The sequence below is a fragment of the Rhopalosiphum padi genome, chromosome 4 (genome assembly GCF_020882245.1).
Source record: "Rhopalosiphum padi isolate XX-2018 chromosome 4, ASM2088224v1, whole genome shotgun sequence".
Taxonomy (NCBI): domain Eukaryota; kingdom Metazoa; phylum Arthropoda; class Insecta; order Hemiptera; family Aphididae; genus Rhopalosiphum; species Rhopalosiphum padi.
Window position 1 is genome coordinate 32,229,849 of NC_083600.1, and position 54,364 is coordinate 32,284,212.

General features: G+C 26.4%; 5 protein-coding genes and 1 long non-coding RNA gene across 11 annotated transcripts; 1 reads left to right on the forward strand and 5 right to left on the reverse strand.

Annotated features, from left to right (window-relative positions):
- Window positions 1-1,321: 1,321 nt before the first annotated feature.
- LOC132928257 (protein wings apart-like) lies at window positions 1,322-8,384 on the reverse strand. 4 transcript variants are annotated; one of them, XM_060992800.1, is made up of 14 exons: window positions 8,007-8,384; window positions 7,721-7,876; window positions 6,766-6,991; window positions 5,434-6,686; window positions 4,774-4,901; window positions 4,589-4,709; window positions 4,057-4,521; window positions 3,759-3,981; window positions 3,543-3,655; window positions 3,343-3,442; window positions 3,093-3,275; window positions 2,186-2,274; window positions 2,027-2,128; window positions 1,322-1,933 (listed from the first exon to the last, which is right to left on the reverse strand). In XM_060992800.1, the coding sequence occupies exons 2-14, from the start codon at window positions 7,736-7,738 to the stop codon at window positions 1,829-1,831; spliced, it is 3,126 nt and encodes a 1,041-aa protein (XP_060848783.1). In that variant the 5' UTR covers window positions 7,739-7,876; window positions 8,007-8,384; the 3' UTR covers window positions 1,322-1,828. The 4 variants fall into 4 exon arrangements, with proteins under 4 accessions (XP_060848783.1, XP_060848786.1, XP_060848782.1 ...); XM_060992803.1 differs by having other exon boundaries at window positions 6,781-6,991; window positions 7,721-7,885; XM_060992799.1 differs by having other exon boundaries at window positions 7,721-7,885.
- A 3,371-nt stretch (window positions 8,385-11,755) lies between these two features.
- Window positions 11,756-14,179, reverse strand: LOC132928258 (SET domain-containing protein SmydA-8-like). The gene is made up of 7 exons (XM_060992804.1): window positions 13,869-14,179; window positions 13,384-13,811; window positions 13,048-13,302; window positions 12,824-12,977; window positions 12,545-12,697; window positions 12,317-12,485; window positions 11,756-12,248 (listed from the first exon to the last, which is right to left on the reverse strand). Exons 1-7 carry the CDS (start codon window positions 14,040-14,042, stop codon window positions 11,977-11,979), a joined length of 1,605 nt encoding a protein of 534 aa, XP_060848787.1. The 5' UTR covers window positions 14,043-14,179; the 3' UTR covers window positions 11,756-11,976.
- A 24-nt stretch (window positions 14,180-14,203) lies between these two features.
- On the reverse strand, window positions 14,204-17,607 carry LOC132928259 (thioredoxin domain-containing protein 15). 2 transcript variants are annotated; one of them, XM_060992806.1, is made up of 7 exons: window positions 17,180-17,607; window positions 16,781-16,883; window positions 16,575-16,720; window positions 16,248-16,508; window positions 15,713-15,915; window positions 15,482-15,612; window positions 14,204-14,575 (listed from the first exon to the last, which is right to left on the reverse strand). In XM_060992806.1, exons 2-7 carry the CDS (start codon window positions 16,830-16,832, stop codon window positions 14,352-14,354), a joined length of 1,017 nt encoding a protein of 338 aa, XP_060848789.1. In that variant the 5' UTR covers window positions 16,833-16,883; window positions 17,180-17,607; the 3' UTR covers window positions 14,204-14,351. The 2 variants fall into 2 exon arrangements, with proteins under 2 accessions (XP_060848789.1, XP_060848788.1); XM_060992805.1 differs by lacking the exon at window positions 17,180-17,607 and having other exon boundaries at window positions 16,781-17,135.
- Window positions 17,608-22,045: 4,438 nt separating this feature from the next.
- Window positions 22,046-48,468, forward strand: LOC132928369 (serine/threonine-protein kinase N). Of its 2 annotated transcripts, XM_060992981.1 has the most exons (19): window positions 22,046-22,591; window positions 28,820-29,246; window positions 32,417-32,529; window positions 32,604-32,799; window positions 34,289-34,443; window positions 39,261-39,520; window positions 39,581-39,726; window positions 39,791-39,878; window positions 40,135-40,300; window positions 41,885-42,107; window positions 42,166-42,428; window positions 42,517-42,687; window positions 45,033-45,233; window positions 45,321-45,500; window positions 45,569-45,720; window positions 45,786-46,005; window positions 46,085-46,192; window positions 46,263-46,403; window positions 46,468-48,468. In XM_060992981.1, exons 1-19 carry the CDS (start codon window positions 22,574-22,576, stop codon window positions 46,609-46,611), a joined length of 3,372 nt encoding a protein of 1,123 aa, XP_060848964.1. In that variant the 5' UTR covers window positions 22,046-22,573; the 3' UTR covers window positions 46,612-48,468. The 2 variants fall into 2 exon arrangements, with proteins under 2 accessions (XP_060848964.1, XP_060848965.1); XM_060992982.1 differs by lacking the exon at window positions 42,517-42,687.
- LOC132928370 (uncharacterized) lies at window positions 36,038-37,698 on the reverse strand. The gene is made up of 2 exons (XM_060992984.1): window positions 37,170-37,698; window positions 36,038-37,105 (listed from the first exon to the last, which is right to left on the reverse strand). Exons 1-2 carry the CDS (start codon window positions 37,563-37,565, stop codon window positions 36,284-36,286), a joined length of 1,218 nt encoding a protein of 405 aa, XP_060848967.1. The 5' UTR covers window positions 37,566-37,698; the 3' UTR covers window positions 36,038-36,283.
- A 2,026-nt stretch (window positions 48,469-50,494) lies between the features above and the next one.
- LOC132930726 (uncharacterized) lies at window positions 50,495-53,848 on the reverse strand. The gene is made up of 2 exons (XR_009662269.1): window positions 53,695-53,848; window positions 50,495-50,983 (listed from the first exon to the last, which is right to left on the reverse strand). It is a non-coding gene; the product is annotated as an uncharacterized LOC132930726 (long non-coding RNA).
- Window positions 53,849-54,364: the final 516 nt, after the last annotated feature.

Below are 54,364 nucleotides of genomic sequence, written 5' to 3' on the forward strand. Positions count from 1 at the left end.
TTAGCAACCATAGCCAAACAAACTTCCGGAATTACCATCTTCGTATAGGTCTTCCGCTTTTTTCCAAAATTTATGAGCCCATTTTTCTACCTATAATTAAATTTGATTTCTAAAAGACTATTCAACAGTTTGGAAAACTCATTGTGCAACCAAGTTCGGTTACAAAAGTATTTTTTCTCTTTTTAATCAAAACATGCAAATTTTTGTTCAATATCTAGGTATTAATATTTAATATTAAGGTAAATTGGTCTATTGTCTATAATCATATTTAAACTTATGAAAATTATTTGTATATGTACTTTAAATTTTATAATATTTACTCTAATATTAAAAATAACAACATACATTTGGTTTTACTGAATGAAAATTTCCTGTTTGAGAGTCAAGAGCTAAAACAAATACACAATACCATACACTGACATCCTCTTACCATAGTTACAAATATTTAAGCCACAAAAACAACAACTTTAACAATAAACCCCTAACAAAATATAATTTATATAGGTAGATATATTTATGGCACGGAGTAAACCAATGGTCAATGGATCTTTTCTTCATCACATGTTTTTTTAAATGTACCTACCTAATTATATTTAATATTATTTTATCACTTAATGCACAATGTAAATTTAAAGTTAAAATTAAGAAAATTTTTGAATTTTTTTTACATTAAGTATTATTGAAATGAAAGAGAAATTAACAGTTAATCAACTGTTTTTTTAAGAAAGTATTAAAATATATAAAAAATTAAACGGTACAACAATAATATGTTTATTTATTTATTTATTTTATCTTTTTTGGGAGACATTAAACTTGTCTACTTGAGTAACAATCATAAAATCAACATATAGATAAAATATATTTTTTCAATAATTTGTTTAAATAAAGTACACTACTATTATGGTAATTATCTTACAAAAAAATAATAATCTTAAGTGAATAATGTTTTTCATCCTAATTACACCAGTTAATTATTTAAAAAAAAACTTATTGTTAAGAAGGAATTTATTGAACCAATAATTCTTAAAATTATTTAATTTTAAGGCTTGTATATTTTAAGATCTAGAAAATTATTAAGATTTCAATTGTTCAATAGAATGATAAGCATAACTTGATGTATAGAAATAGTCACATTTTTAGTTTCTAAGCAGAGCTTACATAAAACATTTTCATTTTCATGTATCTTTTAATGAATATTTTCTAACTAATTTTGATGGTTCAAAATTTAAACACTTTGTTTATTTAACCAGTTACTGAACACAAAATGTTAAGAAACCCAGTTTTAAGACTATCAATGGGTTTAATATAATAATTAGTAACAAATTAGAAAAGGCTATTTATTTAGTAAATACCAACTTTTATAATATTAAACATAGAATTATTAAATAATAATTACAATAAAATAAACAATAGGATCATGAAAATACAATATGTATTGTTTTATATTATGAATTTAATAATAAGTTTAAAAAGGCATTATTACATCCTATGGTATTATAACACTAAACTCATGAACCGAACATAAAAATTAATTAAGAACACAACTTACAAAATGTACTTAGGTTTAACAGACGGATTAAATTTGTTTTCATTGAGACAATTTAAAATTAAAAAAAACATAAAAATGTCACGACATAAAAGAAGTCGTAAAGAATAGGAAAAGATTGTATTACTCCGTTATTGTTTAAACAAAGACATAATACTTTACAGTCAAATAAATTACAAAATCAATACATTTATATGCAAATAAAAGGATAAGTATCATAATTAAAAATATTAAAACATCAAATTATACTATTCTTGGTCCTATAGAACATAACCAACATGGTTATGCAGAAGTGCCAGGTAGACCAGAAGCTTCGGCTTGCAGTTTTTCACATTTTGTCAAATGTTTTATAATCATTTCAACAGATTTTATTCCTCTGGTACCAGGCTAAATTAAAATAACATAACAGATTAATAAACTGTATTGAATTTAAAGTATATTTAAATATGATTTTGGTATAAATTGTAGATTCAAACTTACAGCAGCAGTAAGTTTCATGAAATTTAAATATTTATCCAGGACTGCCAACATTGCCGTAAATCGACCATCTGGTAACTGCTTACCCACAAATTCTAGATATTCCTATAAATAAATTCACATGGTAAGTTTACTATAATACTTTTACGTTTAATTAATTACCTTGTCATCCATTGTAATATAACCAAGTAAAATTGCAATATATGATGCTATCATTGTATGTTGCATATTTTGACCCGCCTTTTCAACGACTATAAATTATAAAAAGTAATTTAAAAATTGTAATTCTCTATATCGTGAGATTGATTACCTACTTAACTATAGTTAGTTATAGTTGGTAATTTTAATAATCTAACCTAACAGAACCTTACAATACAAAAATATCAATGTATAAATTATTAGTTTCACTAGTACAAGTCACTCAATTTTAATGAGTATTATTGAACTTATGAGGTTTTAATAGATACTATGAACTTATAAAAATAAAATATAACATTTTATTATGTATGAATTAATTAAAATATAATAAATAACTCAATTTGTTATGAAACATAAATTATTCAATACATTAATCTAATAAATAAATCTAATAATCAATATTTAAACATAAATATCATTATTTCAAGCATATTTAAGGCACTAATATTTTGATTACATAAGTATACTTGAATACCCATTTAAGTGTTTAGGATACTTACATTGAAACTATACTAGAATCATTTGAAAAATACAAGGTTCATTTAGGTACGTATTAATTTATTTATTTATTATTTATTAATCAGCAATTTAAATAAAAACATTTTTTTCCTTTAATTTTATACCATTGCAAAGTATTTTTTTTTTAAATGTCTATTTTAACAATTTTTTATGAGTCGTTTTTTTTAATTTATTATTTATTCAAATATATATTTAATACATTATATTAATTAAAATTGGAAAACTTTTCAGAATATTCTTATACTTAATACTACATAAAAATCAAATTTCTGCCAAATAATTCATTAAATATAACTAATATAAGTTGTTTATTGCTCAAGTAATTCAGACAAATAGTTTATACTATACTTACGTAATGCAATTGTCTCTTCAATATATTGTGTATGTGCTTTTAATGGAGCGTCTTTAGCGGGTTTTTCTGTTTGTTTGTTCTCACCATCCAATATTTCATCAGTCTTTTTTTCCTCAGTCTTTGCCAATTCTTCTTGCTGGAAGAACATTTTTACTAATGCTTCGATTGCAAATGATTTCATAGCTATAAATACAATTTCAACATGTTAAAATATATTTTATAATATTTTGTTTTCAACAATTTAACATACAGTCATGATTAACATCACTAGTATCAGGAGCTTTAGCTTCTGCTATAAGTTTCCTATTTTCCATATTTATCTCAACTAGATTAATCAGCAATGTCAAGGTCTAGAGAAAAAAATCATATTAAATATTTTTAAGGATACATCACTACATAATTAATTAAATTACAATAGAATTATTATATTATACTATGTTTCATAATTACCAAAAACATTATATCAAACTTTTCATCATGAGGAACATACTCTGGAACTTTGAGAAAAATATGTAAAGTTGTATCAATAACTCCATCTTTTTGTCCAATTTTTGAGCCATGAGCTAATTAATAGTTTATATGATATTAATTTAATTAATAATATTACAACAATTTATTTGAAATTTACAAAAATGTAAATTTTAAGTTATTTGTATTAACACTTACTTATTTGATTAGAGTCGTGTGACAAATTTATAAGCACTTTTAAATTGGCTGTAAGACACTCTCTTAATACTGCACCTATTGAGTCTTTGTCATTTTCATCATAACTTGGATATAACGGTATCTCATAATCACACACTTTAAACATTCTAATTAATGTGTCAATCAAAATTCCATTTTCAAAATCTAATAAATACACATTATTTTCTTCATTTTGAATTGTTACCTAAAAAATGAAATACAATAGATAAAAACCAATTTATAGAATAAAACTTACAAATATAGTTAAATTATGTCTTACATTTTCAAGTATCCTCAAACAACGATCAACTTTTTTAATACGATCAATTAATGTTGGGGACCACACATTAGTCATTGAGTCAACATGATTACAACATTGTACAACTGTACGTACAATGTGATCGAGACCTCCAAGTTGTCGCATTTCTTCTTTAAACCATTCACCAGCTCGAGCACTAGTAAGACTTAACAGTGTCTCCATAGCCAACTGTCCTACAGTGATATTATCTGTGTTTAAATATTTAGCAGCTCCTTGAGATTTAATTTCTGAACATAACTGTATAACACGTTCACGTGTTTTTTGTAATTGATGATCAGTTAGACCACAATCATCAAGGGCTTGGTCATGACTTGTATCATTTTCCAATAAGTTTAACATAAGTTCAAGACAATCTCGGTCTAAATCCATATTCAAACGATCTTGACTTAGAACAAACATAACTGTAGCTGTACACATTCCTAAGCTCTAGAAAATTATAACACATAGTTACTTGAAACTATTAAACTAAATAAATAATATTAACTATAAATACTTGATCTTTGGTAGCATCTTGTAATGCACGAAATATTTTAGCAACTGTTCCATGTGCTTTAACATGCATTCTAAAAGCTGGAGTCATACATTTAGTGGCCAATGTTATTGCAGACAGACATCTAAAATTATAAATCAAATCATTAAATATAAACAATTAATAATTAATATTAAGTATTATTATACCTAGTTCCAACTGGGTTGTTCGGTTGTAAAGCATCTAAAATATACTCAACATCATCATTAAACTCTTGAAATTCTCCAGACTCTTGAATCTGATGAGCTTTTTTAACATTTCTCACCACAGTATAAAACTAGAAAAATATAATACTTTAATATAAATTTTTTTGGCAACTAAAATATTTTTCAAATAGCATAACATTTTAAATTAAATATCTCTTCAAAAATATTTTTAATGACTTCAATATATATTATAGTTAATTTACATAATTTGAAATCATTAAAAATTATACTTATCTAAGTTTTTACTTTTATTAACTATGACAGATATTTTAAATTTCACATAAATAATTCTGAGCCCTACTTATATTTAAATTTGAAGTGTGAATATAAGTTTTAAGTTATAACAAACAAACTACTCATTCAAAATTTAATTTTTATATATCGAAAAATACTTTGAAAAATATTATGCTTCTAAATATGAAATAAAAATGTATGTTGTTATATAAAAATGTAAAATAATTTATAAAAATACAATGAGCAATATTCAGATATAGCTTTATAATTACTTAAAATTATGTAAAAAAAAATATTTTCCATAATGTTAAAATGTTGAAATAATAAATGTGTTACATTAAAAATAGCATCATGCTTAATAAAACTTACTCCTTTTTCTTTCTTGTCACATTTAACACTTGTAACTGAATCGAAATCATCATCAAATACATCAGTTGATTTTGTAATTCTTAGTAAAGGTTTTTGTTCAAAACTATTACTAGGACTGGTATTTGGAATTGATTCTTCCTTTTTTTCTTCGTCAATTTTTTTTTCTTTATCAACCCATGAATGTTTATAAAGAAACATACCTTTCTTATTTCTTTCATTTCTAGATTTAAAAATACTTTTCTTTGCTGGTATAATTGCTTCTGGTGGATCTACTACCATTTTTTCAGTAATGTCATCGTCATCATTCTTGATTGGTTCAGTTTCTATAAAAACTCCTCGATGTTTTGAAGAAGGAATTTCTGATTGGACCTTAACATCTTCTTTTTTTTTCTCTATTTTTTTGTTAGGAGGTTCTTTATCAGGGTTGAAGTGTACTTCAAGCTGTTTTAGCAAATCATCAGTCGCATCGGGTTTCTCTTCTTCATTATCTACTGGAATATCCATTTTAGGACTAGATACAGAATCGTCACTGCCCTCTAATACAGCCAACAACTTATTGCGGTCATTTTCTAATTGTTCTATTTTAGATTTATCAAAATCCATATTAGTTGTTTCTTTCTCATTTATTTCATATTTCAATTCATCATCCTGCTGGTTAATGACAGTATGTTTAGATATATTAATTTTTAAAGTGGGAACTGTAAATTTAGCCCTATCTTGACGTCTTTTCTTAGGAATATCAATAATTGGAGGAGATTCTTCAGTTTCTGGCTCAGTATATGTAGTTTGCGGATTTCGCCTCCGAAGACTTCTAGTAGTTATGGTAGGAGTAATTTGGTCATTACTTTCTGGTACTTCAATTGCTTGTAAAGGTTTTTGAATAGAATTAGGCTCATTCACTAATTGTGACTTACCCTTAAATATTCGAAGAACGATAGGAGGTTTACTTGGATCTTTAGTGGGTGTTAATGATGTAAATGACAATTCTTTTGCTTCTGGAATTCGATCTTCTTTTTCAGGAGAAGATTCTGGGGTTTTCTGAATAACTGTTCTAGTTTTTTTGGTCACTTCTGATCCACCATATTTTCTGTCAGATCTATTAGAATCAGCATTGCGGCTTTTAAAAAACTTCTTAGGTCTTGCTGCATTCACAGTAGGTTCTGGTATAGCAATTTTGGGTGCAGGACTAGCTTCTTGATGTTGCCTTTTTTTTCCTACACTAAATCGAGATCCTGATGTTTCTTCAGTTTTTCCTAAAAATATAAATAATTATAATTTTATTTAAAATGCTTATTATTGTTATTTATAAGAATAATAAATGTATAGTATTACCTGTATTTGTATTACCTGTGACAAAATTAGTACTTCTAATTGAAGTAAAGGAAGTAACACCCCATTTGCCAACAGTACCTGAAGATTTGGCCGCCGTGGGCCTATTAGTGTTTTCACACAGTAACTTATCAAAATTTATGGCTGTTTGAACAACACTATTTGGATTATTGGAGTACTTTGCACGGCCATATGACTTCATGTAAGATCTAGGACCTTTGGTAGCACTCTAATACAAAAATTAATATTAAAACTAGGTATGATTAAAATTAAAAATATATCTATTTAGGTAAGTAAGTAATTTGTATAAATGATAAAGATAATATAAGATAATAGGAACATTAGGAAAAGATAAATATTTAACCTGATCTAACATTAAAAATGTTATACATGGATTTAATTTAAGACCAGAACTTACAGAAAACCTGGAATACATTTCAAACATGCATATTATTATGTATATTTTATATATATATAAATATATACATAGAAAATTAGTAAGATATGATGAAATTTTTTACGTATCAAATTTAATTGAAGACTGGAATACATAGTTACTAAGTAGTAAAATTATAAGCATAAATGTACTTAAAATAGATTAATCTTTAATTTAATCAAAATATAAATAACACATTAAGAAAACTTTATAATATTGTAATGTATTATTCTAATAAAAATTATATTCTGGTGTTAATATAGTATGAATCATCAGACTATTAAAATATAATTCCAATAAATATACAACATATTTAGTCACCAGGTCACTTAGATTAAAAATAGTATAAAAAGTAAACTTAATAATTAATAACTAAATACAAATACATTATAAACATATATACAAATATATATATATATAAATTATTGATATTTTTAAACTAGATATACTTTGTACATAAGTGCAATTTTTAAGTATAGATAATATACAATTCAAGCATTACATAAAAATATTGAAAAATACCGTTTCTATCGGTCCCATTGAGAAGATGTAAAATTGTTATGATAATTTTTGTAAAAACCCAATAGCACCCATCACTATAGATGACCGATTTCGATTAATTTTCAAATTAAATTTGTTTGATAATGAAAATGTTCTGGAACAGTACAAAACCAGGCACTTGACCGCCTGACAGTTAATATTTAAGGGACATACTTTAATAGAATTGATATATTATTGCAATTTATAGGTATTTAAGAAAATAGTTTATACATTATAATATTTAGTTATGCAATAATTATCATAATACCTGCATGTTAAGCGTCGTAGGCGTAATCAACTACTGGATGCATTTGACCAACTCCAACCGTTTTTTTTATTTCAACGCACGGGGACCAACAACAACATATCTGCAATGGGCATCAGTCGCATTTTACAGCGCTTGAAGAATTTCAGCCTAACAACGGAACTAGAAACTTAATTTTGAAACTTCAAAAAGATAAGTACACTACCGTATAGTGTGTAGGTATGGACTCAACGGAGTGGGTGATCTCGTATGCATTTAATAATAATAATAATAAAAAAAAATGTATATTGTAAACAAAACACACTCATACGCACATACACATTTACACACTAACGCACTCAAACAGATACATAAACGGCGAACAGGACACAGGCGATGGACGGTATGAAAATAAAAAAATTACAAAATACAACAAGGCGCACGCGCAATGGCTTAGAGTCGATAGTAGTATCGATTAATTTCATGTTCCATGGACCTATGCAATCTTTCCATGATTTTTTTTTAAAAACCGAATTTTAAAAAAAAATCTAGAGTTAGTACCTATTTTAACTTTTAAGTTCTTAAAAATCTAAAAGAAATAAGAATGATAATTTTGGATGATGGCTTAAACATATGATCAGTCGCGGCGTAGACTTTTTTTCTTATATAACGACTAGGTATCTTAAATAAGTACCCACCCACCAATTTTTTCTCACATTTTGAACGATTTCTCAATAATATTACGTAGGGACCGTAGGGTACCTTTTATCTACTTAGGTATAGGTATGTATATCGTTAGGTGTGACTATGGGAGTATAAATTATAAGCTAGTCTAGCGCCGTTTAGGACTTGGAGACTGGAGTCATTGGGATACCTATCTCCATTTTTGCATGATACAACCGCCTCATAAAATAGCTATTCGCGCCTCCACTACATATAACAATATAATATTTAAATAATAAACATTTAACCCACCAGCTACACCGAGTCGCCGACACAATCTCTACTGCTCTGGAAACAAAAAAATACTGCGCTGGAGTATTCTTGGACGTTGCCAAAGCTTTCGACACCGTCTGGCACGAGGGATTACTCTTCAAATTAAATACTTTATTTCCCGCCCCTTACTATCTCCTCTTAAAATCGTACTTGGACAACCGCACATTCAAGGTTCGCCACAACCTTCAACATTCAAAACAATTTCGCATTGCTGCTGGGGTCCCGCAAGGCAGTGACATTGCACCTTTTCTGTACATAATTTACACATCAGATCTACCCACCTCAGAAAAAACAACCATCGGAACTTATGCAGACGATACTGCGCTCTTATCTACGGCTGCTGATCATATCACTGCAAGCCTTCAACTACAATTACACATTGATACTCTTTCTCAATGGTTCACTAAATGGAAAATTAAAGTCAACGAATCGAAGTCTTCCTTCGTCACATTTGCTCTCAGGCCCCATAACTGCCCTCCTATATCAATGAATAACACCATCATTCCTCACTCAAATGAAGTGAAATACCTCGGCTTAATATTCGACAGACGTCTCACATGGTCTTCTCATCTAAAAGACAAACGTAAAAAGCTAAACTCAAGACTTCATCTGCTAAGGCCACTCCTACGCTCAAATCTAGCATTACCACTTAAACTCATACTATATAAAACTCTTCTGCAACCTCTGGGTGTATGGGGTAGTAATCTGGGGTTCTGCTAAACAATCTAATAAGAGAACTATCCAAGCCTTCCAGAATATCTGCTGTCGTATAATAACTGGAGCACCCTGGTATATCTCCAACAATGCAATTAACTCCGACCTAAGAATCTGCTCTGTTAACGAAACTGCTACCATATACTACAAACGCTTCCACGCAAAACTTCAATCCAACTCCAACCAGCTCATCAGGGACCTTGCTACACCAGCACTACCCGGAAATCCAACTAGACGACTCAAGCGGAACTGGTGCCGCGACTTAAAAATTTTATTAACCGTTTAAATTAAATGTTATTGTATAAATTGTAAATGTTATTGTATAAATTGTAAATGTTATTGTATAAATTGTAAATGTTATTGTATAAATTGTAAATGTTATTGTAAAGCCACTAGGTGTCCCTAATTAGGGATTTCCTACCATGTTATTATTAGTTCATAGTTTTTCTTTTTCTCACCATAATTATTACTTATTGTACACCCCTGTATAGATTGTAATATTCAAAATAAAGTCATTTTTAAAAAAAAAAAAAAAAAAAAAAAATAATAAACAGTGTCTACTGTCTACTAAAAATTGAATATGTTATAAAAATTCTGTATTTTGAACAAAGATATTTGATTGTTTGAGAACATTTAAATGGTTTTATTTTAAGAAGGAATGATATACCTATACTTCCTAGTAAAACATTTTGAAACTTAAAGTTGGTTCGGGCCGTTCAGAGTCTCAGAGGGTGTTGGAAAAAAAGAAAGCCGAAAAATATTTTACTAATTTAGTTAGAGGAATCAAAGGCTATTTATATTATTTTAAAAACTAAATGCTGATGAGGTGACATGATTTTGCTCCTTGAACTTTGAAGGACCATTATTATTTTGTGGTCGCATTGGAGGCGCAACGACTAATTACTAATTAAACTAGTTGCAAGGTAAGAAAGTTTACCGTAATATAGGCATCATGGTTCTATTGCTATGATTGAATAGTGTTGCTTTCTCCGCTGTGGCTACTTGAACTATGTAGGGTTACTGGCTTAGTGGCTTACTGTGGCAAAATGTTGAATGTCGATGTATTATCTATTATAGGTAGGTACTAGAGTTCAGAGCGTAAAAAGTTTTTATATTGGAGAGGAGGCATAATAAAGGCGATACCTTATAAAGCATAATATTATGGTAGATAGACAATACCTAATAAATTAATAATTGTTGTTTGGACTTTTCGTGATAAAAATAAGTTTTTGTGTGTAGTGTGTACCTTATTGTGTAAGAGTGATGTGTTTGTCCTTGTAAATATACATTCTAATAAAACTTTAATACTTTTAAATACAATAATATTTAAATCACTTTTTAGTTTTTAGACCATCACAGAAGTCCTTTACGGGGAAAACTTAATGTTGTTGTGATTTAAAGTTAAAGCTGAGAGTGTTTATGACGTTTATGTGGATAAATTATGTTGTTGAAGGAGAGGTTCAAGACCTGCATTTTTATGGAAAGTTAAATCAAATATAATTTAATTCATTTTATATCCATAAGATTTTCTATTATCAACCCCAAAAAGTGTGTTCATAATATTTATATATTTTAATAAATTCTAATAAAACTAGCAAGTGTTTAAACCTGTAGATACTGGATTTGATAATTATAACATGTGAGCTGTTAATTTAAGCTGAGAGCCTAAGAGGTTCTTGAGCTATTGATCGATTTTTTACTAATGTATATCATATACCAAATACTAACATTACCTAATTCACAAATCATAACAGTAAGACTATACAATTTAACCATATAATATCAAATTATTGTGTATTCATACTTATTAATTTCTCAAACATTGATAAAAGATAAAAAAGTTGTTCAAACATCTTCAGCCTTTTCATTAAAAATTCCTTAGCACACTTGACACCTCTATCACAAATTTATAACTATACTAAATGATTGGTACACATAATTTATTTAAAATGTGTATAATTTTTAGTTTGAAGATCAATTCAGTAGTTTAAAAACTATAATATTTAATATTATTTTTTATAATTATTAAATATCTAATTGCATAAATATTTAAACAAATACAATTACTACTGTTGAACTATTTTTTATTTTTTTGTTAGGTAGTCAACAAAATTGGTTAAAGATGTATTACAAAATCCATCTATAGATAATTATATATTTATATGTTATAACTAATGATACTCAACTACAATTATTAGTTGGCTCTTTTACTAGAATCTATCTATAGTTCCCTATAAATATAAGATGATTAATAATTATATAATTCATTTTGAATTTTATACTATCAAAAAGTAATGCTACTAGATTTGTAAGCTTGCAGTAACTTAAAACCTGGAGATCCTTCTGGTTCATTTTTAAGTATATCTAACGCTTTAGATAATAATACTTTAGCTTCATCACACATTCCTTTACTTTCAGCTTTATTTTCTGATATTCTTGCAGCTGATTCCAACAAGGCCAAATGAAGTTCATATAATATCACTGAAGTATAAATGTTCAATCTTGTATATAGTGGATCAATGATGTTTAGTACAAAAAACATATCTCTGCATAGTTCTACAAAATTATATTAATAACATTAATATTTTAAATGTTGAAATAATAATTTTTTTTAGTGTCATTACCAGTTTTTCTTTTCAATAAATCGTCAGTTAGCATTGAATGTTTGTAACCCATTGAATGACCATATAGCTGTATCAATGTATGTTTTACATTAAAACATAAATAGTGGTTTGAATGAACACGCATTTTCAATTTTGAAAGAGCATTTTCAAGAGAATTTATACTTGGATTCTAAAATAAATGAAAATATAATTTTTGTTCTTACCGACAATTAAATCAATATTATATACTTGAAGAGCTTTATCAACAATGTGATTTAACTCTATTAAGATTGCATCAATGTTATCTGATGAAACAGTTGTTGGACACCTATCACACTCCCATTTAGTGGAATCATCTAAAGGATCTATCGGAGTAAGATTTCCTTTACAAAAGTTTTTTACCTATAAAATATTCTAATGTATTAAACATTGTATTAACCCTTTAAAATAATATATGTTAACTATATATTGAAGTTTTATTTATTAAAACAAATTGAAAGTAAATGAGAGCTTAAACATAGAACTTACATTACATACAATAGTACTAAGATGAGTACCCAGTTCTGTGGGATCGGAACATCTTTTACATTTACATTTAAAATATTTTGTTGATAAAAGGTGAGCTCTTCTTTCTCGGGTTCCCCATAAAGCATTAGTGTACATAGTATTTATGTGTTCACCTCTATTATTGATTAATATTTATAAATATTTCACTATTTTAGTTATTTAAATTTAAATTTAAATGTTCTTACTTGACAATTTTACGAGCAGCATAAACATAAATACGTCCATATTTATCAAATGATATGCTAGTATTTGGTAAACAGTTGTGTTCTAGTTTGCTTACTGTAAGATATAAACCAGTTAACTCCAATCCAGCTACTTGAACATCTAAAGAATTTACATCTAAAATACCACATATCTTGTGTATAAGGTCTGATGAAGCTTCAAATTCTTCTCCACTCAAATAATTATTTCTCAAATAATTATACACTGAATTAATCTCCCTAAAATATTATTAATATTGATGTAATATGTTACTATAAAAATTATAATTTTTAAAATCTAGTAATTCCTACATTACTTACTCATAAATTTCTGATTCTGGGCCCCTATATTCCATATGACTTTTTAATTCCATTAAACGATTCCATTTGTTTTTATCCGTGAATTGCAATAATAGACATTTTAGAGGAGTTAAAGCATCATACATATAATCATTATTTTTGGCGATTCTCTCAGCCCCTTTCACTAATACTTTACATTCGTCTTCATGAATGTTAGGATTTATTGATGAGACACATCCTGTACCACAAATAGGCCACAAACACTTTTCACACAAAGATTCAACTGTAGAGTTTGATCTTTTCAAATTTTGTAAACATTTAATGCATATTGGTTCTGAAGTTGGAAATTTAGGACCTATAACTAATGGATCTTCTTGAATTATAATGTCGGATGGATTAATAGTACGTTTAGCAATCAGATGGCGACCTATTATAGAATCTATTTGTAACTAAAAAAATAAATAATAACTATATTTTGTATTTAAATTATAATGATATTTAATTACCTCATAAGATACACATTCATTTTTATGTTGTTGCCAATGAGCTTTTTGGTGTTTTTTTGAACAATACACAACCAATGTGCATGCTGCACATTTACTAATAGCACTAACACCACAAACTGCACAATGACTATTCATTTCTAAATTTTTAGAATTGATTTGATCACACTTCGCCATGTTTGATGGTAATACTTAATAGTTAATACTGTTTTATAAGAAATGTGTAACAAATATATCCCCTACCCGGCTTTATAGTACTATTATCTATTTTTGAAGACACTATAAATATCCTGATCAAATGGTTCCCAAACTAGATGAATAACACTTGAAAATAAAAATTGATATGATAAAAAGTACCATTTAATTTCTAATAACTTAAAATTATTTACATATATATTATCATTACTATGAACAATAAAAATAGCAAGAGAAATTAAAAAAAAAAAAATAAAACAATAACACTGTATAGAAAATATTTACATTAATTTAATCTGCATGTTCATGTTGTGCTTCAGCTTCACGCCATATATTCTTTATGTCTTCAACAAATTTTCTCCAAAATTGCATAGTCCTAACATAAACTAATATCCAGAATATAATTACAAACCATGCTAACCAAAGAGAATAATCATAATCACGGTTCCCAAATCCAGGAACAGGTTTTACAAAATCTGTCACAGAAATTTCCACCTTTTCATTTGGAGTGAGATCTATATAAAAAAAAAACAGTCAAAACATAGTTTAGAAAGATAAAAACATAGCTGTGTTTAATTAAAAGTTTAAAATAAAATAATTTTACCAGAAAAAAGATTTTTGAAATACAAGATAGATTATAATTTGACTTTTAAATTTTATACTTGTATTAATAAATAATAGAAACAATTTGCAATACTTAGTTAAATAAACAAATTAATACAATATTATAAGCCATTATCCCTAAATCCTAATGTTTATCAAACTAAGAAAATGTTTGCAGTACAATTTTGATTATATTTAATTCTTGATTAAAAAAACATGTCATGATTAAGTTTGATGTTAGAACATTATACAAACAGTAGGTACATAATTTACTGATGAATTTAAAAATTGATTTTTCTTACTTCATGATTATAATTTGATTACTGTCTTATCACATTTTCAAATTATTAAAGTCAATACTCTAACTCTTGATCTTAGTACTCAGGTTAGGTTCTTGTTATTTGTTACTTATTCAAACCAAATTTAAGGCTTTTGGTTTAAATAATAATGACAATTATTAAAGAATCATAGTAAAAATAGTTTATTAAAGCTATTGTATCCAGAAGCCCCCTATGTTATTTTAAGGTTCTAGAATCTAGACCAATAAGTGAATGATTAGTTCATATAAATAGTACATAACGTCATAACAATATCTAATCTTTTTTTTATATATGTATTAATTTTTAGCTCATTTTTTAAAATTATTTGCAAAATATATTTTAAAACCATTTATTCTATTTATTACAGCCTTTTTTCCTAATTATATTTATAGATATTAAACTTGTATCATACAATATACATTTTTATAAAACATTTTATTTATTATTATAATAAAAACTGAATATTTAATAATAATGAATAAAAATGTTTATGCATACCTGTATGTCTAATAACAAATTTAGTAAACTCATAAAGTGAATAATCTGAACCATTGTATTTGGCAATAGGTTTTCCATTATGAAATAGAACTAATGATGGCACTCCAGTTATACCATACATTGTATTGTATCTAAAATGAAAGAATAAAATGTGTAAAAATTGACATTTAAAATATTAATTTTAAATTTGATAAAAATATTAAATAACAGTATTTTTATTAAATTATATACCTTTGTTCAGATATAGCATTAAAAGCTACCATTTTAATTTGAGGAAATATTCTTGGAAGTACATTGAAGTGAGGTGCAGCTAAAGTGCTGAATTGACATGATCTAGCATAAAATAACACTAATGAACAAACGCCAGATTCACGACGATTAATTACTTCAGGATCAGATTTTAAGACATATCCAAGTCGTGATGAATTAACAACCTAGAAAAAGTAAATAATTTATTCTGCTATTTATAAATATATTAATGAATATTCAAAAAATTATTTTTCCACATTTCTTATATTTAAATGACTATTATTGAATTAGTAATTAAGTTTTAACTAAAGTATGTAAGTATTTGTTATATATATTTTATTAATGAGTATTTTTAGCTATAATTGGTATTTTTTTTCTAAGAATAATTATAAGTAGACAAATATTATAAATAAATACAATTTTGGCTACAGGCATTATAACAAAATACCTACCAACAATATTTTATAATATTTTTGTATATTTTAATAATTGAATAATTAAATTTACAAAATATTACCTCAACTGAAATTTCTGTTTGATTTAAAGGTACAAGTGTGGTACAATTTACAATCCTTGAATTATTAGCAGTTGTAACATTAGCTAATGGTTCATTAATGGATGGTTGACTGGTATTTGTATTGTCAGTAACAATTTCAGCATATATAACTGACGATAAAAATGTACTTAATTTGAATTCTTTTCCACCATTACTAGCAGTGCTTGTTGTTAAATATGCTTGCATAGTTGGCAAGTAATTATGTTCTTCTTCCATTTTTTTCTGAATAATTTATTTGTAAAATTAAATGATAGTTTTTATTCTATAACTTGAAAATAAAAATCTTACCTGAAAGCTCTTTATGGCATTACTTATAGTTAGGATATCAGTAAAATCAGTTACTTGCGGTACAGATGTAAAATTTTTTGGAGAATCTGGTTGTTCCAATGGTCCAAATTTACTATCGTCAATATGTACATTTTCTTCAAATTCAGCTATATTATTTTAAACATTTATTAAACATAAAACAATTACATCAAATAATTTTGGCTTACCTAATGCCAGTCCACAAAAGGTTAAAAATAACGAAATATATGGAAAGTACATCGTTTTATCCTTTTTATATGATTGACACACTCAATGAGGTATGAGCATGAACTAAAATAAATGTTGTTGAAACACTATTATTTATTTTTTTTGGAATTACATCAGTTGTCTAAAATAACTTATCATCAGCTTGAAAATTAAACAATTCAATTTTATACTTTAATTGTTTAATATAATATTATTTTAAAGAACATTATTATTTATTATACACTTCTCATTTTATTATAGACGTTTAGAATATAATAAAATATATAGATAATAAATGTATGAAATAAGTAATATTTATTATACAATATGAAACTACTGTGATTTACTGACTTATTCGGTTATTAATTAATAATTATTACTGGCATTGTTGTTTTCTGAATAGTCTATTTATCATTCTGCTCGATAAGTGATAAGCGTTTCTTTCATTGGAATTAAAAATACAATGTCTGTATCTTAGATCATATTATTAATTCTGTATAATTATTAATTAATACTTGTATAATATTTGTGATAAAAAAACTACAACTATTGATACTACACAAAACGTATAAACACTATAAACTGCCAGAGTATCAAACCAATTTAGTCTTTACAAATTTTTAGTTTTTTGATATCGATCAATATATTTTCAATGTATTAAACAATAAATTGAAAATGTATTTTATTAAAATATTATCTATGCAACAAGCCAACAAAGACGTAACGAAAATAATAAATTATATTATGACTGACTGAACCTAGTATGATCTATTGATCGTTGATCTAGGAATCTATTAATCATTAATCAAACTGATCTAAGGAGAAAGGACTGAACGGCGGACGCAAAGCAATTTTTCTCATAGATAGAGTTGTTTCGTATACTTTCATTGGTTAATACCACGTCACCACGATAAAAGATATACCAAAAATCGTGGTTAATAATTTCACTGACATTTTTTTAATAGGTATTACCTATTGATTAATTTTTTACAATTTATGCATGATTAAAATTGAACAAACAATAATATTACAAAACTAATATTTAATACTTTTTTGTAAATATGCATTGACCACTATATCTACCTATTTAATACTTACTTAACAATATTAAATTTTACTTATTTTATACGATTATAAGAAAAGACATATCTCCAAAACCGAGTTCATAGTATATGAACTTTGTACCTATCTACAGGTGCGGACTGGCTGGAAATGCTATAGCATCTCTTGCCCTAAAATATATTTGCCCCTAATATATCTTAATTACTCTACTTAAAATGCGAAAGTTACAATCCTCTAATAACGTTGTTGGTAGATGTAGATCCATTATTTATAAAATATTAATAACAATTATAAAGAATATATTTAAGTAGCCATTAAGGCAATTAGGCAATAGGTTAATCAATTTGAGCAGTATTTTTTATACATTACTTTATTAATTTATTATTTAAATAATGTAACATTGAGTTGTTTTTTTTGGAGAGGGGAGGGTGCAATAAATTTGCCTACATTTTTTTTGTTATTTGTCCTTTAAATTATATAGCATCCCGTGCCCTTTTTTACCAGTCCACGCCTGCCTATCTATTATTATTTCATGGCTGCAGAAATCTATTATTGACAAAATTCTAAAAATTCTAATTAAATACTAATGAGCAATTAACAATAAATAAAGTAACAACGGATTACTAAACATACAAAGATATTTATTATAAGTGTTTTATACATTATACCCACATAAAAAGGTTTTAAATAATTTTTTTAAAATAACTGTATCAAACACTTTTTTTTATAGACAATAATATATTTTATTATATAATTTAAAATTTTGGAAACTATATATAGTTATATTATTATTATTTTAATAATTGTAAAGACTTGAGATATCTCATCCTCTATCTCATCAGTCATCCTACCTCTATAATAGCGATAAAAAAGCATCCCCTATTCCCCTTTAACAAATTATTCATAAGGTACCTAGTAACTAGTAAGATACGTCAGAACGATCCAATTATAACCTAAAATTAGTCAATAAAATTTAGAATTTTGTTGAGATTAAATCTTGATTTTTATTTATTTATTTATTTTTATCAATTATTACTTTAATTTTATCTAATCTATTTAATAAAAATTATGGACTATCTAATATATGTGTAAAAATGATTGTATAATGTTTACTTTTTAGTATTAAGTACTCGCATTTAGTTATTTAAATAATTTGTTTAAAATAAGTTACGGCCAACAGGTAAATCATATCGTATTTATGTAAAATGATCTTTAATGAATATTAAAGCGCTTTTTATGATATAAATATTTTGTGTGGATGATTTCTATAGTTTTATTAAAACTAAAAGACAACCACTACTTAATTACAACTTTTTATCATGAGAAAAAATATTCTCTTTCAAAATGTTAAATTTGTATAAAACATTAATTATTTTTAAAAATGTAGTATTATTTGTGATTTAAATTTTTTATGAAATAAATTACAAATTTGAACAATTATTCAGGGTTAAAAGTGGGTTGAGTATGTTACACAACCACTGTTTATATACATTACATATACCTACTATAAATGCATTCGAATTCGAAATTATACATTAAATGATAAATGGGAGTATGGAACGCTTAAAACTATATAATATTATGGAGACATAATTAGTCCTCCCTAGGATTTTTTCCCACTTTATAAGCGCTGGGAGTAACTAGGAATTTTTAAGGGAGGTGCTTGTCAGTTTCGTATATCATTGTGCAGGGGAATTCCCCCAAATTGTTTTCTACGGTCATTGGTCTAAAAAATACGGTACCCCGGTAATATTTGGACACCCCTAAACACCAAACATGCCAATTGGTTGAGTAGATACCTATTATAATTGTCCACATATTTATAATATATTAATATGTAACCCTGCAACTATGGGGATTAAAATATAAGAACAATATTAATGATTTTTCTCAGATAAGTCTATATATAACTATAAAATGCTAATAATTTGTTTTAAATTATATGACATTATTTAGGATCAAAATAATAATTTAATCATTTGGTGGTTTAAAAATTGTTGTAAGATAATAATAATTAATAAGTACACATTACTAATCCGTGTTTAAATATAAGTGGCGTTTGATGCTTTCAGTTTTTGCATTATAAGTAGGGTGCGTAAGTGTAACTGTGTAAGTGAGGAACATGACCATCACACTGGATTGAAATTTACTAAAAGAAAAATAAATTATTTTAATAGAAAATACATAATATATTTAAATATATTTATCATAAAATATACTTATAGTAATATAAGTGATAGCGCTTCTTCACTTAGAAACATTTTTCGTGTACAATGATTTATTAATCAATTCAAATTTAATACATTTCGAAAAGATTGAGATTAAAAATCTTAAATGTTTATTAATATATTATTTAATACCAGTGGCTTTTTATATATTTTATACATATTACGTGCGAGTTCTGCTGCAATATATTAATTCAAATATAGATAATAATGTACTACAAAACTATACAAAAGATTAAAAGATACACTATATACCTATTATGTATTATATATAACTTCATAACAATAATTCCTAAACAACGAAGTTATATATACAAAATACTACTATAATTCTGCAACTTGTTACTTGACCCATTGTTAGGTAGATATAGTAGATACCTATAATAAGTTTCCTTGGTAGATTGTACTATTATGTAACTTAACAGGTGTTCGGTAGGTAGTTAATAGTATTTAATACACTGGTAGTACACTATATACTATAATACTTAATACATACCATATGCGGTAATACTGGTAATAGTAGTATACTAGTGTACAATTTAATAAGAATAATATAATATACCTATCTAATAGGAAAAGGATTTTTCATTTTTATAAATATATTAAAATAATATACTATATATATGTTAAAAATTTAAAATAATCCTTTTTTTCCCTTAGCTTAAATCACGTATAGGAAATAGTGGGTCCACACAGTAGCTAAACACAGAGTTAATAACATTTCTCTAATACTTCTCAGTTTTTAAGTTGGAAATAATGGGCATTAGTCATTTCCAAGAAAACTCGACAGTCAACATTATACTTAATAACCTGATTATTATAATCAGATCTAACTCAAATAATTCATAAAGCATAAATCAGTTTGACTCGCAAGGGAATCACCGCTCACTCATAATATAAGCGCACATGGCACATTCAGTCTTAAATTAGGAATTTAGGAAGTGCTAAAATGTTTTACCCTAAAGTGACTCCGTAGGTGGCTTTGCCCCCCACACCATAATACGTACCAGACATAAATAATTTTCATCCGGTAGGTCACATACTAAACGAATACCAAATTATTAAATAACTAATACAATTTCATTAAACTCATCTTTAATATAAACGCAAAATTACACTTTAAACAATATTTTTAGCTCAAATCCCTGTACGTACGCTATAAAATTTCACTGTATAAGATTAGGTCTTATGTAAAAAAAGGAACACTAAATTCTTATTAAAGAAGATGAACAAAAATCGAAACTGGCTTGTGATGAAATTAAGTATGATACTATACAGACTACACTCAGTTTAAAAAGTGGGAAATCTATAGGCACGAATCAACACCATTCGAGAGTTCCCTCAGATTTCCTTCATCAGAAAAAAGTAAAGCTCTGCATAGTCTAATTAAATTCTTCAATGATATCTAGAAACCCTCCTTCTCTATTTCAAGCAAACCGGGTTACCTTACCACTTACTCAAAAGATTAGTTTAAAAATGTACAATTTGATCAAGTGACAAAACCTATTTCTAGACGTTTTAAAGTATTTTTTATTTTATGACATTTTACGGTTAAAGGATAACCGTGGGGGGCCGTGGTAATATCAAAACTTAACTTGAACATACACCGGCATGGCGTGCATACTATAATACTTGTACTTGATTTTATAGTAGTTATATGACAGATTTGTCGTGATATAATAATATAATATATTATTTTATGTAGATCGATGATTAAGTACTTCAATAGCTACTAGCTAATAATTAAGTTATAAGTAATTATTAATGCCTCCGTGCCAATGGTCCGTGATCGTAAATCCGTAAACAAAAATTAAATTTAATCTATTCTGTGATCGTAACTCGTAATGATAATACTATTATTATTCCGGCCGTGCCGAGGACTATTGAAGCCGAGCGATGTGGCGACACTGGGACTCACTGCGATTGCGCATCAGCTCCGTTCACGCTCCGACTGTGCAGCACCGAGCGCGGCGCCCGAGCGAGTGCGGACCGTGGCTGACGCCGATGAAGAGTCGAGTCGATCCCGTGCGAGTACTGAGTAGTCGGTAGTCGTCAGTTGGCTCATTCGAGTAGTCATTAATCAAATTCCAACGGTCCTCGAGTTTCGTGTGTGCGTCGCGCGTGCGTGCGTATGTTATTATTGTTTTCCCATTCCCCTCCACCAGTGCCACGGGAAGGAAAAAAAAAAATGGTGTTCGTGTGTCGTCGGATTGCGCGCAACTAGAGGAGCCGTAGCCGCAAAACGAAATGATTTTCCGCGTTCCTCCGCCACCGCCGGTAGTCGTTTTTGTTTGCTCGTCCCCGTAGATCCGTCGCCGTCGCGCGGTTCCGTGTCTGTGTGATTGTGCGTGAGCGTCGAGCTTTTACGTTCGTCCCCCCAACCGGTTGGCGGCTGGTGTGATGGTCGCTCGTTGTCGCCCGAACGCGCCGTCGTCGTAGGAGCAGCAGCTGTCCGTGTTGTCGGCGTTCGTCAGGTCGGCGGTTGAAATGGCCGAGTACTATCAGGTAAGTTCATTCACCTGTGGCCCAACACCCCGCACCGCACCGACGATGCCCTCTCAAACAGTGAATACTGCCCCTCGAATGCGGACGCTAACGCCGCCTGAATCGTCTGATTATTCGTCGTCCCTATCGAATATAAACGAAACTTGTGTCGTCGCTCGGCGGCTACCTAAATGGTCCCTAGTGATCGATACTTCTAAATTGGTGGTGTGCTGTGTGGCATAGATACACATCATTGTTATTTATTCGGGCACGGTACTTTACGTCCCAAGGTTGTACGACGAGAAGCGGGTATTTTTGGTCCCGAGTTTTCCGCCCGCACCTGTGGCGGCGACGTGACGACGCACTAGCGCTCGCACAGTTTGTTAATAAAATAATACTATAGTTATAATTCACTCGTGTTTACTTTTGCCTGTTGTTGTTGTTGTTGATGTTGTCTTATTATGTCTAGGCACACCCCGCATTAGATTTAGTCGGTTTAGGTAGTATCTTCTCTCTTAGCATAAAATTAGTATTGGGCTAGTAGCTGTTAGCACAATATGATAGTTGTGTCCGAAAGTTTTGGTATCGTTAATACACAATATTTATCTATTATGATAACCTTTTATTGGTTTCATTATAGTAGTCAATGATGTGATTTCAAAATTTAAATCCGGGAGCTTCCTATCTTTATCTAAGCAAATATCTTAGAGGAGTGTTTGCTCATTTGCTGAAATTATATTATGCACGTTTTAATATTATTTTATGTTCTATTAAGTACATTGTTTAATGAAGACTGACCAGTGAGCAACATAATAATATCTGATAGATCATAATATTTTATTTTGAGTGAAACTATTACAGAATTTAGAATTTGAAAATATGAGCAGATGAGCACTTCTAAGTTTTTATTAAACATTAAGTTTCTAGTTAGTAATCATAAATAGGTAGCACCATACAATTAGATACATGACAATTGAATTGTTAACATATTATTCACGCTCAAAGCTCATACAATTACTGTGTTTTTACTTAGTTTTGTATCATTAAAATAAATTTAAAACAGTGGGTATATTATGAAAAACATATTTAGAGCATTCTAGCCCCTGGATCCGGTTGCAACTGCACCTTCTGATCTCTCTTAGTTGCACCACTAGTAATAATTGTTAGGTATATGGTTTAGGTCGGGTGCACATCAAAGCAATGTGAAAAGGACGATCACATTACTGCAGCGCACTGCATGTGTGAGTCATGTTGTTTTTTTTTTCATTGCATTGGTGTCCAGCCTTACTCTCTGTTAAGTACTATTTAGATGCTAGTTAATCAAGGTTAATAGAGTTATGTGTAGAATTGCAATATATGTACTGATATTTGAATAATTTCAATTTTTACTCTTATTATATTTAAAAGTATATTCAAATGTATAAGAGTTACCTGGGTATTAGTGAATAATTTTACTAAATTTGCCTGTACTTAGCAGTGGCGGATTAAGCTATTTGCTGCCGTCTAAATTATAATATAATATTATGAATATTTTTTATTTTTTATTCTTTAAGTGTGCCAAATTTGACGCTCCATCACCTGATTATTTGGTACTTAGTTAATATATAACAAAAGTACTTAATCCTAAACTATATATTATAAAACTAACACAGTAGAATGTTAGCCGATATTACATTAGAATAACGCTATATTCTAGTAATATTATTTTTTAAAAATCTTAAATAAGTCAATAAACTTAGGTATAGTTAATAACTAATAAGGTAGGTTTTTAAACATGTTTGCTTTAAATACTAATATATTTAAGCTTTGAATATTTTCTTTGGAAAATAACATAATTTCAAGCATAATTCTTTCTTGTTCTTTCCTCAATTTGTATAGGTACCATCTACTTTATGTATTTTGAAAGATACCTATGTATATTTTTCTGAATACTTAAGTCAATAATTGTGCCCATAGAGATTTAATAGGCACCCACTTGTCCTCCATGTGGGGCCACTCGTGTTCAAGTGTACATTATGTCTTTAAACATTTAAATTTGTGCGTTTTTTATAATTAAATATTTTATTCTTATCAAAATTACTACACAGTACTTAATTTATTTACATTTGGTCTTTCAAAAGCTAATATATGATATATATATACCTACCTAATCTGAAAACTGTTATTATGTTGTAAATTAATTTATTGAATTGATTACTAATTTAGATATTGCTAACTGTAACAATATATAAATTAGAATTATAGCCTATAATTAGAATATAGGTAAACTAATGTTTATGTTGAAACTCTACTCCAAATGTTTAGAGCTTTTTCAAAGTCATATTTTCATGAACTTAGCAAATATACCATATAATGTATGACATATCCTATTCTATTTTTTTTTATAAAATATATGAAATATTTCAGGACTGTTGTCTTGAATTATTGATTGAATGATTTATCTTGGTAATATAGGAATGAAAGTACTGAATGTATACACATAAGAATATAAATTAAATTTATGAAAGATGTTGAGTACAATAGTAAGTAACTTTTTGTTATATATGTTTGAAAATATACAACCTTAAAGCCTTTCTCTCTTAAAATATTTTTTGTGTATGTGCTTGGCAACTTGCGAGCTTGGTTTGTGCTTACTGACTCATTCTCAAATTTTTGAGGGTGAACTCGCAAGTTAAGCAAAAGATAGCACTGTATTGATGTTCAATGAGCTGGTGGCATTTCAAAGAGATTTGTCCTTTCAAAAATTATTTTATTGGTAGCAAGTCCTTTTTCAGGGATAATATAAACGTAACTTAGTTTTCTGTTTTTTGTGTACCTACTTGACTAGATTAAGTTTTATCCTATTGATTTTTGGGAAAGTAGTATAATGTATAAACTAGGATATACCTATAGGCTACAGCTCTTAAGAGGACGTCTTACCCGCATGTGTTGTCTCCGTCTTACACATGTACGACATGGTCAATTTTCGTTCACCAGTTTCAATAGTGTGCTTTTAGTTTTAATATTAGTGAATTCACCTATTATCAAACTTTTAGGCAAGAACATTATCTGTGTTCTCTCGTTACAATATTTTAATTTTTAAGTGAATTATGAGCATTTTAAAATATTTAATAATTTCATACTCATAACTCACCTAAAATTAAAGTATCGTAAAAAAACCAACGAGAGAACCCAGATAATGTTCTTGCTTAATAGTTTGATATTAGATTAATTCACTAATATTAAAACTAAAAGCACATTATTGAAACTGGTAAATGAAAATTTACCATATCGTACGTGTATAAGACGGAGACAACACATGTGGGTGAGACGTCCTCTTAAGCAAGATAAGTACTTATCTGTTTGTAAAAAAAAAAATTAGAATACCATAATTTTAAAAGAAAGATAACTGACATTAATGTTTACAAGAGATATTTAGAATTTGATTTAGATTTGGACATTTTGTGTTATTGAGTGATATATTATTTTATACCTATTCTAGGTTATTAGATCTTGTGATTTATTTTGGGATAATAATTTAAAGTTATAGTACATGGATCAAAGTCCATTAGGATAATAGAGTGTGTTTATGTTCATTTAATGATAGTGGGCTCTGAATCATGTAATGATTTTATAATATTAGAACAAAATATTCATCATTAAACATTTGTTTATTTTCAGTTAAGGTACACACTTTATATATTCTATATTGTACATATTTATATTGTTATCAGTATTAGGGTGGATAAGATACATAAGTATTTTATTTATAGCTAAGTTTCTTGAATAGTTTTAATTTTTGAATTTAAATTTGGAATATTTTAGTATTGAGCCACACACACACACACACATACACACATATATATATATATATATATATTATGTGATTATAGTTGTATGTTTATATTTTAGGTTGTACTTAATATTATCTATAAGTAAATATTACTTAGTAGGTAGTAAGTTTATTATGTAATATTCTCGGTAATATTATAATACTTGTTGTTTGATCCTCTGATATAAAAATTATTATTTATATTGCAAAATTGCCTAAATTATAATTGTTCTATGTATGTTCAACTGATATATACTTTAAATAATAATATAAATTGTTAGGTATGGGTTGAAATTATAAGTTATTACAAAATGCATTAATATAAAATAATAAGTACCTATTATAGGTTTATTTTGAAATCTGAAACTGTATACTATTAACATCTAAAAAATATAATTAACAAAAAGTATGAATTAGGAAATTTAAACAAAATTAAAATTTTTAATAAGATGTTACTTATTTATTATGGATTGTATACTTAATTGAGAATTTGAAGGTAGTTACTTATAATAAATCATAACGTATACATGATTTAATACTTTTCTGATAAGGTATAATTTATACGTTTTTGTACTTAGGTATAATAGTATTTATTTTTATAAGTATAAAATGCTGGTCATGTACATATATTTGAATTTATATATAGTTAATATACATATTATTTTATTTAGGTACCTATTATTAAATTTTAGTTTAAAATGTTAACTTATTTTCTTTTCTATCTATTAATCATTTAATGTTTGAAGTGGTTTATCTCATTATAATAGGTGCTTTAGGTACCTAAATTAAAAAAAAAAAATATATAGTAGGTTTTAGTATTTTATCTGTTACAAATTGTCATATTTGAAAATTACTAATAAAAATATTTAAAATATAAATTTGTTCCCAAAGTTGACCAACATAATGGATTACTACTAATTGTAATAGCCAATTACATAACTGTATGACATGATATGTAACATGTAACTTTATACAATTATATTATTTTTTTAAATATACCAACATAATACTATACAAATATATTATTTTATTACATTGTTCTTATGACATACACATCAAATATTTAATTATTTATCAGTATTAACCTACTTAAATGTTATTACACCATTCCCCTAAACAAGTAATAATAACTACGATATCTGTGGCTTACCATAAAGAATTATTTTAATAGAGGATAGGTAAATAGTGAAAATAAGTTTTTAAAAACCAATGGTTAGGTATAAAAAAAATACTGTCAAAAACTTTTAATAGTTTAATAGTTTGTAATAAACAAAAATGACATATATTTTGGCTGACCTTATTTGTATCTATCTATTTAAGTGGGTATTAATGTATAACCTATAATACTCTACCTAATTATTTTCTTATTGATATATTACTACAGTGATTTCTGATTAATGTAACCACTTTGTAATTTAATAGAACGAAAAGACAACTAAAACCAAATTATATATTTCTAATGTTAATTTATTTAATTGATTATTTTATTGATTTCACTAGTTAAATGATGGAAGGATTATAGACTAAAATAATTTCTTTACTTTAAAAAATATATATAACAAATTATAAAATTAAATTGTTATTATTGTTTATTTACTTATGACAATATTATGGTTTTAGATATAGTCTATGGAATGGTTTTTTCTAATTTAATTTGAAAATTTTTTATAAATAAACTAAAGTAGGTATATTCATTATCATGAGTTATGTTATGTTTTGATTTTTAATATTAGTTAATATAACATTGAAGATTTGGATAATTTTAATTAAACATAATAATTTAATATGAAAAACAAAAACAAACTTCAGAGAGTTAATAGTTAAATATTTTAAATTGTTATCTAAAAATAAAATGTTCAATGTCATTAGGAACATATGTAGTCATGTAGGTATCTGCATGACCTTAATAATCTATAGCATTATATTTTTATTTTCAATACAATAAATAATTATTTAAAAAAAATAATTTCCACCTCGATTTCCACCTATTTCCCCAACATTAGAGAAAATAAAAATTACTTCTTCAAAGTATCATTCAGATTAATTTTTCCACAAATAATTAATTTTGTTTGAAATAATCTGGTAGTTTATTTTTTTTAATTGCTTCAGTATAATCAATTTGGATAATACCTATTGATTTTACCTAAATTGTATAGATCATTTTTACATTAATTACCATAATTATATTAAATATATTATATCGTTATGGATAATAATTTATCACATTCTGCCAATAATTTTTATTAAAAACTTAGTATCTTCTTACTTTATTGAAATTATGTCGTTCTTTTGTAAAATCACTTTAAATTAATGGAAGCAAATATTAAACAATTCACATTATTTTTATGATTAATTATATATTTAATATATAATATAATTTATATAATACAAAATATTTTTAAAACTGAAATTGTAATAAATAATTTGTATTGTTTCAGGGTGAATATATATACAATCCTGTTTTATATGAATTGGGTTTTAAGTATGGTCTGGTAACAACAAACACTGATGGTATAGGACACGATTCATCTGTCATTGATGCCTTAACTCCTGCCCGATTAGACGAGCTGAAAGAAACCATTAGACGTGAGATTCGACGAGAGCTTAAAATCAAAGAAGGAGCTGAAAAATTGCGTGAAGTTGTTACGGACCGAAAGTCATTGTCAGATGTTACAGATATTGTAAAAAAATCCAATACTAAGCTTGCTGAACTGCAGGTAGAATTGCAAGAACTTGAATCCCATATCATACTCAGCCATGGAGCAACAGGACAACAATCATGTTCTGGTGCTTCAAATAATTTGTTTTCTTCTGGAGTTCACAAGACATCTGGAATCAATGGATCGGCGGATCGACCAATTTCAAGTAACTAAAAATTTAAAATATGTATTAATATGTCATCAAAACTTTTTGCAAAATTAAAATCCAAGTCATAAAGCAAATTATTCTTCAAAGTTTATTGTTTACTAAAGTACTATGACCCGGGGCGAACGCAGGAAAAAATTTCGGGGGGTTTTGAAAAAATTTAAAGTAGGTATTCATTTTTTTTTTTTTTTTAATTTATCAATAAAAAATTTTCTTCTTATTCGCTCCTCACCAGTCTTGTTGCGCAGAAGATATGTTTTCGATCTTCGAAGACAAGAAAAAGACTAGATTCTAGATAAGACAGGTCATTGCAAAATTTCCCGTAGACAGTAATTACACTCGCCGTCTGTCTACATTACGTACATCATCGAATTGGCAGCCACCGATGTCGATCAGTTATTAATAAATTATAACATACTGTCATACTTATCATACATTTTAATGGTAATTTTACTGTATACATTGATTTACAAACCACAGGAGAAGGGAAACTTTTTAATAACTAATAATTTTTTTAAATTTTTTTGAAATTTTATTTCGTTGGGGGGGGGGGGGTTAACCCCCCCGCGTTCGCACCTGACTATGACAGTTATTACTTCATTACATACTCTTAAATATATTTAAATACTAATACTAATTCAAAATGACTTGTGGTCCTATGTCATAATTATGGAATATAATATAGATAAATCATTAATACATGTTTACAAATCAACTATTAATGTTTTTAGTGTGGTTTTAGAGCTTATGATGTCTTGTTATAAAAGTAAAAAATTACATTTTTCTGTTTTTAGCTACATTAGTATATTTTGTGATATTCATTTACATAATTAAATTAGTAAAATATTTTTTTTTAACAGTTGCAACTTTTGTTAAAATAATAATTATTATTTGAGCCTAAAGTGTAGTATAATACAATAAGTAATATCTAATAAAAAAAAATCTAATCAATAAAAAAAATTAGAGTTGTCTTGATCAATAATTTCTTAACATCTTTCAATCAACAAATTAGTAGGTACTTTTTAAATTTAAATACAACTTTTTTTATGTTAAAAACAGGAACCTATATATGAATCATTATTTAAAACAAAAATCATAAAATGTATTGTGCAAACATGATTAGTAAATGTAAGTGTCATTATGAAAGTAATGAGTTAAATAGTTTTTCATTTATTTATTATAAAAATGTATATTAAAACATAATATTTATACACAAAGATATTTTATAGTGCTTTTTAATGTGTTATTATAATAATTAAATTTTTAAACAAACAAGAGACAACTACAAATTACAACTATATAAAAAAATGTGCACACATAAGCAACTACTTATATAATTGTATTGAAGGTGTTGAGTTCTTAAATTAAATATTAATTTAATCCGGTAAATACGTGAATGCTGGTTAAACAATTCTTCTATGGTTGTTACAACTTTATTAGAAGCAGAAAAATACCAAAAATTAAAAATAAATACACAAATATTGTTTTTATAATTGTAATTAAATTAAGCCTAAGATACAGACAGAAGTGCTATGCCATTTAATACCTTTATATTGATATATATAATGAAATAATAGACAGGTTAACAGATCAGTAATTGAATTATTCTCAGTATATAATATTCAAACAGTTAAATTTGTATAGTGATTTATAATTATGTTTAGATTTCTTCAAATCATTGCTTAATTTAGGAAATGGTTGACACCAAAATGCTTAATTTAAGGTATTACAATTACATTAATATTTTGTTTAAAGGCGTGTTACAATTAAGATTATACATTGGTGAATATTTTTATATTTAAAAAAAAGTAACAAATTAGGTACATTTGTTAAGCAGTTTATCAAAATTGAATATATTAAATTCCTTGTATATAAAATCAGTATTTGTAAAACTAGGTAATTTTAAATTATATATATTAAATTTAATAATATGATTATTATAATTTTGTTTAAATGGATGTCATAACTCATAAGTTGCTCCTTGTAACTTGATCTTATATGAAATTACTAATTGTTTAATTAATATAATAAATTCATAACTTTTAGTTGTTATTTGTTTAAACATAATGTGGCTTTAAATTTTTAATTTAGTATAATGATCTAAATATTTGTCTATTATTTTCATCTAATTAATTATGGCATATTTGTCTTTTCATTTTATATTTTTATACTGGTTAAAATCTAATTACCTATTGTTATTTTTCTGAACTTTTACAAATAAAGTTATATAATTAGTTTATGAGAAAATAAAATCTACCTATAATATTATTTTGCATTGTTGTAATGTCTTGGTTTTCTCTTACCAATTTTTGTTTATGTGTACAAGTAACTTATATGTTTTTAAAATTTAAGTTTTGCATATTTCAAAATTATTTTAGTATCCAAATTATAAAATTAAAAAATAGAAGCATTAAATTATATTAATATTGCAAGCAAGTAATTCTATGAAATTAGTAATTATTAAAGTAAACAGTAATTATTTTCTGAGTGGTACTCTTAATCTTTATTTGTTCAAAATGTATACACATTTTGATCAATAGACATGATACAGTAAGATTTAAATGAATGTGAGGGCGGAAGGTACTAAAGATCACCAAACTGTTGTAGATAAATTTGTTTCATAAATTAATTGTGTTCTGAGAATTTAGACAAGTTGTTATTAATGTTTTTATGCATCATCAAAATAACGTATTCACCAAATTATCTAGTATACTGCAATTAAAATACAGGATACAATGGTATCCTAAAGAAACTTACATTTTTTCAGTTTATTTATGACTCCAAGTATCATTTTTGAGCACTCAAAAAATATAACTATAATGTTCTCCATTAATTGAATACCTTATATCTATTGTTAATAGTTGGTTTTAGTTCAAATAAAATAAAACATTTAGGTATATAGTACAAAATGTATGAAAAATATGTCATGAAAGTAATTATTTCCATTGAAAAATTTCCTTAAAAATACTCGTTATTAGTTTATTACATGCGCATGTTGAGTTATACATATGACAAACATACATTAAAATTGTATGTAATGAGTATATGAGTTACTAGTTGACACTTGACTGTTTTTTTGTTATTAGTAAAACTATAAAAAATACTTAGAAATTGGGTTTTTATAATTTAATTTTGTTTAATTTATTTAGTTAAATATAATTTTTTTTTAGGTTCTATGCCTATGCAGTTTGTTGGTCAATCGCCTAACCAAGTCCAAGAATCTAGTTTTGTAAGTGACCTCAGATTAGTACAACTAGAAAAGCAACTTAATATAGAATTAAAGGTAAATTGTTTAAACCAATTACTTAATTAAAATTATTTGTGCAATAGCCAATTGGATTTTGTATTTTTTTTCAGGTCAAACAAGGAGCTGAAAATATGATTCAAAGTCTAAGTAATGGCCATTCACGAGATAAAAAGTTATTAGCCGATGCCCAACAAATGTTATCAGACTCTAAATTAAAAATTGAATACTTAAGAATGGCTATTTTGAAAGGAAAGCAGACTAAACAACAAAAAGAAGAACTGAAATCTAATAGTGAAAACAAACATGGTTAGAAAAATTATAATTATCATAAAAATGGTACATATTTTTAAGAAAATTGTGTACAAATTGTATAATTATGAAGTATTGTAATGGGGTCTTTATAAATTATTCAAGAAAATATGTTCTTTTAAATACATACAAATTAATTTATTTAAAAAAAAAAATAAATCCTAAAACTGATTAAAAATATCATTTAATTGTAATCAACTAGAAAATTGTTTTTTTTTAAATTTTAAAATAAAATGTTTGTTTGTTAGTAAAGTAAATTGAAAAAAAAGTTATTTTCAAGTTATGTTCTTAACAAATTCAATAATATTTATTTATGTAGTTTTGAAATTTATTGATATTTGAATTATAGTTATTTAAAAAAAATAAGCACATTCAATTATCATACTAATATTTAATTTCAGATTTTATTAATACAATAAATATAATTTTCTAAATCATAGAAGTTTTAAAACTCAAAAAAATTCATATGTATTTTTATTTTACAAAATAGTTTTTATTTATTTAATAATTTATTAAAATGATAGTTATGTTGAAAAATTTGTTCTGAAATGTTTGAAATGAGTTTTGAAAAAATCTGGAAGCCTGTATGTATAATAAATACATTGCCATTGAGTAGTTTGCTGTAATAGATATATTAAATTTGAATTCAATCATGAGTCATTCTATATTTGCATATAAAAAAAACCATTTTTAGTTGGCCTATATTTTTAAGGATATTTTATTGTATACAGTCAAATCCTCTTAATTGGGACACATTGGGCAGTGATCTATCTGTCCCCATTATACGACAGTCCTTATAAACTGATATTTAATGTAATGAATACATTTGTTTGGGATTTAGCTTATTTATACCAATTAAGCCATTGTCCCCATTAAACAGAATATACTATATTAATATTGCTATTAGTAATTAATTTTTTCATTGATAATGTGATGTACCTAGGCTTAACTATTCTTTGCCATAAACAAATCGTATATGTTTTAATATTATTCAATACAGTAATAAAAATATAACTATTAATGACTATTATCAGTTATTTCCAAAAAGATCTGTAAAGATTGTGTTGTGTTATAAAAAAGTTTAAAATAGTATAAATATTAATATATATGGCTGCAAAAGTTTAGTGCTTACAAATAATATTTTTTGCATCAATAAAATAACTAAAATTATTACTTTCAATTTAAATGTCCAAATTCTTCATTAGATCTGTACTAATTTTTCAATCCTTTTGTATTAAAATTGAAAATTTTAATAATAGTTAGATTAATAGTTAAATTAACCAAAAAATAATTTGAAATTTTTTATAATTTTGTCATTAACATTTGAACTTCAATTGATTATAAAAAAATAATGTTTTAGTTAGATTATTTATTTTAATCACTGTAAGATATCTGAAGAGGAGCTTTGTAATAAGTTAATAAAGAGCTATCATACAATAATCAAAATATTTTGTAAGTTATATAATGTCTTGTATTTTGATTTTAGAAAAGTCTGAATCACATTTAGAAACTCCATTAGAAGAACGTATAGCAGAGCTACGACATAGATTAAGAATTGAAGCAGCGGTTGTAGAAGGTGCCAAAAATGTTATTAGAACATTACAAAGTTCTAAAATTGCAGAAAAAAAACCTCTTCAAGAAGTAAGTATTTTTCAAATTATAAATAAATCTTCAATATATCAAAAAAAAATTAAATAATTTATACTTAATATTGTTACAATTAATTGATGAACAACTTTACATAAACCTGCATTCATGTATGTAATTACTGTTTCAAAATATTTAAATTATATAAAAGCTTGATTTATCTACTTAATAGGATAACATAGCACATTTGTGTTTAGCATTTCAAATTTTGTAAAGTAATCTTTAATGTAGTGAATTTACCTATTATCAAATTTTAAGGTAAGTAGATTATCTATATTTTATGGTAGGGGGGTTACAATATTTTAATTGTCAAGTGATTATTTTTAAATAGTAATATTTTATATCTTATAATAATTTATTTTAGAATTTAAATATTGTATAAAACCTATAACAAACACAGATAGTTTACTTACTTTAAAGTTTGATTCACTCTAACATTGAGCTAATTCACAACATGGGAACTGCTGAGTACAAATGCTTGATATTATATATTTGTACTAAAACAGAATATCGTATCCAGGTATAATATCCTCTTACTATTTTTCTGGTATAAATTATAATTAGCATTGAGTTTATTATCAAAATATTTGTCTTTAAGTTGACTACAAACATATATAACTTATAACTACCAACAGTGGCGTATGTAGAATTTTTTTAAGGGGGGTGTCATATCTCTCTGACACCCCCCTCACTGCGTACAACATTAATTATCAATGTAATTCTTTATTATTTGTGTACTAGGTAGAATTCTAAAATTCATTTCTGATTATCACTCTTATTTTACAATAGATTAAAACTATTCAGATAAGTACTATTGAAAGTAGTTACTATATTTCTGAATAATAATTATTATTTATTTATCATCCTAACATGACTGAATTAATTAAATTAATTATTGAAGTGTGTTTAATTCATACAATCTAATTTATGATGATTATAATGTATTGTATGTATGCTATTAGTCAGTGCATAACAAATAAACACTAATAATAATAATAATAATAATAAAAGCAGATAAATATTTATTTCTGTTTAATTTTTAACTGTTGTTTGACCAACACAATATTATATTATTAGAATATAGAATTTGTTTTAAATATTTAACATAAACTATTAATATAACTTATTTGATAAATAATTGTGTTAGTAAAACAAATAAATAGATGATATTAGTCATTTTATTTTTTTATAACTTGTCAACGGTTCACAATTTTTTATATAAAATGGTCCACTGATTGCCAAACAAGATTTTGGTGTTAATTATTTATACACCAACTATACTTAGTATAATCAATTTGTATAAATAAATTGATTAATTCAAACTGTATACATATAAGATATATTTTATTTTTTAATGTGTAGTTACTTATTAATATTTATAAAAATACAAGTACTAATGACTGTTAAAAGTGTTTTTATATCTTAATAATATTTAAATGCAAAATATTTATAAATCTCTATTTTAAATATATATATAATTTTTAGCTTATATTATTATTTCATTAATATCAATAAGTATTTAGTTTGTTTTTAATGATTTAATATACATTTTTTTTAATAATAATTTAAAATAATTATTCATTAAATACATCTAAATATATTTCTGGATTAAAATTTTTGGCTGTAAAAAAGAAATTAAAATATAACCTTGGTTGCTTTTCAGATTAATATGTAATTGCTTCTATTTGTTTATTTGGATTGAATCCAATATTTTTACATTTTTTTTTGTTTTTGTTATCTTAAAATTAAATAAATTACATCATGCAAAATATCTTATAAAATAGTACATTTTATATAGTGTTTAAATTATATAATATGCCTTTATATTAATAAATTATAGACATTTTCTAAACAATGTCAATATCTCTGATTGACTAGCTTCACTACCAATGGAATATGATCTATGCCTGGTATTATAATACCTGCGACAGTTAAAACATGAACAATCTGGATTCTTGGAAGGTCCAACATGATGATCTTGTTTTACAGGTGATCGCATAGGGCCAAACTTTGATGCCATTTTAGCAACTTGAGTCATAACACATGTAGAATTTGATGGCTGCCTATACATGGGTGATTGTGAACAGTCACTAAAGCTGCCCATATCGTCATTTATATTTTTTACTTTAGACCATGGACGTCTTGCTAGAGTTTGATTTTTTTGAGAACCAATGCTATTGAAACTCCATGCAGTTTCGGAGCATTCATCATCTGAACTACTGCTTGTTGTATCATCATAATTTTTTGATTTGTACTTATTTTGTATATTTTCTGATCCAAAACTAGTTAAGCTACTATTTTCTAAGGTAGTTGAATCCATAAATGAAGATAAACCACAACTAGATGACTCATAAAAAGAAGAATCTGATATTGTATTTGTAGAACTTATTGCTGATAAACAAGGACTTCTTTGTAACATACTTTGATTAGACATTGTTGATTGACTTCGAGCTTTATGAGATTTTTTTGATATCTTTTTGCATTTAATTTTGACATCTGATAAATTAAGTAATGTGTCTGTAGATTTAGATGTTAATGTGTTTTCTGAATCTGAAGATTCTGTGCAATAAACATCAATATGTACAGTCCTGGCATGACGTTTTTTATGTTTATCTAATTCATATTTACGATTTTTTATAAAAATGTTGGTATTTTCCTTAAACAAAAAAAAAACAAACTAATGAGTAATGCACATTAATATTAGTAAACAACTAAAATACCTTTGTTAAGACAGTTGAAGTAGAAGGGGACGTCTGACATGATACATCCACAGTTTCTAGATGTTTTTTTGGTGGTACATTGGTACAAAAATGTGCTGTATAACTCTGTGCTCTTCTAGCTGACATGGGGCTTCTTATACCACAACATACTTCACATTGAGGTACTATGTTAAAAGTACAGTCACACGCTGATCCACGAGATGAACTACCTAGGCCAGAATCTGACCTTTGAGGTGGCTGAGCAGTAAACACAATATTTCCTCGTTGAAATCCATAACATGGTAGTTGAGACAGTGGTAGATTGTTATTGGGTTGTTGTGTTAGTTTTAAATGTGCGTGTATAGACCAATCGTGCATTAAACCAGGATTATTATCATTGTTCATATTTTTCTCCATCTCATAAATCACTATTCAATTTATTATATAAGAATATTACAAGTGTACATTCGAAAACTAAGTTGTAGAAAATACTGGTCACTTGGATGAGTCAAAAGTATCCTAATCTCAGCTGAGAGCTTTAGTTTTGGCATTGCATCAAACATACTGTTCAAAGCATGCTACTGTTGTTAAAGAGAGGGAACTAGTATTTCTTTCCAAAGGTCATAAAAATGACAAATTCACCCACATACTGCATTCCATAACCAAAACACAAATTAAAATAAGTTAACAATATTAATTATTGTACATCTGATAGTAATTTATCTATATATTGATGTGAAATTGATGTAAATATTAAAAATAAAAAAAAAAAGTAATGTTTGAGCCTTCTAAAAATCTAAATGTTTCTAAAAATCCTTAAGAATGTTCCAGTTTGTTGTGCACCTTGATGAAAATTAATTAAAAAGATATATTTAAGTACATTTAATATATTAATTTATAATAAAATATATATATGACATTCATAATCAAAATTATATAAATGGTGTTAGTAGTATATCCAGAAAAGTAATGGCTTTAAGCCAACTGAAGTGTGCTAAAAAGATGCAGTTTCTATTTCCAGATAGTATAATGTAACAACTTGACAAAGCATACTATTTTTTTTTTTTACTTCATAAATATTATGATTTAATTAATTAGTTCAGTACTTCAGTATCAAGGTTTAATATCATATGACGTTATGTTATGGATACATAAATAGCGTATAGTTTATTCATAGTTTAATATGGATTGTAAAAAGATTATAAAAGCACCTATGCATTAATATATTTTGTTAATAGATTTTGCTAAATTATCTTAGTAAAATATAACTATTGCAGTAACTACAAAATAAGTTTTTAAAAAACTATTTATTCTAACCATTTTATGTTTATATTTATTTTATAGGTATATAATAGTGTACCATAAATACATCAAGTATATTATAAAATATGTTAAATTATCAACATTTATTGCAGGGGTAACACATCTAGATTTTTTCTTATTGTCATTTATAGGTTTCATTATAAAGACAATTAGTTTATTCTTCTTATTTACATTATATGTATTTGTATTTAATGAGTAATATATTTGAAGTCTATAGTGTCTGTGATTGTTGGTGGTATTATTTATGAGGTTTAGTAGATCAGATCTGTAGTGTACTTCACAATATTGTGTTCTGTTGTTATTAAAAAACTACATATAATTCATATTGGTTACAGTTTCCCTGGTAAAAAGTTGTGACAATGTGTGGTGTGTATGATTTATTCATTATCTACTATTAACAAGTTGAAACTATTGACATCTAGATTTATAATCAAATTATGGTTTAAAAACAATTTATTTGTTGTTAATTTCATTAAGCAAGTTCTAGTTTTGTATTATAGTACAATACTAAATGATACAGTAATCTATACTTATTTGTCATGTCCTTAAAATGTTATATTTACTTATAATAAAATTGTGTAACTTGATAATTTAATGTTTTTTAAATGGTTTATTTACAAAAAATAACAGTTAAAAAAATTACCTATCTAACATTTAAGTCATTTAACACAAAAATAACAACAACAAAATTATAAATTGTAAATATGATTTTTTAAGAATTTATAAACTATTGTAAAAATTCTATTTTAATGATTCATTTTATAAAAGTATTATTTTTTTTTATATTAGGCACAAGCCAATCTTTCAGAATCTAGTTGTAAATTGGATCTTTTACGGCAATCGCTTGAACACCGTCGCCAAGAGCTTCCACCTAATTCAACGACAGCTATCCAATTAGTACGAGAATTACAAAACGCTCAAGCTGCTAGTCCAACTCCAAATCATGCTTACGTTAGTTTACAGCCATTCCTAAAAGCAGAAAGAAATGTAATACCAGAAAAAGCTACTGTTTCTAGGTGTGCTGCGGTTACTGGTAAACTTGAAGTTAGGTTGGTATCTTAATTTAATTTCTAAATGGTAACATATTACTTATTAAAAAAATTGTTTAGGTTAATGGGGTGTCAGGATTTACTTGAAGAAGTACCTGGTAGATCAAGACGAGAAAAAGACAATCCTGGAGATTTGAGATCTTTTGTAAAAGGGGTGACGGGGCGTAGCTCTAGTAAATCATACAATATCAAAGACGAAATTAGTAGTAAGCAATAAAATAAATAAATAAATATATTTTATTTTGTAATTAATACACTTTATATTTGTAGATGAAATAATGGCTGTCATTAAACTAGATAATCAAACAGTTGGTCAAACTAGCTGGAGACCATGTTCTCAACAAGCATGGGACCAAAGGTGATTTTAGTTATTATATATTGAGAATTTTTCATAATTTAAGAAATCTTTATTAAATTGATAGTTTAATTAGTAATTACATATTTTAATATTTTTATTTAATGTAGCTTAAATCTTAAAATTGAATTCTTATAGTTCTATTATATTTCTATTTACTAATAGTCATTAACAATTGATTATAAAAAAAATTGTATGCATTTAAGTTATAATTTCTTCAAAATTGAATCAAATTAAAATTGTTTTAAATTGGTAATAGATTTTCTATTGACCTGGATAAATCTCGAGAGCTGGAAATTGGTATTTATTGGAGAGATTGGCGATCATTGTGTGCCATTAAATTTCTTCGATTAGAAGAATTTATTGATGATATTCGACATGGTATGGCTTTGCAATTGGAACCACAAGGACTTCTTTTTGCAGAGGTAATTTGAATATATACATAGTTATTACAATGTAGTAGTACTTGGCATGTTTTAAATAATGGTATAGATTAATTTAAGAGTTAACTTACATACCTTTTGTTTTATTTATTAAAAATTATTGTTTAATTTTAACTTATAAATAATAAGATGAATAGAAGCACTGTAGTAATTTTGTTATTTTTAGTTAAATGCAATTTGGAATTTAACACTTAAAATTATAAGTTATTTAAAAAAAAAATATTATTTTAATTTGGACATATTTTTCATATTTTGAACTTCTGCCATAACAGATTGTTTTTCCGAACTATAATAAGTAATATAACCTTTAGTTTGATTTAGAGTTTGAATGTTTGATTATGATTGAATTATTTTATACATTGTAGAATTTAATAAGATCAACTTAAAAATAATAATTGGACAAATACCAGGACAGTAAATATATAAAACCTGGGTTTTACTGATATAGTATATACATATTCTACTCTTACCGTAAAATAAATAGAATACAAACATAATGTAAGAAAAATGTATTATTATTAACCCATTTTATACAAACTAAATTTTTAATAATAAGGACATTTTTCTATTACAATCAATCTGTGATTATCTATGGAAAAAAAATATTAGTATAAAGCTAAACATACAATCTTAATGGTTTTTATTTTTTATATTTAAAATTACATAATAGACTTTAGTGTTATGATTTAGAAAAAAAAAAAATCATAAATGAAAATAAATAATATAGCAGACATTGGATAACATAATTTGGTACAGTAAATTACTTATTAATTAATATTTTTTTCCTACTTATTTCACCTTATTATTAAACTACTTACATCTACAGTCATCATTCATCTCCATGCCATAGTGATTGATAGTGGATGTAATAAAGTGTTATTATTTTGGGAACAATTTCTGATAAATCACCGACTGAATAGTCTGCCAAATTTTCTGATAACAACTATACTTTTTAGATATAGCCACACCTGTAATTATTACATATTTATCTATATCACTAAATCATACATCTAAATGTGATATCCAAAGTCAAAACTGATAAATTGTATTTAATGACTTGATTGATGGAACCTGAAGCACATGACAATATGATACATAATTTTTATCTATATATTAAATATTCAGTAGCAGTTTTGTATATTTTATTTTACATACTCATTCATTAACCATTCCTTGTAAGGTCCTTTGGACAAATAATTTTTACTTATTGGATTTATTATGATGCCTACTCATTAATCTATTTAAGTCAATTTAGCTATTTTATAAATTTATTCTTGGGTTTTTAAAAATTAAAAAAAAAATCTAAAATTCTAATGAGAAAACACAGATATTGTATTTATATTTAAGTTTGATTATAAGTCAATTCAAGTCAATATTTAAGTTAAAATAAAATTGGAACTGATAAACATACATTTCAGTATATTACTTATTATATTAAGACAAAGATAATACATCTTGACATCTTATTAATATAGTTTTAAGTTATATATAAATTCAGTTGTCATATCTCATTAATAGTTATTCTGATTTCTAAAATTATATTTAACAATTTATTTATATTTTTAGATTAAATTTTTAAATCCTATGATATCACGTCAACCTCGTCTACGAAGACAACGTAAGATATTTAAGCAGCAAGCTAAAAATTTCCCTAGAGCCAATCAAATGAACATCAATATAGCTGCCTGGAGTCGACTTCTTAAAAGATCATCACCTTCAATTCAAAATTCACCATTAGTTCCTGTTCAGCAACATTCAAGATCACATTCACACTCGGACAGCTCTACAGGTTTGTAAATGTTTAATAGTTTTTATAGTACAATTAAAAATATGATAACATAATTTAGATGGAGGTGATACGAGACTTGAAGAAAAATGTACACCTGGTGAAACACCTGAACCAATTAACACTTGTGGATTGGCTGGTGCTCGGCCATTAGGTTTAGGGGTTGCAGTTCTACCGCCATTGCCACCTACTATCACCGAACAGCGAAATATATCTACGGGATCTCCCACATTCCTACCTTCAACAGTTGTAGCTGCAAATAAGAGGATACCAGCAGTACCAACCGTACCACCTCCAAGGCCACCACGTCAATTAGATCAAGAGGTAAGTGTTACATTCTTGCTTAAAATGTTAGCTATGAAGCTTTTTGAACATCAATGCACCAGGGGGGTAACTTGTATGATATGTATAGCTGCAGAATGCGTTGAAGGAATTTGACTTTTTACATGACGACGAGCAACAGACATTACCACCAGTTCATAGGAGACATGTAATGACAATGTCTGTGAGCATAGAAAGTGTTGGAAGTTCAACTTTGGGAACACCGCAGCCGTCTCCTCTTATAGAGTTTCCCCAGGACGAGGTACATACTCTTCCTACACCACTGTGCTAGGCTTATCTAACACGCGTGCGCCTAACTGGTATATCATCCATTTCTTACTGATCTTGTGCATGATTGATTTGGAGTATTGTTTTTATTTATATATATTAAACTAAATGATAACATATATTTTTAAAATTTGCTTTCATTTAGTTAAACATTAGTTTAAAGATAATTTGACTATGTAAAAAGTATAATGTATAACTTTTAAAGAAGAATAATCTTAAATTATTGCTTATTAATTGCTTTAATTTTCATACAAGTTAATAAAAAAAGTTTGAGTCATAGATAAATACTTATGATTAAATAAATAATATTATATATTATAATATATTAGTCAGATAATCAGTAATTATTTTTTCAAAACTATAATTAACTATTGTTTAAAAATGCTTAACTGGAATTTTGCGTAACATTGAAATTGCATCATAATTTTATTTACAACTAGTTTATATAATATTTAGTAATTCATGCATTTTTTTTCATGGATATTTTATCATATCAATTAAATTCCAAAAATTGCATGCTAAGAGTATAGTTTAATGTTTAAACAATACAATAGAATCCGTTTATTTGGGACACCATATAAAGGGGACAACCGCTTGAGTGGGACAGAATGGCATAGTCCTGAAAAAATATATTGGTTTATTAGTTATTTGGTTAATCGAGACGGTTGGATAATGGGGACAAATAGGTTCCCTGCGCCCAATGTGTCCTAATTAAGCGGATTCTAATGTATATAAACTTATTTCTTTGAATTTTGTGATCAAAGATAAATTCATGTATGAGTTACTCTAGAGCAGCATATAAGAGTAAAAATGAAGTTTAAAATATCCTTCAAGTTTCAAAGAATCTATTGATATGAATTTGATTGAAATTAGTCTATAGTCGGCTCATGAAAAGTGAGTGCTGGCGGCCGATGGGCAGAGTTTAATTATTGAAATATTGTCGGGGGGGAGGGGGAAACAGAGGTTTTCAGTTTTGTGGTGTTATTATTATATGATCATGGTGTGCAGCATTACGCTGGCTATCTAAAATTTTTTTAATAATCCCTAATTCAAATTTGCAACTGGAAACGCTGGAGTCAATGTTCTTTTTTCATGGGCCCGACTATAGTAGTTTCTGAGATAAACTGTTAGTAATTTGTGTTTGTTAGGGTAACATGTTTTCATTAGTTTTCACAAAATTCTATAAATTTTCTGGGATGGGACACATAAAAAATAATTATTTTTATTGATAAATACATATATGCATTTACAGTAGAACCCCTCTCGGCCGCCCTCAGCTGGTCCGCCATTCCGGTTGATTTGACCATAGTATTATCGATATGAATAATTTAAAAATACATTTGGATTTTCCAATTTATAGTAGATATATAAAATTATAGAGTTCTGTATATTCTGATATTCTGATCTTATTCGCGTTCCGACCACACCCCTAGTCCCGAAGGTGACGGATTAGAGAGGTTCTATTGTATGTATTCTTCAATTGTGATTTTACATTTTTAAATTATGGATATCTATACTGTGAAAATATTTTAACAATCTTAAAAAATATAATATCTATTTTATGAAATTATATCCATATTTTTGTAAAAAATTCTCTTAAATATGAATTGAAATGAACATAATTTTTGATCTATATTGTATATATTGTATAAAATGTGTATTATTAACAATATGGATAATTTTCATGAATTGGGGGATGTCACATGTTACTTTTTCCATTTTTGAACTGTCAAAATAAGTTCAGTTATTTTTTTTTATCTTATTGTATTTACCATCAATCATTTTACCTTAATATACATGTTATTGATTTAATTTTAATTTTAATTTAATATTATTACTATTATAATAAATACTGTTTTGGAATTATGAAAATAAAAAATTAATAATATTTATTTATTACTATGCTGTTTTAATATATAATGTAGCACGAGTTCTTAAATGCTGAACATATTATTAATATGAGATATATAATAGATAATAATCTGCTTTAGATTTTATGATGCTGAATGATTAGTTTGATAAATGTAATTTATTTATTTAGTATTAAGTTTTAGTATAGAGTATACCTTAACACTACAATTAATCATTATTCATTAACGACATGTATTTTTTAAAATTTTTTTTGAACCAGGCATTATTTTATTCTTACATCTTTATTTTATTATTCCCTATGTTCTATACTTAAAAATGTATATGAGTATATATATAAACATGTCTAAATATGATTATACTTGGTTCAAAAAATGTATACTAAATTAAATTATATTTAATGTATTGATCAATTTATTAATTTTCATAATACATTTTTGATTTTTTTAGTCACCACTATTTAGTCATCCTGTTTCTCGTGTACTCGATTACAGAGAGAATGAACCAAAAGCATATCATCTTACAACATCTAATAATGTACAACCAGCAGAATCTAATAAAATCACACTATCTAGTGCTTTCAAATTTTCTCAAATGTCAATGGATGATTTTAGACTGCTTAGTGTACTGGGCAGAGGACACTTTGGAAAGGTAAATTTCACTTCTATAAATAAATAAGTAATAACACTAAATATTATTATTTAGATTTAATTAGTAATTTCACTTCCTAATTTTTAGGTAATTTTGTGTCAACATAAAAAGTCTAGTGAATATTTTGCCATAAAAGCACTGAAAAAAGGAGATATAATTGCCCGTGATGAAGTTGAATCACTATTATCTGAAAAAAGAATATTTGAAGTTGCAAATGATATTCGACATCCATTCCTAGTAAATTTATTCGCTTGCTTCCAAACCGATGTAAGACTACCAAAACATTTTTTTATTTTATATAACGTTAATTTTTATAAACCTTATTTTTATTAAAGGCTCATGTTTGCTTTGTAATGGAGTATGCTGCTGGTGGTGATTTGATGATGCACATACATGCTGATGTATTTACAGAGCCAAGGGCCGTATTTTATGCTGCTTGTGTTGTTTTAGGATTACAGTATTTACATGAAAATAGTATAATTTATCGGTTAGTATGATGAAATGTTAATTATTTTTAAAACGCTTACTATGTGGTGTATTTTCATATTTTAGTGACTTAAAATTGGATAACTTATTGTTGGATACTGATGGATATGTAAAAATAGCTGATTTTGGACTGTGTAAAGAAGGTATGGGATATGGTGATCGAACTGGAACATTTTGTGGAACACCTGAGTTTTTAGCTCCAGAAGTTCTTACTGAAACGTCATATACACGTAGTGTTGATTGGTGGGGTCTTGGAGTTCTTATATTTGAAATGCTTGTTGGAGAGGTAATTATTCATTATTCTGGTATACATAATATCAATGGTATTATTCTTAAAAATAATTATGTTTTTCTACCATGCTTAGTCACCATTCCCAGGTGATGATGAAGAAGAAGTATTTGATTCTATAGTGAATGATGAAGTTCGGTATCCTAGGTTCTTGTCATTGGAAGCAATTGCAATTATGCGAAGAGTATGTCATTTAATATATATGTTATGACTATTGGAAATTAACAAAATTATTCAATCTATTTTTGATCTAGCTTTTGCGCAAAAATCCAGAACGAAGATTAGGATCAAGTGAAAGAGATGCAGAAGATGTGAAAAAACAGGCATTTTTCAGACAAGTTGCTTGGGATGATCTGTTACAAAGAAAAGTTAAGCCACCATTTGTACCTACAGTTGTAAGTATCTTTTACTGTTTAATTGCTTATTTATTTGCATAACTAACTAAACATTTTTTTGTAGAATTCTGTCGAAGATGTAAGTAACTTTGATGAAGAATTTACTTCTGAGAAACCACAACTAACACCACCCAAAGATCCAAGACTGTTAAATGATGATGAGCAACAGTTATTTAAAGATTTTACATATACAGCTGACTGGTTTTAACAGGGTTATATATATATATATATATGGAAAAACAAATGATTTTTCATGTTTAATTTATATTTGTATTATAATCGATCAAATTGTAATAGCTAAATCTAGCTAATCATTGTAGTTTAGATGCAATTTCAATTATTATTATTATTATTATTATTATTATTATTTATTAGGTATTTGTCCGTTTTTTTCTTTTGCGGACATTTTTCCAAAATGATTGTGATTTATATTTTAAGTTGGAAAACTTGACACAACAAAGCTGCTCAGATTAAATTTCTTTCACAAATAGTTACCACACAAATCTTTTAAATAGAAAAGTCTAAACATTGATTCATTAAAGAAATTCTCTCAATATTGAATAGAAAAAAACCATTTGACGACTAATTTTTAACTACCACTATTTAGAATGTAAGATATTTAGTTATGTTGTAAAATTTTAAAACTGTTTTTTTTATAAATTTAGTGTTAAATTTTATATATAAATAACTATATAATTTTGTGTAAAAATGCATTCAATGTGTATGTAAACATAGAGAAAAAAGTAACTTTTATATATTTAACACATTTTAATAGAAATGTGAAATGATTATTGTTGGCATGTTTTAAATAAATAGCAAACTATAAAAAACTTATTTTATTGGCTAGCTGATATAGCTGTAGATATTATTGTTTACTACGCTACACATTTGTCTTATATTAAAAATTATTGTTTTATTTAGCTCAATTTATTATTGACAATAATATGCTCACTTAGTGTCTTATGATTAGTATATTATTTTTGTTGTTTAAAAAGTTGATTTAAAATTGTTAAGGCTTTAAATATTTCAATATTATATTTTAAAAAGAAAATTTGCTATTATGTAATAGATAAAATATAATCATGATTATGTTTATTAATATATTATATTGAATATCACTTTTTATTATAAGTTTTAGTTTACACACATTATTTTAACTCTTCTATACTTCTCAATACTGTATGGGTACATTCTTTAATTTGCTCAATGAAATAATGTTATTATATAACAGTTAAGAAAACTTAATTTCATACTTAAATGAACATACGAGTAATTTGTAATCAAATGTGTGGTTGCCTGCTAAGTTCTTTATAAATATTGTTATACTGATGCTTTGATGCTTGTAAAGTTGTAACTATTTTAATAACTTAGTGTTATTTACAGTATTTACACCCAAACTTTATATATATTAGCTAGAATATATTTATTTTTTTTGTTTTAACTCACTTATTCTAGCTCACTACAAGATAAAATATAAAGGAATAATTTTATTTTAACTGTAGATAACTACAAACTTAATTATCTTGAAAAAAATGTCTTGGTTAGATTTTATATTAATCAATATCAAGTGTGAATATTTTTAGTGGGCATTATAATTTACCATTAAAAGGGGTTGGATTTGGATGTGTTAGTATTAATTATTTTATTAACTTAATGATGTGTTTAAATCATGGTAGTTTATCAGATATTTGATATCAATATATAATTAGAGCCATATCTGACAAAATTTGTAAGTTATGTTTTTTTTTCATAAATTAAAATTTAAAAAGTTAAGATGGTTTACAGTACATACTTGAAATATCTTCAACAGCTTTTCATTCTAGACCATTGAAATTTTTTTTCGTTGATTCAGTTTTTTTGCCAGGTTTATTGTGTTTGTGATTTACAGCCATCAATTACTGTGTTAGAACCTTTGGTTTTTTAATATTACTTACTTATGTCTTACATGTACTTAAGGAGTAAATCCAATGTTGTATTTAACTTTTTGACATTTTGTATTTTTTATCAAACCGAAATTTGTAACCATTCAAAAAATAAAAAATAAATGCTTTATTGTTTTATTAAACGTACACTGTAAAGTTGATATACAACCATACAGAGACCGTAACCGTAAGCATGTAAATATAATTTATAGTTTATTTGTATTACTTGCTACAACTGACTGCACACTACTGTCTAATGGCAGAGTGACAAGTGGCAGTACTGCAGAGTGTGAATATAAAGCATAATTTTGAAAACTTATTTACAGCAGTCAGCAATCGCTTCTCGCGCACGAACTAAGATCTGTAAGGTAAGTAAGTTATCAATAATTTAATTTCCCAAAAAACGATAAGATAGATAAGTGTCGTATTTAGGCAGATGATATTTAAGCAACAATCAACAAAAACGTGTTTCGGCTGAATCGGTGAAACTACCGATAAGGCCATAACTGTTGTGTGATGAATGCATAAAAATGCACGAAAAATATAACATTGTTTCATTTTATAGGACTGCAATAAATATTTATTTATAATTTACTTCTGAGTCGGTTAATTAAACCGGAATTCTATTTTCAAACACCTGACTTCTAATTAGGTTAGGTACCTAATATATTTTTAATTAATTTAAAACATACATAAATGCAGCAATAAACATCGCTATTTCATATTTGTGATCATCCCGACTTGTTCTTAAAAAATAACAAACGCACGCGTTAATCGATTATAATAATATCTTTAGGTTTTTAGCTTCTGTGTCGAATATTGTGCCATGTACATATTATGTGTACAGAACGGCGCTTTGTATAGGCAATATAAATGCATAAAATAATGTTCGATAATATTATTGTTTATACAACAGTTATTCCTTGTGCTGTGGATTATACGCAATATATATATATATATATATATATAATGATATACTCGTAATATCTCACAGTTCAGCATACTGATCTGTCTCCGCTCGAGTTTTTTTTTCGTCTGAAATGATTCATCATTGAATTCAACTTTGACACATCCATTACAACAGTGGCCTACTCAATGACTACGAAGTGTACTCGAAACCTACTATTACGGCCTAGTGTACTCTATGACTGCAGTAAAGCGAATGTGCCGATTTTTTATATTTATATTTCGTACTAATTGATCCTCCACGGCGGCGTTGCCGTAACAAATTAAATATTGGTTGATTTACTCCTTCTTACTCTATTAAATGTAAACTACACAGATTTTTAAAACAGTTATTTGAGCTGTTTCGACCAATATAAAATACAGATCCAGAACAAAATTGTATCCAATCATAATAACTATTTTCTTTTTTTTAATCTATTAATAAAAAAATGATGGTTTTTCGTTGTACAACTATGTTCAACTTTAATTATGTGTTGAAAAGTAAAGAACAAGTAGGTAGTACAATAAATAGCCTACGACACTACTGATCTTGCTGAATTTATTTACGAACATTTAAAAAGTTAACATTTAAACTTAAGATCTACATGGCGGTCGTCCATTTTAGGTCTTCAATTTTACACAGTACTTTTACCTTGTAGATATTATTGTTAATAATTATAGCTGATCCTGTATGAGTGTGTACCTAACTGCCCGTTAAATTAAATAATGACAGTTGATTTATTCTTACATAGTTCCGTTAAATATATAAGCTATATACTTTTAACACATTAACTTAAATGGTTTTGAGTGTTTTGACCAGCTATAAGATATGGGTCTAAAATTAAATATAATTTTTTTCGCAACCAACGGGAATCCTAAAAAATAACTAAAAAGATTTTTTTTTTGCGAGCTATCTTGAGTCCGTTTTATAAAGTGTAAAATTTAAAAATAGTATCGACTTCGAGGTGCACATTTTTGGGTACATGATTATCTATTATATAGGTATAGGTACTAAATTTCAGAACCATAAGTGCGATAAACTTTGCTGCGGATCACTTACATATACACTCACACATATACAAATATTTTACTTTATTAATTTAGATATTATTAACCTGTTAAGTAAACCTTTAAAATTAATAAATAGTAATACGATAAGTATTATAAAATTTGTAGTTTTTTCGTGACTTGTTATTACATGTATGAAAATAGAAAGCCTTACTATAACCTGTGTATAATAATATTTTTAATAATATTTGTCACATTGCGCTTATACTCGTATAATAGCCTAAGTGTAACAGCAGGTATCGTCTCTGAAAGTGATAGCTAGTAGTTTAAAAATTTATATTATTATTTATTATAGGATTCAATACAGCTGTCCTTGCACACAACGAACGATGCTCCGCAACCCATTCCATTCGTTGTCAAACCGGAAGCGCCCATGATGTATTGTATGCCGGTCATCACATAGCAAGCAACAGCCATAGTTCCGCAACCGCTGTAGCATATGGATGAAATAAAGATACTGGTAGGGGTGACGGATGTTGTAATTAACAGGACGATAAAAAGAGATGTCAACATTTTGTTCTGCGCCGACATTATGATTCGTTATTAAATATTAATAGGTATGTTTATAAGTTTATAACAATATAATATAGTATTATTGCGATGAACGTCTAAGCGACACTGCAGTGCACCGTGTTATTACAGTATCTGAAAATAAAATAAAATAATATTATCAAATATATCCATATTATATTAGGTATATTATACATTGCAGGTGATTCACAAAGAATACTCAAAGAATTTTTAAATATACCTACTTAAAGTCCATATTTTAAAATTTTTGAATTTCTTTTTCTAGTACCTATACAAAGACTGTCCTACAGTCTTCTAGTTGTCAAACGAGAACCCCTTTTTCTACTTTAAATTATTTAGTGAATAATGTTACTAAAAAAATTGAACGTAAGTATACAAAGTTAAAAAACTAAACTCGTTTGAATTTGAATTTTAATAAATAATAGATCCTATGATAAAACGGGTTCGGAAGATATGGAGACTATTGTGATTTGAAAACTGTAATGATTTATATATTAATTAACAAATTTTAATAATAATTTGTAAAAAGGGTCTAAGTGTAATAAATACTAGATTCAATATTTAATATATTTTACAATTTTTTAAAACCATTGTAAAAGACTAATGACTATTATCTTTAATATAATAATTTAATAAGGAATTGAAAAACTATTTTTTCGAATTTTGAATTATATAGGTACATAAACATTTTCTGAAAATGGTCTTAGAAATAATTTACTGTAAAAATAGAGCAGGTTCTCATTAAAAAAAAAAAAAAAAAAAAAAAACAGAAGTTTTTATAGCCTCTATGTATTTCTTAAGTAGTAAAAATTGTTAAGAATTTGAATATTTGCTTTTAGATTAGGTATATTTAAAAACTTAAAATCAAAATTTGAATAAATGCATTATATTGAAATAAAAATGGGGGTAAAGGGTAACTATGCTTGGTACTGGGTTATTTGTTATTAATTATGACATCAAAAATGTTATAAAATGTTTTTTTTTATATTACATAAAATCATTGTTATTGCACATTATTGTTATTGATTGCATTATTGATTACTTTAATGATTATAATGAATATGATGTCGATGATTGGATGGGGGTTACTATGCACTATAATATTTAATCAATATAATTCACTATAATGAGTATAATTTAATATTTCAAGATTATTATGGAATTATCTAATTGTTGTTTCATATAATCATCTCTACTAGCTGATCCCGTATGGCGGTGTCTGTGACAAATTAAATAATGTAGGTAGATTTATTCTGTCTTAAATTTTGTTAAATGAAAACTACACATATTTTGAACAATCATTTGAATGATTTTGATTAAATATTAAAGTATACCATATACATCCAAAATTATATACATTTATAATGATTATTACAGGTACAAGTTTGTGTGCTAAGTTTAAAAAAAATCCAACCAAGAAGTAACTTTTCCATTTTCACCCCTTAATACAGATTTTAACCTCATTGGAGGATGAATTTTGTAAAATATTTTCTTAGTGGGTCTTTTTATCATAAATTGAAACTATTGATCAAATTGTATACTCATAGCTTCAGCGGTTCTGGCTAGGCGATGAATCAGCGAGTCAGGACATGTTATTTTATATATTATAATATAGATAGTCAATATAACTATTGAATATATAAAATTGTTTAGCTTTTATGGTTACACAAAAATGTAGATAAAGCAGTGTGTTGTTAAACTATTGACATATCTTAATAGGTATATGCTATTATTTATTAAAGTTATTAAAAAAAAATGTAATTTATTTTAACGACATGACTATATTATAATAATCACAGATACAACATATTTCGTATACTAGCTGTACGAATTACAAAACTCACGTTTAAATAACATTAGATCTACGAATAATATTGTAAGAATTTGTTTGGTACTTTAATTCTTTAGCTGATATATGTTTTTCAGCCACTCGTGATATGAACGACAACACCACAATAGGTGTAAGTCTGATAGAATATATAGAAATGCTGACATTTTATACCTATACATAAATTTCAACTACGGTCGTTTTTCAAAAATATTAATAAAAAAAATATTATTAATTAATTATTTAAACTGTGCAGTTATTAAAAAATAAAAATAAATTAATATTTATAGTGCACTTAATTTAATGGTCAATCGAGTCAAAAAGATTACATTATAATATCATATTAAATATTGAGTTCAATTAAAAATCACAATACAGAGAAATAATTGAAATAATTCTCTTGCTTGGTTAACTCAATATAAATATAATATAAGTGTTGTGGTAACAAAGTAGGCTGTTTTTGAACTTGAAACTGTATTTAATATTGAAATATAATATGTAAAAATATTAATAATTAATTTATCCTTGAAATACATAAAACTAAGTATATATGAATAATAGTCTTAGATACCTAACCTAATCTAGTTATACGGTATGGATCATGAAACATTGAATTCTCTTTCGAATTCGTATCTAGACTTTTTTAACCCTATACCAAAGTTTAAAAAAAGTCGGTAATATGCATTTGTAAATAGTAATACGTGACCTATAGTTTTAGTCAATAACCAATATAATAATACATGTATATATAATACGGAGATTGGTATTTTGTTACTCATACAGTGTACCTATACTTACATTACTTACATAAATTAATTATGAATTACTAAAAATTATAAGATTTTACATAGTTATCAATGTATAATAAACGTTATAGCTATTACCTATAGATAAACTTAAAACTAAAATTGGTTTAACAAAGGATATATTTCAAATAAACCAAGAATGGAGATGGAAATACTATATTCTTTTAAAGAAAATGCATTTTATTACTCACTTATATTTGATGAAGTTTTGATTTTATCCTGAGGACGGTAATGAATGATCTACTGATTGAAATGCTTTGAATGTTATTATATTAAATAAAGCTTATAATTTTGTTTTAATAATATGATCATATAATTTATCTACAGTCACTGATCCCGAAGTAGGGGATTGACTCAATTAATTGTATTTTATCTTAATATGATGTCCATTGTCCATGTTTTAATTAAAAATAATAAGTTATAATTTATTAAATCATTAAGTGCAGTTGTATTTTAATTTACGTATATTTAATACTTATTGTATAGTATAGTGTTATGTTGTTTCTATAATATAGGACGGGATAGTTAAATTACACTTTTTACTTAAATTAAATGGTTGAATTTCACTTAGATTAAAAAAAGGCAATAGTCTAATTCACAATAGTCATTTGCACTCGGATAAAAAAACGATAATGATCGAACTGCAATCGAGTTAAAAGCCCGATGTTTTAACAATATTTTTTAATTTTATATAATATAATGTATATTACAAGTTTATATTGTTTAATAAAATTATTTTTTGTAGAAATTATAAGAAAGCGTATTATGAGTTATGACATAATACTAATAATATTATATAGAACTGCACTGTTTTTTAAACCCGAGTGTTGTTTGACAATTAATTTTTTTAATCCAAGTGCA

Bases quoted from the DNA above. Each gene is read 5' to 3' on its own strand.
- LOC132928258 (XM_060992804.1), bottom strand. From the start codon at position 14,042: ATGGCGAAGTGTGATCAAATCAATTCTAAAAATTTAGAAATGAATAGT. The intron at 13,812-13,868 runs GTAATTAAATAT...TTATTTTTTTAG, and splicing joins ATGAATGTGTATCTTATGAG to TTACAAATAGATTCTATAAT. The intron at 13,303-13,383 runs GTAAGTAATGTA...ATAATATTTTAG, and splicing joins CCAGAATCAGAAATTTATGA to GGAGATTAATTCAGTGTATA.
- LOC132928369 (XM_060992981.1), top strand. The intron at 42,429-42,516 runs GTAAGTGTTACA...TGATATGTATAG, and splicing joins CACGTCAATTAGATCAAGAG to CTGCAGAATGCGTTGAAGGA. The intron at 45,721-45,785 runs GTTAGTATGATG...TTCATATTTTAG, and splicing joins GAAAATAGTATAATTTATCG to TGACTTAAAATTGGATAACT.
- LOC132928370 (XM_060992984.1), bottom strand. From the start codon at position 37,565: ATGGAGAAAAATATGAACAATGATAATAATCCTGGTTTAATGCACGAT. The intron at 37,106-37,169 runs GTATTTTAGTTG...TTTTTGTTTAAG, and splicing joins CTTCAACTGTCTTAACAAAG to GAAAATACCAACATTTTTAT.
- LOC132928257 (XM_060992800.1), bottom strand. The intron at 4,522-4,588 runs GTATTTATAGTT...ATAATTTTCTAG, and splicing joins AAGATGCTACCAAAGATCAA to AGCTTAGGAATGTGTACAGC. The intron at 3,443-3,542 runs GTAATTATGAAA...TTTTTTCTCTAG, and splicing joins AGTTTGATATAATGTTTTTG to ACCTTGACATTGCTGATTAA.
- LOC132928259 (XM_060992806.1), bottom strand. From the start codon at position 16,832: ATGTACTTTCCATATATTTCGTTATTTTTAACCTTTTGTGGACTGGCA. The intron at 16,721-16,780 runs GTAAGCCAAAAT...AAAATAATATAG, and splicing joins CTTTTGTGGACTGGCATTAG to CTGAATTTGAAGAAAATGTA. The intron at 15,916-16,247 runs GTAATATTTTGT...TACTTTTTCTAG, and splicing joins AAACAGAAATTTCAGTTGAG to GTTGTTAATTCATCACGACT.